Source organism: Haplochromis burtoni, unplaced genomic scaffold (genome assembly GCF_018398535.1).
Source record: "Haplochromis burtoni strain Fernald_Lab_line unplaced genomic scaffold, NCSU_Asbu1 Contig_75, whole genome shotgun sequence".
Lineage (NCBI taxonomy): Eukaryota > Metazoa > Chordata > Actinopteri > Cichliformes > Cichlidae > Haplochromis > Haplochromis burtoni.
Window position 1 is genome coordinate 538,635 of NW_024582436.1, and position 63,907 is coordinate 602,541.

At 41.3% G+C, this 63,907-nt stretch overlaps 1 long non-coding RNA gene across 1 annotated transcript; it reads right to left on the minus strand.

Annotated features, from left to right (window-relative positions):
- Positions 1 to 13,784: 13,784 nt before the first annotated feature.
- Positions 13,785 to 36,670, minus strand: LOC102290442. The gene is made up of 3 exons (XR_316654.3): positions 36,437 to 36,670; positions 35,080 to 35,259; positions 13,785 to 13,972 (listed from the first exon to the last, which is right to left on the minus strand). It is a non-coding gene; the product is annotated as an uncharacterized LOC102290442 (long non-coding RNA).
- Between the last annotated feature and the right edge of the window lie 27,237 nt (positions 36,671 to 63,907).

Genomic DNA, 63,907 nt, shown 5'->3' on the forward strand with positions numbered 1-63,907 from the left:
CCCGTGGGGCCTCTGAGCATACTTGCTTTTAAAGAGCTTCTACACAATCAGCACTGCTTATGAAGTGACTACAGTAATCAAATGCTAGACAACCTCAGAGTGCCTTAGAGTGAACCACCCACGTAATGAAAGCATCATTAGCCACAGACTTGCTTGATCGGTAGATGTCTAACAGCTCGGAAGGTGTTGGGGCTGTATTTTTCTTTTTTTAAGTCCTATTTTTGACTGATATGAAGTATTGCACAGAGCGACTTTACAACAGGAGTGTCATTCTGTTTCTTAGAGGCTGTAAGTAATTTTTTGACATTTCCAAAGGCGTGACATTCAGTGGAAAACGCCGAAAATGAGCAAGGCCTGATTTACGAGCAGAAAAGCAGATTTCGTAATAACATTGCACTGAAAGATGGGTTTCAAACACAACCTGTCATGAAAGCCAGAACTAAAACAGACCTGAGCACAACATTACGTCCTGAATGAAGCGGACTGTCTCAGTGTCCCAGTTCAATGGGACAATTCATCATTCGGGGGTATAATAAGGTTGCTATTGTTTCAGGGGTCTGCATAATTCTGCTCTCATAAGAATATGAATACTTCCCCATCTGTTTGGTATTAGCTTTCAAACCCGCACTTAGCTGCAAACCCACAGCCATGCGAGACATTTAGTGTTTAATTAAAAAAAAAGAAAGAAAGGGAAAAGTCAGAATAAAATTATACTGCTATAAAAGAGTCTTGCCAACAATAACATTATCGTTTGACACGCAGCATGTCAAAAAAAAAAAAACTGCTTCATATCACAGTTAAGAGAACCGACCTTTGAAGAAAGCGTGCGTGTGCACGTGTGTGCGTGAACCAACTGATTTTAAAGCTTCAAAGATCGCTTTTAGGATACCACAAAAGAATAACCTCTGACACCCAAACAAACAAACACAAGCCACATTTAAATAGCACAAGTTGGAAAAGTCTGAAAGCGCACTTCTCTGGTGTGTGCGCTGCACACTGTACGTGTGTGTCATAAAGAGCAGGGACATGTCTGTTATGTGCAGTTTGATTAAAGCATGATGGCTGGTGTCCAATCTGCTTTCCAGGGGAGTGCTGTGACAGCCAGCAGCTCGTCTACCTGCTGCCTCCTCTGCGTGTTAGGTGATTTACGGCTGACTCCCTCCGTTTATGTACTGCCTTATTTTCATTTCTACCCCGCTGAGTGCCAGGTTCAGAACTCCTGAAGAAATATTATGCTTTGCTGACAAAATACAGTGACAGCCATCACCCAGCCTTAAAAGAGTGCCAGAGTGTTTAACAGTACGAGAGCCTGGGAGACAAGGCGAGGTTGAAGGCATCTGTAAGCGCGCGGCCCATTGAAACAACCATTTGATCTAAACCAGCTCTGATTGGGTGGAATGATGTTTACAGCCGAGTTAGAATCCACTTTCAATTAAAAAAATGACACGGGGGGAAAGGGGAGGTCTGTAAAACAGACGGTAAAATTTATTGAACAACTTTTACAAGGGTCTTGTCTGAGAAACATGTGGCGCACAAATGAAATGTTTGTTTCGACAGACGGCTTCGCCTGCAGACGAGCAGGTAACTTGACGCCAGGGACTTTTTCATTAACCCCGAGTTCAAACCCTGCTGCCGTTCCAGGCTTTTGTGGGAAAGCAACAATTTGATGTAAACGGGATGAATATAAATACCACTGTTGTTCAAGCGCCGCCATGTTTCCTATTCATTCCAGCCTGTTTTCTCCTTTACAAGAACTACTCTGAGCTGTAATGAGGTGTTGTAGCGTCCCGAGGCGTTATCATTTGCCGCATTATTATTTCAAAAGCTCAGACAACAGCACAGTCTCTGATGTAATTCTCATGCATATGGAAGGTGTTCCAGTGACTTGATATCCTGGTTTTGGAGGAGTAGGGGACCCCCACACACACTAAATAAAACGAGTGATCACAAACCTAATGAGGCAAACGAGTGTTTGGAGCAGTTGAGACCAGGTGTCAGATGGACATACTGCTGTCTGTAATTAGCCCCTAGCTACATAGATCATTGCTTGTTTTTATTTAGATTCCAGCTATGAAACATAATCATGAATTAAAAGCTCAAAAAAAAGGGAAAATAAATCCACCCACCTCCTTGCATCTGAGACGACTATAAATAAAAATTGTCATTGTAACCTAATCAAATTATGAGACGTATTTTGGTTAGGCTGTCACTTGTTTGACGCTCTCAGTCTCTCTCTCCCTCTCCTTCTTTTTCTCAGCAGACGAGGCAAAGCAAAGTGAATCCCCTGAGGTCCTCTCATCTCTCTTCAGGAGCTGCCGACTCTCTTCTCTTTATGGCACACCCAGAAGGATTAAGCGCAAATGGCATTCACATGATTTCAATAAGCTCAGGGAGACAAGAACCAGCCTTTCAGCACATTAGCTTTTTGCTGCAGAGGACACAAAGCAGACGCAGAACAACTGCGGGAGGGAGACGCACGGTTTATAATGATCATAATAATAGACCGGTCTGGCACTGCTAAAATGAAATTCCACTGTCCCCCACCACCACCACCACCACAGAAAAAGAAAGAAAAAGGCTCAGTGAGTGATGATGTCATCAGTAATGGACCAGATTAGGTTAGACGTGAACCTGAGGTGACACTGTCGTAAAAGCTGACCCCTCCTCCGCAAGCAAAGCCAGAGACTGGGCCTTTTAAAAATAGCAGTCAAAAGAGGTCTTTTTGGAGGCAGTTGACATATGTCAAAGGTCACCCTAAGTATTTGTAAAAGCAGGATCCAGGACCCGGATGTAAACAAAGGGGTCTCCCTTGGCTGCCAAAAATTCGAACGCATGATTGGATGGTTTTTCATTATTAATGACGGTCGACGGAGCATTGGAACAAACTATGACTGAATGATGAATAGTTAAAGCTGCTGTTATCAGCTATTTTTACAATCAGAGTGAAGCAAATGACTGTATGTGCCGTTTTTCTTCGCTTCAGAGCTCTCTATCATTTATCAGCTCATTGCTTTGGTTTTTGATTCAACTTTACTTACCATCTCATCAGTGATGTTTTCAGAACAACACACAAGTTACGATAAACCCACTCCACGCCCTCATCCAGCTCACAGCCAAAACTGGCAGCTAGTTCTTGAAGCAAGCCAACTTCATGGAAAGTTGTGTTATTGTTCTCGCTAGTGCAAAATGCACCGAACAAAAAATCACCTACATCACTTGCTATTTGTTGACGGAGGGCAAGTGCATGTTATTCCCCTCTCACACTGTGGCTATATCTGTGGTCAATAGGGCAAAGATTTAAATTCAGAGGTGGTGAACAACTGTTTTTGTTTTTTGCCTGCGCCAACAGAAATAAAAGATTAATGTTGTATAAATTTATGTCGGAGAGGAGCTTGGTGAACCCAGAGTAGCATTTACCAGCTAAAGAGGCAAATACAATCCATCCAGATTTAGCAAACAGCTTTGCAGGCGCCAAAGATGATTATTTATAATATCAGCTTTAATCCTGGATACTTCATATACTTATTATTTAAAATGCATACTGCTTTATAAACAGCGCTTGGATTATTTTGGATATCAGTCAGACATTTGCTAAGATCCTACAAGTGGTTATCAGTAAACACTACTCCTTTAAAGTTAGCTATCTGTTCTTGTTAAGGTGACATGCTGCCAGTTTAACCAACTATCCAACTTAATCATTAATTTACTCTTTCATAGTTTTAATGTGCAGTAAGGGAAATAATTATTTGATCTCCTGCCAAATTTGTTTGTGGTTTGCTCGATTACAAAGAAACAAACAGTCTCTCATTTTAATGGAGAGAGACAAACACATTACATAGAAGTTATAAACTGCTTTGTATGTCATTGAGTGAAATAAGTATTTGATCCCCAAGCAAGACATGACTTAGTACTCGGTGGAGAAACCCTCGTTGGCAAGCACAAAAGTCAGACATTTCTGGCACCAGGTTGACCAACATCTCAGGAGGGATATTGGTCCACTCGTCTTTACAGAAACTCTCTGAATCCTTTAGGTTTCTTGGCTGCTGCTTGGGACTCCAAGCTTCAGCTCCACAGATTTTCTATAAGACTGTGGTCTGGAGGCTGGCTAGGCCACTCCATGACCTTAATGTGCTTCTTCTTTATCACTCCTTTCTTATCTTGGTGGTATGTTTTGAGTCATTGTCATGCTGGAAGACCCAACCATGGCCCATCTCCAGTGTTCTGGCTGAAGAAGGTTTTCATCTAAGATTTTACAGTGTGTGACCCTCAGTGCAGTGAAGTCATCCTGTCCCCTTAGTAGAAAAATAGCAAAGCATAGTGTTTCCACCACCGTGCTTGACTGTGGGGCTGGTGACTGTTGGGTAATACTCAGCATTTCTCCCGCTTCAAACACGGTAAATCAAGCTGATGCCAAAGAGTTCAGTTTCCTCCGAATCATTTAGATGTTACCTGGCAAACTTAAGATGGGCCTTCTTGTTTACTGCGCTGTGCTGGTGTTTTAGTGACTGTGGTTCCAGCTGACTTCAGATCATTAACAAGCTCCTCTCACGATCATCCTCACTCCAGATGGAGAGCGACTGATGATCATGTTATATTTCTTATATGTCTGAATAATCACACCAACAGTTGTCACCTTCTCACTAAGCATCCTGCTGATGGTCTTGTAGTGCTTTCGAGCCTTGTGCAGGTCTACAGTCTTGTTCCTGACGTCCTTTGACAGCTCTTTGCTCTTGCCCATGGTGGGGGAGAGGCTCGATGAAAGAAACTCTGTGGACACGTGTGCTATATACACACAGAAATATCTGTCATTGATTGATTGATTACAATATGCAGGAGCCAGGCTGTGTTGTACAGGATTGGATACTTTGTAACTTTCATATTAGGTTTTTTTTTTCTGGGTGTTTTCTTGATATTTTATCTCTCTACATTAAAATGAAACTACCATAATAACTAAAGACTGTTAATTACCTTGTAAGTGAGCAAACTTATGAACTCAGGCGGATAAAATAATTATTTTCTTCAGTGTACCTGATGGTGTTCGTAATTAGACACCTTGCCCTGGACTTTTCCCTAAAGATTGCATTCAGAGAGCTTTTGGTCTCTTCTGTAACATAAATATCAACAGATACACTAAGAGAGAACACACAGCGACCCATTAAAGCAATTTCAACCATTAGCTTGTCAGTATGGCTTCCAACTTCTCCACTTATTTCACTCCTTTTCTTATTCTAGTTTTCATTATCGCCTGATGTCCTTTCTGGCTGTCTTGTTCTCCTTGTCTGCCTCTTTTATCCTTTCTCCCCTGTGAATGTGACTAATCGTTGAGCTTGGTGAAGGTAGAATGGCACTCGGTCCCCTCCTTCCTCCCCTTGCTCCCCTCCCTCCACCACTCTACACGCTCCACTCCTGCACTGTCAGTGATTTTTCATCGCCCTTGTTGGGGCTGTTTTATGCATTGTTTCCCTGATGCAGTGATTGATGTCAGGGGCTGGTAATCTGGGGGAATGAGAGGCTGGATGGTGGCCACCGAGTCCCCCTCTGTCTCTGACACGTGTCGGCTGAGCCGCACAGCGCTGTGCTGCGCTGGGGCCCCCTGTTTGGCCGCGGCCACTGCTGAGGCTGCTCGCTTCGCTCACTCAGCCAGTCCTCATTTCCATTTCAATCTCGAGCTCATGAATGCAAAAACTCTGGCCGAAAATTAATAACACCACGCAGGGGAAAAGTGGGCGCAAGGGAGAGGGAAGGAAAGACAGAGAGAGATGGAAAGGAGAGTAAAAAAGGAGAATGGGGAGCTGGGGTCTTTTTCACCCCTTTTGTTCCTCCAAAAGTGCCCCTTATTTTATTTCCCTCTCTCTTTCACCAGGATCCTCCAATGAATGGCATTACAGACAAAGCCATATCCAGAGTGACACAAATTTATTTCGGTTGCAGCGCCATAGTGTATTTCTACAGAACCAGGGGCGATTTGTCTGGGGACAATTTGGTTTCCATAAAGGATTTAAATGGTTTCTGTGGAGATAGTGGGGTGAAATTTAATTTGTTTCTCATTTACTACAGCAGGTATGAAAAGGAGAAAAATTGGATGGCTGATGGGCTAAAAATTGGTGCTGTCCCTCTGCTGTATCCCCAAAGGACCGAGGCCCTGCATCATATAGATTGAGTTCGACCCCCCCAGCCCTCCCAACCACAAGCCACGCCAACGCGCGCGCGCACGCACGCACACACACGCACACACAGAGCCTTCCTCCTGCCCAGAGAGAGCTGTAACCTTAAACCAACTTAAACAGTAACCTTTGGGGAGGCTGCCAATCACTCCTAAAACAACGTTTCCATCGATCGGCCTGTCTGCGTGATTTATGGGCTCATTTTACACTAATTGAGAATTAGAGGGCGGATTAGTGGGCCTCAACACTTCGGCCTGATATGCACTCTGAGCAGTGTAATCTGTCACCCTGGGATGTCCGACACTCTCTTACTCACAAAGGAGGGGAGTAGAGTGAGGGGAGAGGAGGGGGGTGGTGGTCCTTTCTAATTGAATTTCCAGATAACACGGAAATTAATTTGACACCAGTGAAATTTGACTACGACTCTGCCGCTGCGCTCTCCTGCTCCCCCATCGTGAAACCTACGTGTTTCCCCTCTTCCTCTCCTTCTTTCTTCCTCTCCCTTTATCTCTAATTTGTCCGTTCTCGCTCTGTTTCTGCTGTGCCTAGCAAACACTATTGATCCAAATCACTTTGAGTTGAGGGCTTTCTGAAGCATGGAATTCCTAAATCATATTTGTGCTCATATTAGAGCAGTTCATCTGCTGCTATCTTCAGCCAGATAAAGAATATTACCTTTCATTTTGTTTGACTGTGTTCAAATTATATATATTTTCTCTTTCTTCTCTTTCTTTCCCCCCTGTTTTTATGGAGGGGAATCTCCTTTCCCGAGCCCTGCGAATGCATGCAGGCGAATGCCCAGAGTCAACAGTTGGAATTGAATTAGGGTCCCGGCTCGCCAGGTCCATTGTCTGGGTAATTTGTCCTATAAGTGGCAAAATGAAAGCACTCTCCACGGTTCTCTGAGCACCTGCTGTTGTGTCACTCATCACTGCAGATACAGAAAGTGAGAAGGAGGGAGAGAGAAGTGTCTCAAAGATCACATGTTCAATTGCTGCGCCATTATCAACTCAGATGTCGCTGCAGCTTCTTTTTTTTTGTCAAGCATGTGTAACGACATCAGAATAATCCTCAGCTGCAAAGCAGGGGAAAGATCAAGTCTGAAAAATCTGTGTTGTTTACAACGCTTAATGACAAAATGGTCTTCCTGTGGAGTTTTCAGTTGTGGTTCCAGCAGCTGAATTAAGGTGTATCTCGTATTCAAGCACGGTTGTGATGACTGGCTGCTCTCAGTCTTCTTCCATCTTCATTAGCTTGTACACATGTGTCGGGTTGCAGCTTGCTGAGGCGGAGCTAACGCTAAATATTTCGTTTATCGCTTGACTGTCGAATAAATAAAGACCCATACCTTACAGAGGCAACGATTTTCAGATAAAATATTAATCTGCAGCTGAGAAACAAAATTAGTAAAGCAATTCTCTTTGAAAGGTCGAGTTCTTTCAAATGCAAATATTCAGGTAAGTATCACGAGAGCTAAACCTTTTACCTTTACTGTAAATTACAGACCTCTTTTTTTCTTTTTTGTAGCTCGCATTGTGTGGGAGTTAAGTTTGCTCGGGAGCTCTTTAGCAGGCTAAGAGATGCATTTATCTGCGTAATGAACTTTGGACGCTAGCTAACTTAATCCCAGTAATGCCTGCGAGAGTCAATTAGCGCAACTAGATTCAGTGCAGTATTTATCTGATAGAGCAGACCTGGCAACTACACACACCAGAACACACGCACCATATTGACCATCTTCATCTTATCTTTCAGCTAATGGGACCACAGGGCCCATCATCAACTCCGCTCTAAAATACAGTGTAAGGTTTTTTTTTCTTCTCTTTTTGAAAAGCCTGTGGGGAGTTTTGAAATTGAGTAGCTGTTGATTTGCAGCACTAACAAGTCTTTTACGAGTTGATTTTACTCTCCCCTGATCATTTCAGTTTATAATGGTATAAGTGTGTTAACCTGGATTCCCCCTCAATCAGTGCTTGCAGGATATTATCAGCGTGGCACACAGGTGACAGCATATTACAAGACCTGTAACAGATACCTCTGGGATCTTCATCTCCCTTATGACAGGGTCTACTATGTGGAGCAGGAGCCTGCATAGAGAATAATAAATGACAGGATTTGAAAAGACGAGGCCGTTAGCAGGCACGGTCATGGTCTACATTGCCCTTTTTGTCTCTCCAGGGACAAGTGCAAGTGTGCGTGTGTGTGTGTCTTTGTGCTCGCTTGACTGCGTGTGTGCGCTCCAGCTGTGCTTTCACACAGACCTGCTTAACTTTTGCAACAGCGTCAGTGGTGGCTATTGTCTTGTAGCAGGCGGCACACTGTGGGTTACAGAGGTCTCTATCTGCCTGCTTCCTCATTTCTTATTCAGACCCACAGGGACAGAAGGGAGAGAGCGGAGTGGAGGGAGGGGGTGAGAAAGGAGAGAGAGAAGGGTTTGCAAGGGGGCGGAGGAGGAGGATAACTGAGAGGCTGATGGAGACTAGGTGACAGGTTGGAATGGGCCATCAATAGATCCATCAGGCGGGTAATTTGGAGCGCGCTTAACATACATCAGTAGAGTCGTAGGAGCTGGTATCTGTCTTGTCGTGGAATCACAGTAAATAAGAGTTAAAGATGGTGTCAGGCCTGACCTGACTGACCTCCCTGCACACACACACACACACACACACACATACACCACTGACACCACTGGAACAGAGCAGCATGGAGCACGACAAAGACATAACACTTAAATTAACATGTTCACATGCACTCTCACATACACACATTCAGACTTGCAAAAACATCCAATCTTAGCTTTAGAATAACACTCAGCATCTCATAAATAAAACTACTGACAACCGTGGTATAAAACAGCGGTGTTGTGCAAGAATATATTTGGTGGTCAGGGAGATCTGATAGCTGAGTGGTAAAGTGCATACCATCCCACATGAAGTCAGAGGTTCAAATGCTGGCTGGCTGCTCCGTCTGCCTCATGTTTACACTTCCTTTCGCTGTAAGTGTCTGATCAAGTCTTAAAATGCCTAAAATAAGCTTTTAGGCAATATTGCTTGAACTGAGTGAGTCCTTTTCATTTTGTGAAACTATATGACAGGCAAAATCTTAACTAGAAGAACAAACCCGCTCATTGACAAACAGGTTGGAGCGTCTCTCGATGACAGCTAGAAAACAAATGCTGCAGGTGCTTTGAAAACAGTGCATAGCACCAGAGGGCAGGCAGATGAGCCTCATCCCAGTGGAAGATGTGTCTCTCTTTTTGTGTAAACGTGCACTTGTGTGTGTGTCAGGGTGTTACAGCGGAGCATGTGACTACAAAAGTGAAACACCTTAGGCTAAGTGCTGTTCCTGCCACTCACACTCCCCACTAACCTTTCGAACACACACCATCCAGCCTTATAGGTGTCATCTCACATTTCGGGGTGACTCAGGGGTGAAGCTTGATGACATTAAGAGATGACTCATATACCAGTTTTTACTATATAGACACTCCTGATCACTTTTAGTGTCATTTTAGTACTTTTTGGCTAATTTGGGCTCTATTTACACTGCCGCTGTTCATACTTTTGCTATACATCGGTCACTTTTGAACAAAATTGTCTCTAGGGCTTGATTTTATAGCTGTAACTCTTGTTTTGCCAAGAAGTGAAAAGTTAAAACCACAAGCCTCAGTCCACAAGGGATGATAATTTTGACTAGTGTGAGCTTGTTGCGAGAAATATATTTCCAGATATAATTCACTGAAAGTTCACACAGGAGGATTGGAAGCGAACCACCTGACATCACAGCTTATTGAAGTTTCACAGCCAAACTCTGCCAGAAGATCCACTGAAGTCACTCAACCAGGTGATCACGTTTGGCAGCATCTCAGATGTAGAGAGCTGGGCATTTGGCGAGCAGAAACCCCTTTTGGCTTTGAGTTTCTCTTAAGCTTGCAGGAATTTGCAGGCGAGCAGTCCTCCATGCTCACCAAGTGTGACTTGATCAAAAGTGAAATGATTAAGTCACATAATCTTACACCTTCATCAAAAAGAACTAGGTTGAAATACTTTATATATCTAAAGATACGTTAAGATTTTCCCTGCTTTTTCCTCTTGGTTCAGTCTGCAGCCACTGCTAAATACACAAATGCAAAGCACCTCATATGCTGTCAATCGACAATAAATGATTCACAACACATGAAGATATAAATGTACAATTCCACCATATATAAATTTTTATGTTAGAGAAACATCATATGTCCTTGTCAGATTATGAATCTTTTAGCCAGCGCACAAAACACACAAAAATAACTTTTATAAGTCTAAATTTAAAGGAAAAAGTTGGAGAGCTAAGACTGACCGTGCTGAATAGTACCTCTGTCTCCATTTAAGTGTTATCTCACAGAATCAAAGTCCAGCACAGCAGTAATACTCTGCTCATTTCATCCCTTTTTATCCTGTCACATTACAAACTCGCCCCGTGAGTATTTGATGGGCAGCTCTGCCTTTTCACTCTCTGTGAAAACTAAACTCTGGATCCGAGCAGCAGATCTCAGTCTAAATACAGAAATGAAAAAAATCATAACAGGACACGCTGGAATCCAGGAACCATTTATATGAGGTAATTTGACCGCATACAACAAACCTACCAAACAATGCTCTCAGAGTTACAGTGAGGCAACTGTATTAAAAAGCCACCACAATCATGTTATTTGGCCTGTGGCTGAACACAAACATGTTTTCTTTTCTTTTTTCCCCGTCCCCAGTATAACTGTGGTCATACTTTCCCTACACAATAAACCAAATTAGTGGCAGGAAAATCTGATCATGAGCGCTCATGTTTTTGCGCAGTTGGAGTTGTGAATAGAGTTGTGTAGTTATTGGACACAATCTGGACAGTTTGTATCTGTCAGGTGCACCTTTTTATCTGAAGTGTAAATGTATATGTTTATACCCTCTGCATGCCTCGTCTTGTAACCATAAATCAAAAGAGACATGCTCAAATAGTCAAATAGCGGAGCTATATTAAGGACTTTTTACATTTTGTGTACTTAGAATAAACTCACATTTATTTAAATGACACAAAAAACCCCTCTAACTTAGCCATTAACTATTCTGACTGGTCAAGTTTGTTGCCAGACACGGAGAAAGAATAAAACAACCACCGAAAAGTCATTCCTGCACGAGGGAAAACCCGAGCTCACGGATAAAAATTAAAAAAGGAACAAACAGTGTTGCTAAGTTGATTTTCTGCAATCCAGGTTTTCACTGTAGTGTGCTGATGAACACAAAGAAACATACACACAGCAACACAAACCAGAATGGAGCCACGGCTCTCTGTTCACCTTTTATTATTGAACTCGTTACAGTCCTCTTGGCCCTGCTTTAATTAAACCCTATTAGCTAGTCAAGGTTCACTGTACACTAATAATGTTACTCTGATACAATTTGGCCTCTGCTTTTAGCTTTAGGAGTGTGTAGCTACCTTAATCAAAATTGTCAGTTAAAATGAAACTACAGCTCAAGTAATTAAATTTAATTGGATCTTGTCACTTTTTATGCTGGCGGTGTTTTGATCCTTGTTGAGTGTTTGCTGCCCGCGCTTCATACTGAGCTTTATTAGTCTGTGTCCTCGACCTTGCCAGGACCGAATGCGCATAGACCCGGTTGAAGCTGGAAGTGCTTTGAACCTTGAACGCTGCATGAGTGCAAAAGAAACTGCTGTAATTTGGCATTAGATCATTAGTATTTCTAGGTAATATCTGGAATTGCTCCTGCCTGGTCTTGCACCAGGTTTCACTGCAGAGGAGTGGAAAGCAGGTTAGAATAATTCTGTTATCAAGCACCTCAGAAGAAAAACACAGATCAGCTGTTTTATATAACAGAGGTGCTTTTCCTTGTTGAAAATTAGTGGTAAGGAGACGAATGCGTCTGCGCTGGATTTACTCATTATGAATCCAGCTTGTAAAGTTTGTACATAGATTTTCTTGATTGTGCTTGTAATGGAAGATCAATCGCTTTCATGTTTAATTTTTTGTTTTACAGTATATTTTCACAAAACACTTGCCGTTTTCCTCGCGGCAATCAGATGTCTCTTGGAGGAGAAAACAATTCCTGCTGTCATCTCCTTACATTGCACCTAAAGTAGAGATAGCCTACAGCCTACAGAAAGCCAAAGGTGGAATAGCTTTCCTGGAACGCCGGGTTCGTGGCCAGATTTTTGTGTTGCCAGAGGAATGAAACGTCTAAATGGGGTGGTCAGGATGGGCTTGGCAGTGCTGGAGTGACCTCTCAACCTCCAGACTTAGGAGAATATGGGAGGAATTGAACGCGCGGGCGTTCTACCTAAGGCAGGAGCGGCAAATCTTTATTCACTGAGAGCTGCTTGCTGCTAAAGCACATTCTCTTTCAATCCATTAGAGCGCACCGTCCCCTTCCCCTTCATCACACAGTGCAGCCCTTAATTTGACAATGACAAAGAGCCACTTGCAGATTTTAAATTTCATAATTTTAATCTGTCAAGTCTGACATTTAATTAGTGGCTTCCTAACCTGTGTCTGCCTCGCTCTCTGAAGGGCACCGTTTGTTCTGAGAGCGCTGCGCAATCTCTCAGCAAAGGAGAAGAGAGAGTGGATTAATATATATGTACATTACCAGCTGCTGCAAAGACAATACAGAGAGGGAGGCCATTAGGGCCTAATACAGACAGATGAGGTTAATAATATTTGGGAAGTGTTGCTCTATTAAGCAGAGCACTGATTAAGACCTGAGTGGGATCCCCCCCTTCACGAGGCACTGATTGGGAGCCAGGCTGTCTTTTGTTCTCCTGCTCCCAGAAAGAGGAGAGAGGGAAAGGGTTGCAGAGGAAGAAAGGACAGGAACAATGTTGGCTGACTTTGTGTTCCTCCTGACAATGAGGACGGGTGTAATGAGAATCTTTACAGTCCTGGATGAAGGTTTATAGAAGTCCAACGCCCACTGATAACTTCATTACAACTACTGAGCAAACAGATGGAGCCAGCTTTGGGAATCTTTCTGGTTTGAGGGAAGAGCTCCATGATTGCTTTCAGTCTGCACTTGATTTCTTTTCTTAGTCACCGCTACATAATGTTGCCAGACTGACCTCATTAATTTATTCCCCTCATTATGTAGCTTGAAGTGTGGAGATTTGGCCCCTGGTTGAAGTTTGAAATTCCTTCTCCAAAAAAGAGAGAGAAAGAAGCAGGTTCTGTGTAACACTATTTCACACAGACAGCTCTGCTGGAGCCACTATTGATTTTCAAATCAATAGAAAGTGAAGGGAGATGGGGTGGAAATGGCTTGGAATTGGGCTAGCAGGGAAAATGTCAGGAGCTCCAGGTGTGGGTATAGCATACTTTTTTTTTTTTTTCTTTTTTTGACGCATGTCAGTGTTTAACTTTTATTATCAGAAGCCTTTTTTTCATGAATTCAATTCTTCGCAGAATTTTTGAAAACTCAACTTATCTTTTGTTTTCTCAGCCATTCATTAAGACAGAAAAAAGAGTAACGTGGCGAAGCTGCCGTTCACCATTAAACTAATAAACGAAGAGGCGGATCAATAAATACTGACTGTGTTTTCAAACTCTTTCTAATTACTCACCACTGCCTATTGTGTTCTTATTGAATTGTCTCTCTGGCAACAGGCCCTTCTGCACCTTCCAACACGCAGCGAGTGCTGTTGAGACAGCAGGAGACAAAGGACGGGGAGGAGGGGGTCCGACTCGGTTGATGCAGTGGTGAGACGGCGAGAGGAGTGAGGACGTCTTCCTGGGGCCCACTAGTGGTTGCTCCTTGCCTCTGCTGCTTCATCTGAGGGGCAGAGCAGATGACAACCATGAGGAGACGAGAAAGATTAAAGATTCAGGGATAGAGAGAGAGAGATAACCTCAGCCTTTTCTCTCTGGACTTGGACGATGCTCACACCACAGGGAGGAGAGATAATAACGAAGACAGACCCACCTGTTTAAGCGCTGTAAATCATGTGTGTGTCTGCGTGAATGAATGCATGTCTGTACTGCTCAGTGTGTAAATCACCGCTTGGTCTAATTGGTGCCTAATAATACTCATTTCCTGTGTAGATGAAGAACAATGTATTGGGGGGCATATGGGGTCCGTCTGGAGCTTCACACACCAGTGGCGTGCAAGACTGGAAGTTTTTGTATGGCTCAGATACCGAGCAAGGACAGGCCCGGTGTTGCTGATACCAATACTTTTTTAACTTATAAAGCAGTCTGCAGTGTGTCTGAACACATTTTAATGACCACCGTGATTCACTGTGATTTTTACTTTCCACAATTAATACTACCAACTATACCAAAAAACACCTTTCAGCTTTTCATGTCTTTTGAAACTGGATTTTTTTGGAAAGTTGGAGTGTAAATGCGCCTGTCTCTCAAGTACTTTGGGTCAACTTTGTTAAATGTGCTTTAAATAAAGTAGACGTAGAAACAAAGTATCGATTATCTGTTGGGCTAATATCAATCTGATACCAGAACCAATGTTGATGCTATCAATATTTGGATCTTTGTACCTCGGTGTACCCTGCAGTTCATGTGCAACTTTGTGTGTGTGCGTGTGCAAAATGAAGTACGTGTGTCTGTTTGTGTTCGACTTGATCACCGCTTTCCCTTGACAGTGCTCATAGAGAGAATTAGAGAGCTGGTGAGATAATCAGATGAATAAAAAGCAGCCGGTAGCTCATTACAAACCCTATTATTCATTAATTAACATTATTAAAACGTCTAATAGACCGCGGCACTCCTCCCAAGCCCCCCTGCCTCTTTTCAACTAGGTCCCTGCTCCGTGGTCCCTCCCGTTTCTCAACATGAAAAGAATAGCACATCAAACGAGGCCTGGTTTCAATGTGTTGGGGATTTGCAGGTGTAGAATCGCACACACACTGCGCAGGGGATCCGCTCGTCGGTCGCGCCGCGCTCCATAGTCTTCCACTTCGGCCTCACTGTGACACACGCCGCTCACCCGTGCCATAACAAACTCCTCATTAGGAGTGGGGAGAGAACTGGGCCGCATGCTCCCTAATTAGGTCCCCCATCTAAAACTTTCAGTCTTCTCTTCATCCCTCATCCTCCCTCCCTCCATGTCCCTGCATCACAGGGAAAAAGACTGCTGACATTTATGGAAGGCTGTTTAATCAGCTGTATATGCAGGGTTATAAAGGAAAGTTTAGGCCTGCGATATGTGCATACAAAGGAAATATATTTCTTTAGCACTCTAAAGAGGTTGAGCTGTGGCAACTGTCAAAACATGTTGCGCCCTATGAAAAGTCTTTAGTTTTATCCAGAACTAAGCTACATTTCTCCCCCCCCTCACCCATTTTTCCTCGTCTCAGTTTGTATTTCATGCATTAAAATACACAAATTCATCCACGAGATGCACAAATGCGGCCGATTAATTTGGTTACATTGCAGAGACCAATATTCAACTCTGAGGATAATATCTATCAAAAGTTTTTAATTGTGTTCAGTGAGAACCAAATATATTAAACATGCATAATATATACATAGATATGTGTGTGTGCAGCAAGATGGGGAGAATTTCTGTCCCCAAAAATGTAATGATTATCATGCATATTCAAATGTCCAAACAATACACCTTAGTTAAACATTAATATCATAATTTAGATACAATCCGTTTAATGTGTCCAGGAAAAGAAGTATTATTCCTCATTTTGTTCTCATTATTTTCAAATAAACAGGACACTATGTGCGGAAAACAGGGAGCGAACAGACAAATGATGAATATGTAGAAACTCTTGGAGATATTAGCGGGCTTTAAACTACATCCTCTGATTACTTTTCTGCTTTTAAATACTTGATGTTCCAGTTGTACTATGACCTTAAACAAGATTTTATTGGAACACAATATCCATAACATTAGGGGAGTCTTTTATCATGCTGAGAGGGACACCGCCTCCTTGTATCCTTAGTGGAGACTTTCCACATTAAATTACATTAATATTTCTATTTGTGGCGCCATATTCACATGTAACGCAATACACCACATGTATATTGTATAACACTAAACACAAATATTTTCTCTTGGGAGATTTGATACTATAATACATTTTTTTTTTAACTGAATTAATTTCTGAAACACGGGCTCAGACGTGCGTATACATATATGGACGTATACACAGCAAGTCAGAGAGAGAGAGAGAAAAGAAATGTTGGTGTTTGTAGGAAAATGATTTCCTTTATCAAAGCAACTTTCAAATTATTGGCCTTATATTAGCATGGCGACCGCTTTCCCGCTCCTAATCTCTTGTGCTTTCTTCTCACTCTCTTCCCCTCGCGCACGCTGAGTGATGCTTCCTGACAAGTAAATCAGAAAAGAGGTGGCATTTCCCCACGCTGCTGAAGAGCCAGCATCCTTCTCTTTCCTCCCTTCCCTCTCCTTCTTCCTCCTCTCCTCTCCTGATTAAATCTGCTGCTCCCTGTAGGATTATTAGGATTCTAATTCAATCTGAATTTCAGGAACTTGTTTGCTTGGTTACCTGTCACAGCGTATCAGCTTGTCATATTAGTGGTGATCGTTGGCTCTACCTAATCTGCTTTAAACAATTTCATTGGGTGCTGGTCTATAAATCATTCCGTAATGGGATTGACATGCGCGGGCTTAGCTAGGTAAACAAATCAGCTTTGTTTTATGTTAGGCAGCAATGAACTTGGCTTTATCAACTTCCCATCGATTCACACACACCACAAGGTCAAAATCTCTCTGGCTGCTCATCGGGGAAGGGGGGGTGGGGGTGGTTAGTAGGGGTCAGCACTTCAGCAATTAGAATATGTATCAAATAGAAGCAGAGGAGCCCATCGCATCCTGCTACCGCTGTTGCCTTTCTCCAAAGTGTTAATTTATTTCTTATCAAAGTAAAGGCATTTCAAAGTAAAGCTTCACAGCATTGGAGGGGAAGTTCTCTTTATGGGGATTTAAAAGAGAAAATAAAATGAGTTTGTAGTTTATTGACGGGAAGTCCCAAAGGCTGCTTAAAAACTCATTAACTTTCAAAACTAATTCAGACGTGTTGATTAACATCTAAGGGTTTGATTTATTTATTTATTTATTCCTTGCAAAAGATGGAGGAATTTTTTTCTACGGCCAGTGTTTTTGCTGACATGCTGTAGTAAAAGTCCTCATTTTGACCCGCTTAGAAAAAGTTGATTCAAATAGAACTTTTCCTAATCATATCACAGTCTCAGCTAGGCTTATTTTGGCAGCACTTTGAAACTATATGCTGTTTCAAATTTCACATAAGTGGGATTTTTCTGTTCCAAAATATCTTAACCTTCGCAAACTACTGTGTCACAAAATCAAACAGCTGATTCTGGTTAAGTATTGAAATGCATAGAAACTGTTGTATTATTATTTTTTAGGCAGCTCAAGAAACATGACAGAGGTAACCAGCGCTGCACATTTAGTATGAGGGACTTTGGCAGGAGCATGCTGTGAAGTCTGCAGGAAATGGGTAGCATGAACCATGTCTTTTGGAGAGCGCCCCAAGTGCTCTGACCAGTACAAAGACAATTACAGATATGAGGCAGAGTTAAGGAATTCTCCAAATGTCCTTAAGAATAAAGGCATATAAATAGAGGGATTTGACTTCTTGTTGCTTCTCTGCTTGTTGCAGACAGAAAGCAAGAGAAAAGGAATGTAGGGGGGAGAACAAATTTCACTGAGCTGACCTGTTCAGCAGCATGTCATGGGATCTTTTCACACCAATACATCTCTCTAATGCAGGCAATTTCCTGCAGCTTTTCACCCTAAGAGGGGGATTTGACCTCTGTGGCTAACGCTTAAAACAAATTCGAATGTTTGCCAATAAGGAGGGATTAAGTCTGCCAGAAAAGGTGGGAGAGAATGGGAATGTCCTCTTTGCCATTAACAAACATGCATTTATGCATGTGTGTTAGACAGAAGCGCATCTATCTAAAAATATATTTTCAGTCAAATACAATACATGCATGTAAAAAAGACGCATTTACCATAAGTCTCCAGTGTCAACACGACTGCTCTTAGAATCAAGGGATCGGGGCAGCTAAGAGGTTGCAGGGCATGTTTTGAATGCACATAAATGGATGATATAGTCTGTCAGGTTAGTGGAAAAGTGGGGGAACTTGGATGAATACACATCTGCCAAAGTGGTTGACAAGTCATCTGGAGTAAACACAGACGTGTCAAAACCCGTGCATTGAAATTTTGGGGAAAAGCCTTTTGTGTTTTGATATTTGTGTGCAACATTTTAGAGAGGGTAAACTTTCACCACTTGAAAACCCTCCAAATCATAGCTGGCACGTTGAGGATAATCTTTCCAATTACCCACGTCTCTGTTTCTGAGTGTCTTAGGCTATTAGCCTTGTGATTCCTCTGCATCCAAAGCTATGTGCCGCTGTTGACAATGAGAGGTAAACAAGAAGGGGGGGCGACTCACCAAATCCTCCAGAGGCCTGGAGGGGAAGCCACACAGCCCAAACTCCTTTCACTGTGAAAAAGCAGCTTCCTTTAAGGTTGTGCTCAGGAGAGACTGACAGCAATTACAGCTTTCTCTTCCCCCCACCCTCCACCCCACCCCAACCTTCTCTAGCTAGGAGAGAACCACATGATGGGAAACCACGAGAAAGGAAAACCTCCCCTCCTCCGCTGTCTTACTTTCTCAGAAAGAGACATTTACCTCCACCTCTCGGTGAGGTGATGATTGTTTACTTTGAGTGATGTGCTATTATGACAGTTCAACAAATCACTGTTACATAGTTTTGTGGCAAATAGTGGAATTTTAGAGTAATCCCATGTAAATTATTAATCCTTTCAGGGGGAAGTTGCAACACAGAGGCATACAGCACATCTCATACACACTCCACCCTGACAGTTGCACTGCTGTGCCAAAACGTTTGACAGCCTGCACTACTTTAGATTTGTTAAGAAGACAGTGGGGCTGAGTGTGAGCCCGATTCAAAAGCTGATCTGAGATCATTGCTGCGTGCCGTGTGCACTATTGTTGGCTGGATTGCATGGCATTAAAACAGGGGAAAGTATTTTGTTTTTTTTCTTTGTACAACGAATGTTTCATTTACACAGTGTACATCACCGTGAGCCTCGTACAAACTCCAGCAAATAATCTCCCAGTGTATCATATATCATGTGTCTTTACAATCTCAGAGATGGTTACTTTGACACTTTTATTGGTCAGAGAACATTGAGAGTCCATGAAAGATGATATGAGAAACAAGGTAACGGAACAGTATAAGAATGACTCACTGACAGCTCACAACCATTTTAAAACTAGAAATAGATCCACAGTAACTGCTGAGATGTATTTGCCTCTATTTTTCTCCACTTGCCTCCTTCGTCCCTGTCTATGCCTCCTCCCCTCCTTTTGGTGGTCAGTGCAAGGATCACGAGGTGAAGAAGAATCAGAGTGGTACACATATTACTCTCTGTCTCTTTCCATTCTTTTCTGCCGGTGGTTGACAGGGCCTGTCTGGTCTAACCCGGGTGGAAAGTGACTCTAATTGTCATCTCAACAGACAAGATTCTGCAGCCATCCTGGAGGCATGGGCAAAATATACTTAGCTACTTTATCATTTAGACAGAACCCAACCATCGAGGCACCCTATTGACATAGACTTTTATGCAAAGATAGACTTTTTGAATTGGCAGGTCACGTCACCCACTCCTTAGCATGCATACATAATGAGAATAAAACCTTTTTACGTCCTGGCTGAGACACAAGCATCTGACAGGTAGGGTTTGGGAGTTCAAGGCAATGTATATATTCCCTGCCTCTTCTCGTGGACCTGGGCTGGTTATAGAAGATTGTGTTAGCTCAGAGTAGAGAATTTTACCAAATGTTCAGTGCTCGATAGCATTAGTCTGAGCCTGACGTTGCATTGTCTCAACAGTCCTCTCCCAATGGAAGCTATCAGGCTGGAATGTATATGCAACTATAGGAAACATTTTGAGCAAAATAAAATAAAATTAAAACATATAAATTAATAATTATATCCAAAGATGAAGCTGTTAGTGTTAGCTATGGCCAGTGTGTTGGCTTAGCATGTTAGCATGCCACTGGCATTCAAAAGCAACGTTATTAGCTATGGCCAGCATCTTGGCTTAGCATGTTAGCATGCAATTAGCAATCAAAAGGAACATCATTGGCAATGGTATGTTGGCTTAGCATGTTATCATGCCACTGGCATTCAAAAGCAACGTTATTAGCTATGGCCAGCATCTTGGCTTAGCATGTTAGCATGCAATTAGCAATCAAAAGGAACATCATTGGCAATGGCTAGTGTGTTGGCTTAGCATGTTAGCATACCATTAACAGTCAAAAGGAGCATCATTAGCTATGGTCATTATCTTGGCTTAACATATTAGCATGCCACTAGCACTCAAAAGCAACATCTCATGGACACCTTGAATGCTCATAACTAGCATTTCAAATATTTTACTCAAGAACCAAAAAACATAACCTTCCTTTGGTGCTACAGGAAAAAACAGACAGCCACCATAGCCATCCTATGCGAACCACGAATTTGTGTACACAACTGTCATGGACAATTGCTGCTAACATGCCTTGGACTCCTTATGTCATATATCAAACCCACAAAATGTTACAGATTATCCTTGTTTCAGTTCCCTTTTCAAACTAGCTTTGTTTCCTTTATTTTGCTCCCTTTCCTACAGGCTTCAGCTGTTGCCCCCCACCCCAAAAGGTGAAATTACCCAGTTTTTGTATGAGGCACAGTCAGCCTTTGAATGTTGCCTGTGAATGCCTGTGGGCCTATAAATGTGCTATGCGAGGGAAAGAGAAAGTTAAGCTGTCCTATTGAATTGATTGAACATTCATGAAACTAAAGTGTGCCCTCCCTCACACCCCCACCCCCTTCTCACATGTGGAAATGACTTCCAGACATCTCCAACGTCCCGTATGGAACACAGCCGTGAGGATCCCTACCTTACAGTCAGGTGCTGAGCTGTTGCCCTGAAGGCACGATTCAATTGTTAAATCTCTTATGAATAGAACAGGAGGGTTCATTTTACCGCTTACAACCTTCCACGTTCATGTTTTGACTTTGTTGGTTTAATTGCACAATTATTTTACACACTATCTTATTTTGTAATCATGTTCTGCCTTGCTGCTTTTAGTTACATAAAGAAGAAAAAAAAGTAAGTCTAAAGAAAAAAGAGCTTTGTAACATTTTAAGTTTTCAGTTCCTCAGTTTAAAAACTCAGTGTCCTCAATGTTTGACAATCATTTTGAAATGTTACAGGCATACATTATATTGACTGATTCCACTTTTATGGGGCTCTCTCCATTGCACTTTCATTATTTAATCAAAATGCCTTATTGCTTTTGCCCGACAATACACTTAAACCGAATGAATTCCAAGGAGTTCTCATTTTATGTCAGTGCCTGTATATCGTCAGCCTCAAAGATGGCAATATTGAAAGCAATTTTCTGTGTATTTAGGGGCGAGTCAAACAATTTCTGGAAAGAGAACTAATCAAAATGCATCAACCATAATCAATAAAAGTGAGATAAGTTGGATGATAAGACTATGATGATGAATTATACCCATTTTGCTTTCTCCAATACTGTGGGAGTTGTGTGTGTGAGAATCTGCACGCGTGCTGTCAGATGAGCGCGTGTCATCGCCGTGCATCATATCACCAAAGAGCCCCTATGTATCCCACCAACAGGCCGCATCATACCCCTCTATTAAACCATCCGACACCCAAAGGTTGCAGTCACAACCACAAAACAACAACAGCTCAGACAGCTGTGAGACCTAATCATTATTTGGCAGAAGTAGCGAAATCATGTCAGAGTAAGCCCCCAACATCTTGCTTCCCAGTCACATTTGAATCATCTGCAATTAGTTTTGTTTTAATAACACTCACAATTAAAGGTCCTCCAGTTTGCATAATTCATGACACGGCAGCACCGATGTCAGAAATCAAATGCAACAAATTAGAAATAACAAGTTTGAGACAGTGTGATTCAATTAAGATCCGGGGAAACATTGGGCCATGCATAATTGAGGGGCCGGCAAGGCAAGACTCATGTCAGGCCTGTCAGCCCCGCTGCAGCTATTGGATTTGGCCTGTCACACACACTCAAATCAAGCCTGTAAAAATTACAGGTTACATTGATTTCTTGATTTTATTTGCGAATGCTTGTGAGTGAGAGAGCTCGTGCATGCACGCGTGTGCGCACATACGCTTACATGTGTGTATAATTGTTTGTGCATGCACTGCATGTGGGTGTGCTCACATGTGCTTGTCTCTGAGAGTGAGATATAAATCAGGTGTGGGAGACCATCCAGGGGTTGAGAGCCGAAGCCACATCTGGAGCTGCAAGTTAGAGCCGGCTGAGCCCTTTAGATGTTGAGCGGAGCTCCGGCAAGCTGTGGGCACACGCGCGCGTCTTGCAAACCGCATGATCATCGCCAATTATTACAGTTATGTTTATAGTAAAATCATCAGAACTAGCACTTCCATTCAACTCTGCTGCAGCTTGCAAAATGTGTGCCTTTTGGACCCATTTGTGTTCACGCATGTGTGAGTACAGTCTTGTGCGTGCAGTCTCTGGATACAGCATGTTTGAGGCTTTGAAGGTACCTTGCATACTGTGCCAAGATGCAGATGCTGTGTTTATTCACCACATTACGCATCAGCTGCAATAACAAATAAATACACAGTGGCTCACAGAGGAGATGACAAAAGTTAGCGCAGCAGAGATATGGATGTGTATGAAAGTGCATTCTTTACTCTGTGTGTGAGTTCGTCATAACGCACATGGATATTAATATAATCTGGGAGTTATTATGTTTTGACTTAAAGTTAACTTTGGCCATTTCACTAACATCAGGACACATCTAAGGACAGCACAAGCCTAGGTATGCAGCAATCTTATTTTGGCTAGATTTCCCTCTCCGTAGGCACTTAAGCAGAGAAAGAGAGCAAGTGTTGGGCATTAAATGAGCTCTCAGTTATGAAACACTTACGGGGTTTTAATTATCAGGGATTGTTGAAAGCAAAGGAAATAGAAAACAAAAATTCTTCTTTGTGAGTTTAAAAACATGCTGCTTATGTAATTAAACGATAGCACCCACAGCTCATAAAGACCTCAGAGTTAATAAGATTTCCTAAGGACACCCACATTAACAAAGGCTGCTGCTATGTTTTTGATAATCAGCGTTCTCGATGTGGCGTTTGGCAAAGTTTGGGGAGGGGTGCAGTCGGTGCCACAAAGCAAGAGCTTTATGTGCACGCTTGTGGTAATTTTCAAAAGTGTCACTGATGTCACACTTCATTTTAAGATATCAATATTGCCATCTGAAAAGGGACCAAATCAAAACCACAATTAGCATGTCTTCCAAAGCACTTCCTGCAAGAAGTATTTTCAGATTTGGATCTCGCTGAAAGGCCGCTGCTGCAGGAAGGAAACATGTGTTAGTAAACTACCAGATGCAGCCACACGTTACTTTCAGAGTCAGTAATTTCTGACTGAATAATCACTAATGACTGAGCACCAATAGCTCCCTGAAGCATCATCTTAATCTGTCTTGTGACTGGCTAATTGTAGCCAGACACACTAACCTCCCTGTGGCCTGTGGCCTGGCTCTAACCCTGGCACTTCTTTTTCTCCATTTCGGCCTCTTGCTTTTCTTTTCTCGTTCTGTTTTATCAGCCTTTGCTAAGTTGACCCACTCCTGCTTTCTCTCTTTCTCTCCTTCTCTCCCTTTCGTTTTTGCTTCATCCCACTCCCGCCGACTTTCCTCAGCTCCGACGACATATGGGAAACTTTTCCAGGGTGATTGCTCCAATCTGATTAAGGCAAGCTGTATAACTGCCATTTATCGCCGCTGCTGCTGCGAACCAGCAAGCAGCTCTGAGCTGGCCGTTCTCAGTCCAGACTTATCCATTAGATCCTGTTCAGGCTCCTCCAATTGTTCTAACTGCCAAGACTACCATGAATCAAAACCCCTGGCAGACATACAGATCTCTCTCTGATCGCACAGTTCAAAATAATGCCATGCCCACTTAAAGCTAGAGTGGTTGGCGCTCAGTTAATTTAAAGTCCAAGGGAAACAGGGCTGGATATGGAGGAAAGGAGTGCTAAAAAAGGAGGGAAAAAAACTTACCATTACATTAATGCAGTTGGTTTGGGTTCAACAAAAGGGGGACTTGGCCTGAGGAGCTGAGCGGAGAGGGTTATTACAGCATTTAGCCATCTCCAGACACAGGAGAGAAATGAGCCTTGTGGCCTTTGTGTTATCTAATCTCGTTTGCATTTCCTTTCAGCATCATGAAAGAGAAATGCAATAGGGTCCTGATTGTGTTTGTTTGGTGAAATTCTCATTTAGGGCTGCTGTGGCTATGTGCCTCCACCAATAATTCTCTCCTGGCTGTATTTGTGTGTGTTTACTAGCCTTATGGCGGTGCGTATAAGTCTGTGGAGCGCTTTGAGACGATAAGAAAACAGTAGCTTTACAACAGTAGCTTTAAAACTACATGTAAGCTGAAAAATGAAGGTGAATTTATGCAGTATCACCACTTGGTTCTCTGACATCCGCGCAGCTCGGTTCATATTTCAGAGTGATTGACTAGAGGAAGAAAAGCACGTGCCCGATGACAAAAGAGACGGGAAACGGACATAGAGTGGATTTGACATGATGAGTGCCAATGCCCCCATTGATCAGTACCATTGACATCCCTTCTAGAACCCTGCAAGGTGGGTTTGGAGTAGGCAGGAAGCTGAAGGTTACAGCTCGCTGTCACAGCACTGTCCAATCACATTACACATCATAATGTCTGAGAATCTGCGTGCCTTCCATGCATGATGGACAGATGACAATCATCCCTCCCTCTATTGTTTCTTCCAGTCGCCTCATCTCTGGGATACGTGTCTGAGATGTTGTTCCCATTTATATCTTTAAAAAAGTGTCAAACTGTATTCAAGGTAAAAGTGTCGAGCTGTAATATCTTTGGTATCAAAACTTTCGCCAACTTAATGAAGATTAATAGCTGTATTTTGTTCACTTTTTGGCTCTGAATTTGCACAGAGCTGGTAATTTATAGCCAGAGGTCGGACCGGGAAGGTGCTCTCACCAGTGGCCAATGGGCTCTTTGTGTTTATGATGAGGGGAGAGGATGGAAAGGTGATTTAGGCAGACAGCAGGCCTGCTTCTTTTCAGAGCAAACCTCCAGCAGACAGGCCATTAACAGAGGTGACAGAGAAAAACAGTGGCAATCGCTTTGATTCTGATTTACACCACTGCTGAAAAACCCAAACAAATTAGAGGAACAAAATAATACACAGGGAGAAATAAATCACATTAATGATTAGGCTTTGAACGACAGTCGGACATGAAAGCGAGTGGCGGCGGGGGCATCTGGAGGAGAAGATGGCAGATTATGAGATGATATTAGGAGCTGTCTTCAGAGAAAGCCTGAGAACAATCAGGCGCCAGCAGTAACGAGGAGAAATTCTTTGTTCTTCTCTCCACTCAGTAACTAACATGTTGTTATTCAAGTCAACAGCCACTAGAACCTCGTTAGTAGGCCAAGCAGCTTACTGCTCATTAGCCGACAAAGGAATGATATTCATTGACAAAAAAATGCAGCTTGTGGAGCTTTTTGGCAATATGTAGAGTACAAGAAAATGGCACATGTAAAATGACACAGAACATAGAGCCTGGACTCAAACTACGAGGATTCTTTTATATATCGGACATGCAGTAAAATACTGCATTTGTCCTCTATCAGTGAATAATTGGAGATATACCAATAATTCTAATGAGCATTTCATTAAAACAAAGCCAAAATTACACACACACAGAGCTTGTGTTGTACATTAAATTTATTGTTATGTTAATATTTTTCTTAAATTGAACATTGTTGAAGGTTTGCAAGTAATTGCTCTGTAATCTATAAATGCAGACAGATTGCATGTTGCATAAAGTCTGAATGAGACTCGACTGGATGTAGTCTGGTTACATTTCTACAGAACAGGAAATGTAATAGTTAAATATACATTTCTGTCCGTGTAGACAGCAACAGATATGATATGATTTTCAACAGTTTATCATAGTTAATTGACCCCATTTAATTGTAGGCTGTCAGCCGGCAGACTCAGACAATCTCATTTTGCAGCAAAAATAATAACTGAAGTGAGATAAATTCATCTTACAGATATTACAGATATAAAACATATATCGACAAAGTTTCACTTTGAGGACATAATTTGCAGTTTGCACTTGTTATTATGATAATCAGCATATTACAAAATTACAAATTGCACTAATATTGTATCATGCATGAAGTATTGTGATAATATTCTATCATGCTGTGTCTTGACATTCCCACCACTAACATCCATCTATCTCGGTCTCCATAGTGTCCAAGATAAGATGTGCGTATGTTAAGCACCTTTGCTTAGGAGGCTTCCAGTGGGCACTGTAGTTAGATCCCTGAACCATGTTAACTGGCTCCCTCTGATGTGGGAGAGCAGCAACTCTACAATAAGCCAATCCTGAATAACCAAACTCCTGATACGATCCGCTATCATGTACCACAGGCTTGATTTGTTCCTGTGGGGCCATCACCTGCAGGAGGAGGCTTGGTGTTCTGATGCTTTGTGGGCTGGGTGGCAGTCAAAGGCAGACGCCATGGTGTCCAATCCCTTAGATGTGGCGCTCTCATTTCAATTTTATGATCAAATATACAAGATTTAAATCTATTGACGGATATGCCATGTATGATATACTGGCATAAAACTGTCATTGTAATAATTTTATTTTCGCTCTCACTGTGTTTATAGGAAGGTATTCAAATTTTAAACAGGGACAAAAATGACAGTGCCATGTCATCTTAAAGTGTTATTGAGAGCAAGTGAGCAAACACTTGTTTTTAAGGAGTAATTTGGAGTTGAAATATATTTGCTAAATATAAAATCTCCACTGTGTTCTCTCCTGCCTTCAGGTGTCTGTCTAAGTGGGTCGTCATTACAACGGACTCATTTTAAATGAAACAGATATGATCTCCTGGTAAATGGACTGACTTTTTCAAGTCTTATTGACCACTTAAAGTGCATTACAGCAGAGGACTGAATCACTGACCCTCCAATTAACGGAAGACCTCCTGAGCCACTGTTATTATAATTAATGTAATTATAACAAATTACAGAAATAGTGCTAAGCGATGATGACCACAAGGAACAACCAAAAGGGACAGAAAAAGCTGCAGTGGCATCAGTGCTGGGAGGAGAAGTAAAGTGCTTCAATCAGAAAAGTAACAGATGCCTCATCAGAAAGTTGGGGCTGTGCTGCTCAGAGCAACATTTGACCTGCTGATAGACTGCTGCTGCTGCTGTAAATGCTGTGTGCTGCTAAATGAACTGGTCCAGGCATAGCAGTTCACTGCACTGTGGTCCCACTGTGAATTCCAGATGACAGCACTAATGGATGATCCCGGGGTGCAATCATCTCTATCCCTGCTGCCCTGTTCAGCAGATGGGCTGTAATTCCAATTCAGACCTCTGAGGCTGAGAGCTCCTTAATTCAGACATGCAAAAGTCATTAAACTTCTTACGTATATACTCCTGCTGGAGACCTATGATTATATAATTTCAATTGATGTAAGGAAAAAGAGCCGTCCTCCAAATACTTTCCTACAATTACATTTGACAGTTGGTCTGGAGGATTAAACCTAAGATCATGTTTGCCTCCATCTGTGTATCTATACTACTGTATGAGTATGTTCGTTTACAGTCGCTGGAACAACCGTGTTAACACACCGCAACATCACAGAATAGCCCAGCAGCACATAACCACTAGCAAGATCCCAGCATGCCTGGCACATTTTTCTCTTTTTCTTTTTTTGCATGACTCAGATCCCAAAACATATTATTTTAGGTATATAGACCTCAAGTGTGTAACTTAACTCAGATACACAGAATACTGGCAGAGAAATGTCATGTTTCTGCTTAATGTCAAGCTGCTCTAACCATTCGGCCAACATTTTCTCTCCAGCTTCTCAAATATACCGTTAGGTAACAGTTACCAAAGTTAAAAGAGTTCAGGTTCACTGATGGAGCTAAGTTCAGGCCTCTGAAACAGCAGTGTTTCAAAAAGAGCAGGCGTAATCTTCAGACTCAGTCTCACCGCTGCTGTTTTTTATTTTTATATTTGCTTTGATATGAAGCATTTAACCTTGCTAGCTTAGCTTACATAACCTTAATGCATGATCACTAGCAATTTTGGGAAAGAGAATTTAATGGATTCAAGTTCTACCATTTTTTAGGAGGATTAATTACATTGTATGATACCTTAATTCAAATAATAATTAAAGCGAGTTGATTAACACGCGGCTGCAGCACACCCCATGACCCTGACCCACATCCCAAACCAGATGTTGAATGCCTACAAAATATAAGGATGTTTAAATGTAAGAGAAAGCAAAGAGGGAGATGATACTTCAATTTAAACCACAAACATGTTTTCACACTTCGTGCACAACATCTGATCCAGTCTTTGTTGAGAAGTTGACTTCGGCAATGAGCTAGTGCAAGATGAGCTGGCCTGAACGTGTTCAGGGATTTAAGCTCTAAATGCACAGATAACAAGTGGTGTACTTCCACCTGTGATTGACCTGCGCGAGTGTCTTACTGTTCAAGCATCCAGCCACAGGGGAGCTTGGCTGCAGCAGAGCCTGAACCCTCTGGGGAGCAGGGTAACAGAATCGCAGGCTTACACAGATATCTACACAAAGGACAAGCTGGCACTGGCAGGTGGCCCCAGCATAGATAAGTGTGTTTTCTGTTTTGGGGGAAAGGAGGCGGGGGTGTGAGTGAAGGAAAGACTGCTCACTTACTGGCCTGTTTCCTTCTGAGAGTGATGATGCCTCCCGTGGGCGTAACACGCAAGGAGGTGGGACTCTTGAGTGTACTGTAGACATGCTTATGTCTGCGTTAATGCATGAGAGCCTTCCCCCACCCCCAGCAGTCAGCGCACACAGTCAGAAGCCATAAACTCGCTCCTTTCTAATCCTTTTTGAAAAGTTCAAGTTTACAGCTGTTTCATTTAAAACTTAGAAGAAAATGCATTCGCTAAAGCAGCATTTTTGTCACCTACACAGAATCTAACAGCAGGCAGTTTTTCATTTAAAATACTTTTTAAATGATTTTTGAAATCCTCAGATCAAATTAGCTGGCATCTTATTTTTCAAACATTTCTTTAAGTAATCATAATAAAGGAATCAATTTGATGCACAAGCTAAGATAACCCCTTTTTATTCCTTCTACTGAAACTGCTTAGGTTTCTGTGAGGCACACTGTATCATGCATGGAACGGCACTTATAGTGCTTTTCTACTCTGAGTACTCAAAGTGCTTTCTTACTACAATTTTTAACTTTCTCACTTCCTGTCATTTGTCCACAGGACAGCATAACAAGTTCTTCAATAAAGAAAGAAACAAGCTTGGTATATCGAAACAGATAAAAGTTAACGATACAGCCGCTAACATGCACTTACCTAAGATACATCAAATATTTAGAGGGCTAATATAGAGGCGTATGTGCATGTAACACACATGCTGTTACCTTCAGAATGAACAAAGTCCCGTACTTATAAAATGGGGCTTTGACTCAAAACCATCATCTTATCCTAAAACTAACAAAACGGAAAGCAACATTTATGCCCATTTCTCTCCATGGAGTTAAAAAATTGAAATGATTAAAACTAGTTGTGATAAAATAAATGCGATGGACTTCATTTTATTTCATTGAGTCTCATCTTACTGTATTACTCAAAGAAGAAAAATAACAGACCCACAGGACCAGTGCTTTGCTTTTTCCTGCTTAGCAACTCTACCAGCAGATCAACTGTTTGATTGTACCCCTTCAGTCTATTTCTCAATCATTCCACCCGTCCCACTATTTAAACACACTCATCTCTCACTGGAGCAGGCTCTGACAGCAGAATTTGCTTTTTTTGCAGTGAGGTGACTTGCAAGATACACAAATAACACAGAGGTGCATTTATGGTATTTGTATAATCCATGAAGTGAAAATTAGGGACTATTTAGATGAAAGGCAATTAGACAATTACAGCTAATGAGGCCAATCCTTTTCTTTCACCCCAAAGAGTCCACAGACTAATTATCAAATTAAAGAATGCTTCTTTTCTCCCTCTGACCCTGCGCTGTCGTAAAGGGAGGGTGCTTTGGGAAAGGCAAACATTGGTCTACTCTGTGGAGGCCGAGGCCGGAGAACAGGCAGGCAGCATTTAGAAAGTGATGGGCGTATTAATCACTGCTTAAGCTGAGACAGCTTTATGGTCTGCCGGGCAGGCGGGCACACACAAGTGTAGAAGCATGAACAGACACTCTGCTACTCGGTCCGTTATACATCATGCAGGACTGTGCAAAGAGGGCCAACAGCCAAACAGAAAACATGGTTGTAGCCACAGGAAGTAGAGCAGCTCATATGACTAGCAGACCCCGCTGGTGAAACTTCCTACTCTAAGGAGCTCAAAGAACTCCACCTGACGTGCACCAAGACCTTCCAACATCTTTGTTCATCCACAGCGTGAAGCTAAACAATCACTATGATACAACAGTAGATGGAACAAAATGTGATAAGAAACAATTGCGGGAGTTTCCTCCAGTCAAGATTCATTTGCTCTCCTCTGCAACCGAGCATCTGTTGGATTCTTATTCTGACTAATCAAACAGCGTCTGTTTTCTCTCTCAGTACTTGGAAAGCTGATCAGCTTCGATGGGATACCAGGGAAAATGTTTCCCAGTGTCCCCCTTAACATGTCTGTTGCCAAGTGGTTCAGTTCCTTTATGGTACAAAGGGTTTAGCTCCAAAACGGCTCTCCAAAAAATTTCACGGTCTGTTAATATCATCCCTCAATTAGCTCTAATTTAAGTCAGACCATACATTATCCCCTCTTCCTCCCCTTCACCACCAGCCCCCGGACTGGCGTCTCTTTTTTTGCTGGCTTGAACTACAGCTGCACCTACCGGCAACCGAGAGTCACAATCAGAGTTCGGCTCAGCTCCTTGTCATTCAGCTCAATCTAAGATGATGATGATGTTAAGCTGGATGTTAGCAGCATAAATATATACCATTTCGTTTTGCAAGTAATTCTCCCTTTAGTGCAATGATACAAGAATAAATCCACGCAACCCTTTCACACAAAAAAGACCAAGAGTTACACAGGTATCAAATTTCTCCCAACACAACTCACGAGAATCAGTTTAACTGCTACTTTTCCTTCGTTTTCCCGCTTCCCACTTCAAATTCTTCATCAGACGTGAAGTCATTTTCTGCTACCCCTGTTTTACTTTCTCGTGCAATGTTAGGGTCAGGGGTCAAAGGTTCTTTTCACATCGCCGTGCCTGCCCAGAGCAACCCTGCAGGTGCAGGCTGTAACAGCCACCTGTCTCCAAGGAGAGACTTCTGCTAGAAAAGCCAAAAATGCTCCCAGTTGCCCCGTGCTCAGCGCCAGTGACTGTCCCAAAAGCGCTTCTCGTCATCGCGTCTTTGCGCAGTGGTAACAGCAGCCAGAGGGGTTGATGAGAGTTCACAGCCCCTCCTCAGTGACAGTAACTCCTCCTGTCACCTGCTTTCATATGGCAGGGGTGTCAGTGTATGGTGAGAGACTCCAGCTGACACTTTTGACACGGCTGGACTTGATGAGGACTGATGGGAGGCTGTCAGCAGAGTGACACATTAAGCAGCTTTGTCACAGATCAGCCGGTGAGTTTTATGCAAAGCCAGGCCTTGTGCTTACTTGGAGATGACCTTCCGAAGTTCACTAGAAGTCTTGCAGATGCGGTGCTGGGTCGAGTTTAATTTTTCAACGATGCCACGCAGAGATCGTCAAACACGCACGCACACACGCACCTTTGGACACACACACACACGCTCTTCCTTTAAATTCACCCGAGAAAGTTCAAGTGCAGAAGAAAGCATATGATTTTTAAGTACCAGGTAGTCATTAAAGTTTAGACTCAGAAAGCCAACTCTGCCTTACACGTCCCTCTTGTGAATATTAAAGACGTAAAAACACTGAATGTGAAGTTAAGTTTGTTAAGGTAAACAGAAAAAAATTATGCGGTTTGCATGAGAAGAAGCTTTGGGTATAAGCTCTGTGGCCTTGCTAAGTGTGTGGGAGCTGGGATGATGGGAAATCTTTAAGGAACCAGCACGAGGAAAAAAAAGAACAAGAAGGCTGGAGTTTACCTCTGTGGGTTTTATTTATATTTTCTGTATTTTGTCTGAAAAAAATAAACTCAGTGACTATATTTTATATTCAACTAAAGTCAGTAAAAAAAAGATGCGCTTCAGAAACAATTTGACACAGCAACTTTTTAAAAATTAGACCTCAAATTAAAGCAGAATTTCTCAATTTATACGTGTATTTCCTGTGGCAATATAACCAGGAAACTCATCTAATAAATCTAAAAATAAATTTGCAAATCAAATCTTAATTTGTCAAATACTAAAGTAACTGTTTACTTCCAGCCGCGACATATTTATAACAGTTTCGTACCTTCATTCATCAAACGCAGATGTTAACTTTTTAAACACAGGCCTCCTCAGTTCCACGCTAGACCTTTTAACATCATAATTCTTGAGAGTCACTCCATTTAAACTAGAAATGTGGGGGCTCCGTGTTGTAGCTCCTTAAAACAGTCATATATTCCCATCAAGGCTAACATAGACTTATTTGCTCATTTGTCTGAATTGTAAGAATAATTTGTGTGAATGTGCTTTTATACCTCCCCAGTGATCCATAAATCACAAAGGGCTCTTTGTGGCCCACCAACATATATATATTTTCCCTTTTGTTTAGACACTATAATCTTGATTCATAGTGTGACAAATCTACTTGCAGAATTTGTCACGGAGTCACTTTAGATATATGTTTTGACATAAATTTCCTTTTAGCCAGAGCCACCACCATTCCACTTTGATGACTTTGGTGATGACCTGAGCCGCACAGACAGGTCTGACGCTCATCTGTCCGGCGTGCTCTCCAGAAACACAAAGAAATCATGAAAAAAAGGAAACTTCTTGTTCAGCTTTATTTGCAGTTGGTGTCAGAGAGCAGTAAGGAAGTTGCGCACCTTCCTCCAGGTGAAGGAACAAGTAAAATATTGTGTTACCTACATGCTAGCTAAACCAGCTTCAACAAAACACACCTTATAGTGTATGTATAATATACGGCTCTATTATCACTGGGGTTTTTTTTTTGCTTCTAAGCGCAACTGTATTCAGAAGAAGTTACCAAATTCAGACATCTTCAGTCATTTAGTTTCCTTTTATTGTACGCGTGGTGGATATTCTCGTGTTATGCTGAAACAACTGCAATTCTTTTGTTGAGAATGCATCGATCGGAGCAGCTTTAACGACTGTTTAATCACCCAACTCTAACAAGATGCAGCATTTGCAGATGTGCGCGTTAATTCCTTTTAGCCAGTCCTCTTTGTGGTTTGTTTGAAGCCCCTGCTTCGTGCCATAAATCAGCCTAAACATTTTGCAGAAAATTAACATCTTTGCAGAGCTGTTACTGTCTACTGTAATATTACCTACATTTACTCATGAATTAAATTTTGAGTTCAGACGACCACACATCAGGACTTTACTTATGCATATAACTGAAAAAAGCATCTTTTTTCTTTGCATATTATGCTTAACTTGACTTTAGCAACATCTAACAAAGCTGATAATACCCTATCCTCGCTGATGAGTCACTGACTCGTGCCTGTATTAGGCACTTGGGGAAGACACTGGATTTACTTCTTCTCCAGTGCAGGCGAGTTGGAAACTATCATCTTCTGTGTGGAGTCGTCTGTGTGTGCATGAGACTTAAAGACAGAAAAGTATTTCGCTTTAGCAGCAGGAGTGGGAAAACAATTGTCCCTGACTGATTTTCCCCTAACCCCATAATGAAGCCCATGTGTACGACTGGCCTTTCAACAAGCTGCAAATCTGTGCGCGGCCCACTCTCCACTTGATTAAAGCAACAGCCACTCACCTGCTCCTCATTAGCCTGGACCAGGAACAGACCCGGCTAAATAAGTTAGCACCTGTATGTTCCAGTTCGGCATGCCTTCTACATATATGTAATATGTGTGTGTTTTAAGCTGACAGCCTTATAAATGATGGGATGGATTTAGCCGCCGTGATGCTGCTGCTGCTGCTGTGTGTGAGAGGGCGAGGAAGAGAGATGGATGTGTGGAGGCAAAAGGGGGCTATGTGCGGAGAAGTAGCAGGGACATGTTCTGTGTTTTGGGTCTGTTGAGATAGATGAGGGACTGGGCTTGGAAACACTCATTAGCCATAATCATTGTCCCTGAAGGGGAGCAGATGGTGGCAGGCACAAAAGAAAATAAAAATTTGTTTTCTATAGAATTATACGTATATGAATGAATGAATGCAAGAAAAACACACACAAAATGACCCAAAGATAAAGAACACAGCCATCAACAATAGTAGGTCATTCCAAAAGTGTGTATGTGTGGGTAAACAAAACACAGTTCATATCCCGGTGTAGATGTATGTTGCGGTAAATGTGCTCAGACATGCTGGTCATTACAGAACAACCCTAAAGGGCATTGTGTGGGATGGGATCATCAGAGTGCTGTTGTGTTTCTGTCTGGTTCCTGGTAACCAGTGACTCCGATGACCTCTGCCTGCTCTGAATGGAAGCATATTAACACTCCAGGCTCTCAGCAACATTTAACCAATTTGGTAAATTATCTGTGAGGCCACTTTTATAGGACTTTCTTATTATTCAGAAGGCGGGGGAGTAGAGAGAGAGAAAGACAGAGGGACTTCATGAAGGGATATGGGCACGCAAAGTCTGCTCTCATTTACATACATTACCAGTCGTCTTCTTTCCCAGAGTCCCATAGAGGAAGCACCTGTTAGCCTCTCGCGGTCTTCCCCCTCAACCCCTCTCTCGTGGTTCTTTCATCCCTCCATCGCTGTAGCTCCTCAGCCTCGACCTCCTAGAATCACCCCACAAGCAGGTGTTCTCAGTCAAAATTTTCCTCACAGCCTGCGTAGAGAAAAATGCAATGAGAGGAAAGTGACCAGGAGGCCAACATGGCCCTTGCATAGGAAGGGGAAGACTTAGAAGCCTCGGCCCCTCCAGTGGGGTAACACTGAATCCAGGTGTTTGATACTATCACTTCTTATTTACCTCATGCGGACATACAGTTGTTCCCTGGGCTTCGACTCAAAACAAATTGCTGGAGTGGAGAGTTTGTAAAAGAGCTGTCTGTTCTGTCGGCAGAGGGGTTAAAGTTAATTTGATCGGGCATGTGTACTCTGGGCGAGGAGCAGAGAACATCTGCATTCAGTGGCATGGCCCCATTTGTTGCAATTTTGGGTCTCATTTCCATTTGCAAGAGAGATAACTGCTCGCATATGGAAGCAATAGATAGAAGAGGTCAATGCAATTTCTTTCACTTGGGGGGCTGATGCAGGGGGAAATACCCTCATGCAGTAATCTCAGTTGGCATAAGAAGAAACAAAAATCTGGGGATTGGGGAAAAGAATTCCTTTCAGTGCAGTGACTCCTTGATTCCTTTACCAGGCAGTAAGTATCCCACACCACTTCCAAACACTCCAATCACTCCTATTATTGCTGATGGGATCTGGGGACATGATGTTGTAGGTCCCATCCATGTTCACGCGCTTCCTAGTAATGGCATCTCAAATCATATGTAGTGATAATGAATTAAAAATACCCTCATATTAGAGATGAACTGATTTGCAATATTCATTTCTGATTCCAGTTTCTGGCATTTTTCCTGTGTGACCTGCTGATGGTGATTTTAATTCTAAAAACTATAGCTAACAGCATATGTAAGTAAAAATCTACTTTTATTCATTGCAAAATATATTTTTGTCATGAAAAAGAAACGATCATAGACTTTACAATTTCTCCTAAGCTCCAAGAACTCTTTTTTATTGGGAAGAAACAATTAACTCAAAATGACTTCCTGCACGCGCACCTTTAGCTACTATATTTTACCATATCAAACAAGTGCAGATTCAGTAGATTTATGTAACATAACAAATACAATCAGTTACTTACATAATTTTCTAGTATGTTTATAACTTTAACTGTCAACAAACCTTTTTTGTTTTTTCACTCATCACTGTAATTTTCCTCATAACTGCTTTCATTCTTTGCTGCTAACTGCTAGCTTTAGCTTTAGCTACTTTACCTTTGTTAGCTTCTTTAAAATATCCATGGTCAGCTGGGAGATGTCTTTTTCGGTTTGCTGTTATGAACATTTTCATGGTGGTCCACTTGAGGTTTACTCTGGTGAACTTTGGGTCTTCACTCACAGTATAGATCTTCTACGCTGATGGCATGTTAGCATGTGGCTATGAGTCAGCATCACTTTGCATAAATGTTGCATGTTCACGAAATTAATGGGGCCGGCCGGTCACTGATCAGCCAATTCCAGTTCCAGGCCAATTGATCAGCGCATCATTTTTGCAAAAAACAATATTTTGTAACCCCAAAAGTTCCCCTTTACTGGCTCAAACAAAATAAAAATAAAAACATAACAAAAGGTTATGTAACCATCATTCTCATACATGCGCAAACAAAAACCCATCCATCCACGCTGACGTCTGCCCTGATTAGTCTCTAAAATAATAGCTTCTGAAAAGCTTTAGCCGCTTGAACGTAAACATATGTTGTTTTAATGGCACTTGCTGAAATGACTGATGCTGCCATTATTCTTTTGAGGACAGTTTCTGACTTGTGATATGCAATGTCATAACTGGTTTGCTGTGGTTGTAGCAAAGTACAATTTCCAGCAACAGGACTGTCATTTGTAATCGATGTTTTCAGTTCTCTTTCCTTTTTGGCGATGTTAAGTGAAAGCATAGCGGACGCACTAAGAGGCGATTTTTATTTCTTTTCTCAAAAGCAAACCACTGTATTGGTCAGTCGTATTGATTAAAGATGCAAGTTGAAAAACATATCAAATGCCGCTACAACATCATAAAAACCTCTCAGTAGGCATCTTAAGACTGTCTGTTACTCACTGGAGCTTTTTCCCTGAAAAACTGCCTAACTAATGGAAAACTCTGGGCACAAATTCCAGACATCATTATGTTACAGACGATAACTTCACAACATGTCGCACAATAATCAAAACAAGGGCCAATTTAATCTCCATATACTGGATGATTCCAATCTTCCCTTTCATAGTAGACAGTCTAAACTCAATATACTCAATCCATGCAGCTCTGCAAACCCCTAATAAGGCAAATTTAAACCCCGAGCTTGCAACTGGCATGAAGTCACCAGAGAGCAATTACGCTTTAGCTTGAAAGTTAGCGAAGGACCAGAGGAATGTCTTTTTCCCCCTGTAATGCCAGGACTTTGGAGACTAATCTAATTGAGAGTCTTTTTTGTGTGTGATTATTTATGATTAGAAAGTGTTAGTGGAAAATCTGGAGGAGATATCTGGAAATGGGGAGTGTTTGATGCAGATCAGTGTCGTGCTGCTCTTCCTGATTAATTATGTCCGGAACATCTAATGGCTGCCTCCGCTACGGACGGGTTTCTTTTCACAAGACAAAAGCCCCCAAACTTTTTAAGGATTCTTTGAACTCAAAATGGTTTTTTTTTTCTTTTTCTTTTCTTTTCTGTTTTTTTATTTTTTTTATTATTATTATTTTTTTAGCCAGAGCTGAGTGAAAGTAATTCCTGGATGGAAATTTGGAGCTCTTCATGTCTGGTTCAGACAAACTGATTTATGTCAACAAAAAAAAGAAAGAAAGAAAGAAAGAAAGTATTTCTTTGGCAGCTGCCCTGTTTTCTATTAGCGATCCACTGAATATTATCAGTGCATTCTTTTGTTTCACAAATGCTCTTGGTGTGCAGTGTATCTGTGGCCCTCCATGTGACTCAGTGTCCTGTCTCCTTACCAGTGCCCCCTGAAGCCCTCATTTCCTGTTGGAAGTTGGCTGAATTGGATAAAGGACATGGCTAGGGGCCTCTTGGGGCCTGGATTAGGGCCTGCAAGAGCACACAGAGCCAGTCTGGACATATCTCCATCCATCAAAAATCAAACCGACTCAAGGACCTATTCAATCCCAGCAGTAGAGAGGAATAATTCCCCAGCAGCTGAAGCAGATGCTTTTCATTTTCCTTCAAGGAACATGAGAGGTGCCGTTGAACCAAAGGTACGGTTAAGGTAATGTTTTCAGCTATAAGAACATTTTCACCTAAAGCAGCGGAACAATGGCTCTCCTCCATCGTGTTTTAGGAAGTGCGGGTTAGAATCTTGGGGTAGGACTATGCCCAAGAGCTGACACAGAGACGATTGTGTGTGTTGGGAGAGGGCTCATTAAGAAGACCCATGTGTGTTTAACAGATACCGAGGGCTCTCTTTCTTCCAATAACAACTCATTAATGAAGGTTTGTGTGTGTAAGGGAATTAGGGTGGCTGTAGTCATGAATCAAGAGACACATCAGTCTTTTATTATTGATCAGATCTCAAACACAGGCAAACATAGCAGCAGTATGAGAAGCAGCTGTCCATACATATAGTCCATATACATATATATATGGTACAGAAAGTAGCTTGGGGGAATATTTTAAGCAAGTTAGGTACAGTGTAAGTGAGTGTTTATACCAACAGATCAGTAAAATAAAGCACACCGTGGTCATAATAGAGATTTAATATCACCATCATTATAGTTCAATAGCAGCATAATGAATCCAAGGAACACTGTTATTAATATTATCCTGTCCTGAGTGATGGTCAGCTTACTTACTATATTAACAACAGGATAAAGCAACACATAACAGTAAGAGGAAAAAATGTTTCATAATATACAAACCCAAGCAAGCACAATTTCCCAAAATTATAGTGGCGGCTAATTATTACTTCATAAATAAACACCACAAGTAAAAAGTGCACATGTTCTGATTTCATTTTAAATAAAAGAGAACATTTTTAAATACCACCCATATGAACTAAAACGAAAAAACATTTCAATGCAACTGCTTGTTTACAAACCAAACACTGAAGTCTCATGCCACGCACGATCCCGCATTTCAGCCCTACCGCAGCATTCTGGGCGTGGGACGGGGGAGTGTCAGATAAACTGAGCGGTGGAGAACAAAAATAAGAGAGGAGCGAGAGGAAGAGGAGCTGAGAGTAATCAGTTATCACTGCTGTGATTTATGGCCCGTTTTCCCATTAAGCGTGTTAGCTGTACAATGACAACAGCCCAGTTTATTGCAAAATACCTGCCTGCTTACAATAAAGAAGTGTTCCATTTTTTCCACTTCAAAGAATTTGGTCTGCTGCAGGGAAGGAAATGCAATTATAGAACAATAATAGCATCGAAATGTAAAAAAGGGGGACGAATGTGGGTTGTTGTGAGGGGGGGAAGGGGTGGTTAATGGGCACGCAGCTTGGTATTCCTGTCTGTGGGATTCGGTGCCCAGTCGATTACAGAGCTGTCCAACTCATCTCGGAGCTTTCTGTGCGTTATTGCCTATCAAAAAGTGCTCACAGTCTCTTTTTTTTATGAAGTTCTTTAGAAAGACTTGGACTGAAAAAAAAAGTGGTTTAACGGCTTGCTAAGTCGAGGCATGGACCCGCAAGATTCCACTACTTCTCTGAGAATGCAAATGGGAAACACATGTGCTTTGATGGCATCAATTCTTTTTTTTATTATTAGTTTGTTTTGAATTAGTCTTGTGATTGCTGGATCCTGGGAGGCTTTCACTATCCATTAAAATGTTGATTTGACAGAATAGACCACATTTTGGAGAGGTGCCTTCGAAAACTTTTAAAGGGTAGCATTGTTAATGATCATACTGAACTAATGCGAACATTGAAGGAGGCATAATTATGTAAATTTAGTGTAACTTAAATAATGTTGCAAGCTTAGTACCCATTTCTTATGTTAATATATGCCAGGCTTTCTGATCAAAACTGAGTTAAATGCTATAATTTAGTAAAACTGACTAAATTATTTAATTTTTCTTTGTGACTCAAATGCTTAGAGATCTTACAGGTGGAATTTATATAAATCAACCGGAGTTGGACACCTTTTGGTCAGCCGGGCAGATTGTGGGAATGTTTGAGCTAATGTGCACTAAAGCAGGTAGCCATTCAAAGTGGCAGCATGGTCACAACCAATAAGCCAATGGTGATTGGGCCTCTTCAGGCTGGATTTATTTTAATTCACTAATCCTGTAATGGCGAAGCTGTGTATCCCTGACTGTGGGGCTCCTTAAAGGATTGACAGAGCCGAGTAATAGCCAGCCTTTCTCACTGCTTCAACAGAAAACTCACAGAGCCACTAAATGGTATTTGACTCCTTAAGCTCCTAAAGGACTAAGGTTAGGGCTGACAGGGGTGCAGGGATTGAGGAAGGATGCGGGGCTATTTCTCGGTGTGTTGATGGTAGTGGTGGTGTCGAGGCCAGGAGGAGGGAGTGGTGTGGCAGGGACAGAACAGACGAAACATTCACCCAAAAAGTGCATCGCCTGGACTAATGGGGAAATTATTTATGAACTATTTGCAGTGCACCTGAAAATACCTCCAGTGAAATTATGTTTGGCAACCTGAACTGCTTTGAAGTCAATGGAGTGGCAATAAAAATTAGGCCTTCATTAGAGAGCTGGGCCTTTCAAACTGAATTGGCCCAGTCTCGGCGGGTCAGGGGCATTTAGACAGTGCCTTGCTTCCTTTAGCTCTGGCAGCCACAGACACATGGAAGCAATTTGGCCGATTCTCTGCTGTTTTTATGATTTTCCCCTTTAATTTTTTTTCTCACCGCACTGCGCTCCTTTTATGTTGCATTTAGGAAATTAACACTAACCGATAAATTACTTTGTAAATAAAAAAAAAAAAAGGTAGAGCTTAAGAATGTTGAAATCACGGGTAGCCCAAGGGCCGCTATTCTCCCAGCAACAAAGAAATCCTTGATAACTGTTTAGATATATCATTTAACAGCCAGCCTTTATTTTATCAAGTGTATATAATTTTTCAGTTGAAATAAATGCAAGCCATTCATCTCCCTTGTGTGCAGTGCTTGTGCTGCGTGGCCACTCGGAAAATAGCGCACTTAAGAAAAAAACAAATGACTCGAAGGAATTCGAGGGTCATTTTCAAATTGCTTTATGCTTTGGTCAAGTACAGATCTCATTCACAAAAATGAAGGCAGTCGGTTGAAGTGAAATTGTGTAATCTTCAGAAAACCAGACGCGCTAAAGTCCAGAGGACTGTAATCTTCAGAGATGTGAGCTAATTACTTAATCGCTTACATTTGTAAATCTTATTATTGTAAAAGAAATTGCTGTAGTGATTAAATTACTGATATTTATCTCCTAATAGCGCTGATTAGGAGGTGATGCTAATCTGTCATTCTGAGAGGCCGATATTAACGGCATCAATCTAACAAAACAATAAATACTTAATATGAAAGAGAGGTTTTGTGCACTAGGGGGACCAGATGGCCCGGCTGCTTTAGTCTGGAATGTGCAATTCACTGGCTTGCTTAGCTACACCGCTAATGATGGGAACCACAAACTGTTGACTTATTTAATTGAGTTGTTTTGCCCCATTAACCTGTTGTCTGACACAGCGGACACATGATTTGGGAATAAGAAGGCTTTTTCTTTAATGCTAAGCAACAAATCTCTTAGACTTCTTTTCCTATGTGCAAGTTTTTGAGTTTATTTTTTTCATTTTGCCTCAAAGATCTAATTTGTTATGTTGAAAAAACCTTGGCGGTTTATCATAACATAATTGATGTGCAATAGAAACACATATTTCATAACTTAAATGCTATTGCAATGACCCGAACAGATGAACGGCATTAATGCTTTTCCTAAACACACCACTTTCTCTTTTTTTTGTTGTCTCTGCCCTGATTTTGCCTTATTTTGCGCACCACTTCTAAACGCTTTGAAAAATCCCACACTGTGGTAGTGTGTGAAGTAATTCTCCAGTGCTTGCTCTAATGCTACAGAAGTAGCCATAAATTATGCATCAGGAATATGTATATGTATTGACTTTAATAAGTGCTATTTCCTGCATCCCAGCTTTTGTACCTGCTGAAGAATCACTGGGGTGCTTCCTAACACTAGACACGCATGCTTGTTCTCTCACTCACGCGCTCCTCTACCGGCTTTCGGCAGGGGAAAAATGAAACGAAAAAGCGCATAATTAAAACAATACCAGAGACTCCTCTTGTTTGTGGGTTCTGCTTCAAGTTTCACAGTTGCACTTGACAACGTTGGAAGAATTTGCTGGAACTGTCGGGGAGCGTTAGAGTAAATAAGTAAACTCTGTTTTGTTATATTGCGACTCCTAATAAAGTCAGCACTGACAGGAGTTCTCTTGCTCTGTCTTTACCCGAGTTCTCCTCAGGTTTTATTTTATTCCTGCGCATCCCTGACTTGACTTTCCATCGAGTGTTAGTGCTGAATACCTGATGACACAGAAAAACAACAACGCAACTCATTTAACAAAGCACTGGCCACGCCGCGCACACTCAGACGCATTCAGAAACAAATGTTGCTCTGCTCTACTCGTCCACATTCCCAGTTTTCCGGCCCCTTCGTCCCTCTGTCCTGACCCTGAATGAGGTTTAATGCGCTGCGCATGTCATTTGTCGACTTCTCCTTCCATTCTTCAGCTAGTTGGCCTCTAGTGCTTAGAGCCTGTGAATGCTAACATGTCTTACCTTGCCCTGGGCGAGAAAGAAAGCGAGCATACCTGGTGTTTGGCCATTCCGCTCCGCTAGTCTCTCCGGAAACCTCAGACAATAACATTCATGGACTCTCCCGAACACACATACAAACACACGCGCGGCCTGACAGTGAAGCTAAGGTCTTCCTGGCACTTGTCAAAAATCGAAATAAATGCTTGTCCTTTCCGCGTGTGAGCCGGCCATGCGGTGCCCTTCACACTGAGAAGGAGGCTAAAATGGCTGTTGACACAAGTAGACAGCAAACTCTCTGCTCCGACGCGGACGCTCATTCCCTCGTGCTGTTATAACACAATTCGCCGCACAATCAACATTCCAAATACAAGTGGTAAAAAGAAAAGGAGGGGTGGCGGGTCAATCAGCAGCCTTAACTGTGAAAACCACAAAGAAGATGTCATCAAACAAAAATGCTTAGGTACACATGCTGAAAGATGGGTGCTAAACAGAGGAGGCAGGGCCCTGTTAAAATGACATCGGGGACAACCACTCAACAGCTGCATGAGAGTGCCATCTGTTATAAAAGATGGAAAATGGAGGGCAATATAAGGGAACACTGATAGAATAACAGCAACAAGGGGAAGGGAGTCATCACCAGTATAAGCATGTGCTGATTGAGCCTGGCTCTTTTTAACCAGCAGGCCTTTGGAGACCTGCTAGTTGGCAGCGGGGTCACAAGAGTACCCGTTAAGACACAGCGCTTCAAAAAGCTCCTCGTGCTTTATCGAGCAACTGCGTCTTATGTGGAATGCGTCACGCTGAGACTCACTTAGTCGTGGTGGGACCTGTTCTGATTGAGGTAACAGCTGGGATATGACATCAGCGGGCCAGAGTGTTGGCCATGTTTTCACTCACTGCAGCAATTCTGGTCTTAAAAGGTTCCATCAGTACCACTCTAGTGAGTTGCGGAGAGTTGCTTTTCATCTCTTTGGCTGTGCAATTCACCAGCTGGTCAAAGTGCCCCTCGGTGAGAGGGATGGAGACGCCAGAGTGCTGTACTCATAAGTGGCTCATTGTCTTTACGCCGCAAAGAAGGGAACAAGTGAGATATATTAAAACACATGCACGCAAGGACATATATTAATAATATATATATTCATATAAGGTTACTGTAACCATCAGGAGATACATTTTTTCCATTTATGTGTGCTTTTATAACTCAAACCAAATGGCACCTATCTCTCTCACCCATGACAAAAAATGGCTTTCATGTGTGGGAGATGTTTTGGCAACACTCCCCAAACTTCAGTTTGACCTCTGCACAGGTACTTGTGAATGAATTTTCATGAGTGGTGCTGAGCTGCAGTGAGTTTTGGATTCAGCCTCCAGTCACAGTTTCCAACGGGGGCCTCTTAAAAATACTAAACTCAGCCTCCTCAAAGCACACACTGTGATTTAGCACTTGAATATTTGTAACATAAAAATCCCTTTTCGCCCTGCGTTCTGTCCAAGTATCTTTCCACTGTGTCACACCGAGGGACCAATTGAGACAGAAATCTATTTGCACGGCTCTGTGGTGTGTACAAATCTACGTCGAACAAAAAGCACACATCGCCTGGAGTGAGTAAATCACCAGGGTGGAAGAAAAGAATGGTGAAAAAAAAAAACTGGCAAAATGCAGCTACAAAGCAGCTTATCACATTTAGCATGTGCTTATTAGGCCTCGTGCCTCTGCGCCGGCTGCTGAGAGACTGAGTTTAGCTATTTGAACTGGTTCAGACTGATGGTGAGTCTGGGGTATTCTGATGAAATGCAGTGACATAGTCAAACTCACCAGGAGGCCTGCTGTTTGGCTTTTCTCTCGGGTAAAAGGGAGACAAAAAATACACACCTCAGATAAACGCTCTATGTTATATTTGTATAGCAAACTTAGCGTGTGACTTTAAGTTTACGTGAACTGTTTAGCAGACAGGACTTACATTTGTGTGATAATGCCCCCTGTTAGCCTTTACTGTACATTAGTCACGATATGGACTAGCTTGTTCTGCACATGTACAAAAAAGACCTACATTTGTAAAAACCTGAAAAAAAACAGGCCTGCAGCTCTTATTTGCTTCATATGTATAAAAAAAATCACACACATGTTAATTCTGTGAATCTTTTCATGTTCATTATACCACTGCGTATAGTGAACGTCAAAAACGGCAGCTCGTAAACACCAAATGAGGAAATGGAATTATTGTTCCAAATTTCTCACACAGTGTGTAACGTACACGTGATTTTGCAGATCTTTTTGAGCTTCTAAACATAAAAAATATAAGGATTTTAGTTTCATTAAAAATAATTCCCTAAAATCTATACAGATTTTGATAACTCTGGCACCCTAGGCAGTTTATATATGAAGTTTTATGCAGATTGATTAACATGTTGAGTTAAAAGTATAGACTTACATCTACTACGATCATTATAGGAAAGAAGTTAGTATAAAACATTCAGGTTAAATTAATTAATTCATTACAATTGGAAAAGGGGTGTGAAGAAATTACAAGTTTGACATTAAGTCAGGGAAACAGGCTTTTATGTTCATGTTATGTTTTATGATATATAAGAAAATTCTAATGTTAACGTTAGCCCTTACTTGCTTTGTCAACACCTTATATTTTGCCTGAGGAAACAGACCTGAAAAGAACAATTATGCAATGACAACACATGTTGTTCCTAGTAAGAAAAAAGCCCTGCAAACATTGACTATTCATCATTAAGTATGATTATCAGAAAATGGATCCAATGTAAAGAAATTTCGAGTTTTTACACTGTTAAAAAAAATAGTTACAAAAACTTAAAGACAATGTATTTCAATACATTTCCAAGATTCATCCAGCTGTGACTGTTATTGTTGACTAACTAACCTTAAATGTAACTATTTAACCAGGGTTTGGACTAGCAGCGGGAGAACACTAGCTTGTTACTTTTCTGCCTGAGGTTTTTGTGTTAGCATATCAGGCTACGTCCACACGTACCCGGGTATTTTTGAAAACGCAGATTTTTCTATGCGTTTGCACCTTTCGTCCACACGTAAACGGCGTTTTTGGTCACTGAAAACGAAGATTTTTAAAAACTCCGGCCTGGGTGGATATTTTTGAAAACTCCGTTTTTGCATTTACGTGTGGACTAGAAAAACGGAGAAAACGCAGCGTCGAAGGTGTGCGCATTTTTTGACGTCACACTGTGCTCCATGTTATTGTTTCGGTGAAATGAATTTCTACAACACTGTTACTGTTAATTCTACTCTCTGCAGTGTTTAAATGCTTACATATACACACAGTTACTGTCCGTCCACACATACGACTCGGTTCTGCTTCTATGCCCCAGCTTTGTTTACTTTTTCCCGCTGAGGCTTCTAGACTTCTGATTGGCCAACATTTCTGCACGGTTAGAAATATATCGCCACCTGTTCCTTTGGCATGTTCATAGCGGCGTTTTCCTTCATTTCTGCCTTTACGTGTGGACGGGATTATTTTTTAAAACGAAAACGGAAAATCTCCGTTTTCAAAAATACCCGTGTACGTGTGGACGTAGCCTCATATCTACATTTTCAAACTATTGTTTGAGTATAATTTTATCTAAGGAATGCTGAATACTTAAAATTAAGAGGACACAACTGCAAGTTAGCTTAAATGTGTATTCCCATAATATAGCAGTTAGCTCTCACCTCACAAGCAGAAGATCCCTGGTATGCTAATGTGAGGAAATACAAAGACACCAGAAGCTTTTTGTTTACTTAGCCATAATTTATGTGATTTTTTTTTAAAAACATAGTTCAATTCATTTGAATTTTTACCACACAGAATCATGATAACTGTCACCTCCAGTTGCCATTAAAGCTAGAATATAGGAATTGGGTGAACGAGAATATTTGAATTCTTGTAAAGTGAACAACGACAGTCAGGTTGAGAAACCTAAGAAAAACTGAGGGGGAGGCTAGCATTACTGGCACTATTGTAATTTGATGCATTTTGTTTATATTTAAAAAAAGATATATAATTTTCAATTTCCAGTAATATTTTTAATTCTTGATAGCAAAGCACATTGACAGTGAAAATGCACAGGACCCACCATTTTCCCTAACAAATCTCGTCCTTAGTATTATTATTTTAAGCATTTATATTCACAACCTATAGATTCTTTTGACTCCCAATGTTACTGTTGAATGTGCTGCTCACCAGTTCTGGCCCATCAGTTTTAAAAAGATGTGTCAGATTCTCAAAACATGCTACCTGTCCTCTTAAGTGTAAAGGGGAATCAGCAGTATTGTGACTGTCTGGCTATCCTAAGCTTCTCTTTGTTTCCTTTCCAAAGTAGGGCTCATAGAGCGGTTGCATGCTACAAGCCCATTCTCACGTCATTGCCTTGTCATACAGAATAAAGTCCTTCAATCAGAGTTACAGTGCTGTAGAAAGGTACGAGAGAGAGAGAGTGACAGAGAGAGCAAACCTGTCTGGGGGTAAGAAATAATTTCTGCTTTGTTTCTTGGCTTTTATATAGTTGCAACTATATTTGTTTGTGTTAACTAATGGTTTTATGTTAGTCCGAATGTTTTTACAAGACACACACAAGCAGGCATATTAATTTCCACCATATTTAAACCTAGAAGCTGCATTTTGGACTGCTGAAAAAATCTCAAAATGCCCAGTTTCTTCTCCACTTTGATCTGTGGAAAGTTTTGCAAATTCTGTGTGCTGAGAGCACCCCCTCAGCCTGCCCCCCATCCTCACTCCAACCAGCCTTCATCAGCCCCCTGGTTCATTAGTCAACCTTTAGCCACCGAACAACAATTAGGCCTGTCGTTTGCTTACTGGCTTGACTCTGCCGAATACGCAGTGAGGAATAGTCCCTGACTAATGATTGGCTAAAGAGACCTGACAGCATGTTAGAGCCACAGCTGTAATTGAATACAAGCTCTAACAAGCCTTTGAACAGGAGGGAGAAATATTTCATAAGCTTGATGCAATTTGGTGGGTGCTGTAATGAAAATAATGAATGTGATTCCCTCATATCTTAAACCTAAAATTTGTGTTTTTCAGGATTTTTTTTGAGGGTGGCATCATAAAAATGATTGAGGCAGACAGTGTGGTTTTTTTGTTTTTGTTTTTTTAAAGATTTTGATGCCGTTTCGCTTTCAATGGGGGAAAAAATATTTCCTTGGCATTTTGTAGCTGTTTACATACCAATTTGTTCTGTTTTCAGAATTTATAACAAGGCTGATGTTTTGCTCTTAAAAATAGCCACTGATACGTCAAACATGTGCTGGTTGAAAAGCAGCTTATTATTTCATGTACCGTTCACATCGCAGGCTCAGTCCTCCACATGTCATTAGCTGTCGCGAGGCATGTTTTTGGGCAACGCTGCCATTTTTGATGCCACTGAGAAATTGGGCTGCTTACAGCATTTCCTGCCCAGCCAAAAGCTCAAGAGTTTTACAAGCATAGTATCTCAGCAGTTCCCAAAACACGCACTAATCAGAACACACTAAAAACAAATATTTTGATTATCTAGCTATGCCCACATGATAATTATCTAAATGATTTCTGAATAATTTATCCGTGTGGTTTGCAGGGCAGAGCAAATATGCTCTCTGCACAATTTGCGAAAGTTGGATTGCAGCGAGGGGAAAGTTTTCCACTCTGGCTGTGGCCAAAATTGGGACAAGAAAACGAAATTGGACATAAAAGGCTAACTTGATATCAGAGTCCGGTAATCAGGACATCCACATTAGACGAATGTCACCAAGTGAGCAATTGAAAGGCCCAAATGATGAATTGGACCAAATTGGGCAGAAAAAAAAATCGATCAAATATTAAAAGAGGGCATACCACTTTTCTCCTCTGACATCAAGGGTACACAGCAAGTAATCACACGACTGAAATGTTCATCATTGCCTCCATTTAGTGTAAGAGTAATAAAAGACATGTCAGAGCTGGGAGAAGAATCCCAGCCTGGCCTCTCATTACCCACGGGGGACAGAGAGACTTTTGGGCCTAATAAGGACACGATTTAAGTAAATCAGGTCGTTATGATAATGGCTCTGCTGATAATAAGGCAGTTTTGCTCTTGTTTGTTTTCTTATTTTGCCAGCATATTTACGTACCCTACATCGCCACTGAGGGAAAAGGGTGTATCTGATTGGTTCTTTTCTTTGATTTTAATTCTCTAAGCAGTGCGCACTTGATGTGTGCTTTGAATTCACCAGGGATAAATCAAGACTGGGTCTGCATTTTTAAACAAGGTCCTCTTTTCAGTGTATTTTATAGGATTCTCACAGTCTTTGTGTGGGGGGAAATCTATGGAAGTAATAACCTGTGAGAATATAAGTTTTCTAAACTAGGTTAATGGGCGAAAGTTGAAGACGCTCTCTAAAAGTAAAATTGGTTTGGCATAGCAGGTGATGCGTTTGACATCTTTGTGTATTTAGTCCAATAAAGGAAAGCTGACACTACGCTGCTGCAGTGCTGGTACTATGGAAGCTATCGACTACAAATCCCTCTTTGATTCCCTTTGTCTTCCGCAAAATGTTCGGTAATGGGATTATTGTGGATATGTTTAAACTTAGGTTCAGTCGGCTGACTCATGTGGAGCAGATTTAATTATGCAAGTCAAGAATGTGGCAGGTTGCTATGTGGCATCTAGGTAGGCTAAGACCTTGTCAATCCCTTGAAGCACACACCAGGCTCAGCACAGTGTACTCTGGAGAGACTACAAGTGAATGCTGGGGTAGAGTTGGAGTTTATTAAAAGCTACAGTATATGAATAGCAATATCAGCAAAGCATCAGATGCAGAAAGTGTTTGTTGCAGAATCTGCAAATCAGCCAAAAACTAGAAGCAGAAGAAAGACAAAGAGTGGGCAGAATACTGACAACTTCAGTAGCACAACTCGCTGCAGTGGATTTGCAAAGTACATGTTGCAGCAAGTAGAGTATTGTATATGAAGCAGCAATTACAATATGCACAATTTTAATTCTTTTAAGACCCTAAAGATGATGGTTCCATTCAAAGAAAAAGACTTTGAGTGAGGATGCTGTTCTTCCAGATGTTTGCAAAGAGTTTCTGGCCTGGGTGCAGTTTGCACTTTATCATTACGGTCTTTTCTTTTCGTTCAGTGAACCTGAAATTAATGCTCGTGGATAGTTCAACTATTTTTCTTTTCTCCCCACATGAACTAAAAGAAAAAAAAATTATTGCGCAGATAACTGCAGAACTGTAATGTAAGTCATGAAATAACAGTTTCATTGTTAATTGTAATGTAAAGTAGTTAAGCAACTGGACCATAAAAGGATTTGGGCTGTAGTACAGATAATAAAGGTCAGCCAACTGATATATTACCACTTACTGGTTTATCTTAAGATGACGTCTTAAAATAATAAAGGCAGTTTATTTGTCACATTAGGTAAAATCATCATCTCTGTTCAGCACACTGATCTATGAGTATATACAGGTGCCATTGAATCCTCCAGCAAGAATCTATGGACGAAGGGTGTTTCTACACATTATACTAATTCATATCAGAGCTAGCTTTTCTTCTGCCAGAAAAGCTGTTATGCTGTTTGACCAAAGACATTCAGTTTCTTGGTTAACGTAACTCAGTCAGCCCATTATTAAACATCAGAGCTACTTCTGATTTTTCACTTCTTGTCGTAATGTAGGCTGTACCAGCTGGGGATCAATGAATTACAGTTCATCTTTGTTCACATACAGTACAATGACTGGTAATGGTAAACAGCTCAGGGTAAAACTAGTTTTATAAGTGGCATTAAATCACAACATTTTCCTAAGTAACTCCCGATGCATCTTTCAGTATATATAGAATACTATTATGAAATTTTGAAGGTAAAAAATATTACACACTACTCAACCCTAATTCAATCAAAATATCCCTTAATCACATCCCAGGAAGATTAACATTTACTATAATAGCCCGATGGCTTTTAATCTAGCATTAACTTTAGGTCACAGTCCGGATTTTTCATTTTTATGTTCTTTGCTTAAAACAGCAAACAGTCTAAAATAACAAAACACTACTTTGTTCTTTCATTAATAGAAAGTTATTATTATTATTATTATGAACATATTTTGTGGTCTAGAGGGGGCTTTAGACTTCTAGTCTTTGCACAAAACATTCAGAGACATGGAAGAAGAAACAGAGAGAGACAAAGACAAAATAACATGGAGCCACTGCAGCCAATTTGCCATATACAAAGGCAGATGGGAGAGAAAACAGAATTAATTTGACAGTGAATAAGTGACAGTCATTCTCATCCTTTAGTGCTGCACTTTCTTCTCTTCTCCTATAGCATCCCAAGTCACTCTGCTCACTAATTGCACAGTGGACATCTCTGAACACATTGGGGAATTTCACCCACGATCTGGCACAGATTAACAGTCCCACTATGCTTTGTTGCTGCTTTATTTGCATGATAATTAGTTGGTGGCAGTGAGTGCTCTAATTTATTTATTATTTCACAAATATAGGTACACAGGGAGCCGGCAAGAGTGAGCTAGAGAAAGCGCGAGAGAGGAAAATAGAACAATGTGCATTAATTAAAGCGATTAAAGGATTGACTGAACTTTGCCTTGATGTGTTTATTCAATTAATAAGCAAAGTGGCAGATGACTGTTTGACTTTTATAACAATTAACTGTATCGTTTTTGTTAATTTAGGCTCATTCATCTTACACTCGTCCTCTTTAGCCATCAGAGATCAATCTTAACCCATTTCCCAGAAGAAAATTTCCTGTCTTCACTTCCAAAACAGTGTTGCTAAAAATCTATGCATGAGTCTAACATTTTAGTCTTAAAAAAGCTAATTAGTTTGAAAGATTTTCTTTGATTGACGCAGATCTTGTCTTCTAAAACGTGTTAAAAATGCAATGCTAACACTTTATATTAAAGTTCTCATTAGAAGCATTAGTTCCTGGGTAATAAAGATGTAGAAGATTATACATAAAGGGGTTTTTCTAATGGTTTTTACTTATTTTATAGTAAATGCATAAAGCATGTGCTAATCTTAATAAAGAAACAATAAAGATCAGTGAAGGTTTAACAATGACTTAACAGGCATCTCATGAAACTATAGAGGGGCTTTATTACCTAATAATTAATGTTAATATAATGAAGTATTTCTATTTGTAATTTCCTCGTATCAACTGCCTTCATGAAGTCATCAAAGTAAAGAAAAGCAAAAGAAAAAAAAGACATTTCTGACATTATTTATAAAAGTCCAACGGCATGTTTCAACTTACAAGTTAATAAATAAATGCAACATCATCCATATTAGAAGGGCAGTGGGGGCCTCTGTAAGACATCACTAAATGTGCTAAAAGGTTTATGGGCACTCATTAAAGTCTGTCCTGGTTTCATTTGTTTTCTTCAACTTCTTGTTGTCTTGTCAAGGGGACACTGGCCAGTGCCATATCCCTCCTCTTCTTCAACACCTTCTAAAGGCCTCTCTTAGGATTGGTCGGACATTGGGGAGATGGAGCAGTTTGAGTTGAGTGCTTGCTAAATCAAAAGCCCCTCTTTATTCTGTGCCTCTGTATCCACCTTATTCCCACTGCATTATCCAGAGGTACAAAGGGAACCATCTATTTCTCTGATAGAAGCCAATAGTCGGTAAGAGGTTTGATTTGAGTGTTGAGGATGCTATTTGCCTAGAGAAAGCCCGAGGATGAGGGCTGATCGCACTGGCAATAGAATCGGGCTGTCAGCTGGCATCTAGCGATAATTGCTTCCCATGGCAGGACCCCGTCGGCCGGGAGAAGAAGAGCACAGTGTGGGGAGTCAACGCGGGAATCCATTTCAGCACAGCCCTGTCCTAATTGTTTTGCAAGCGTGAGCATACTTGTTGCCAGTCTGCGTGAGGGCCAAGCTCTGATTGACACCCACTGACCAGAGAGACCGGGGGATGTAGGGAGAGAGGAAGAGAGTTTGGAAGGCCTTGAGTATCGCCACGATTGTCACTCAAAGATACAAAGAAGAGAGTAGGTGACAGAGAGGTGAAGGCGAAAGTAGAGGGTTGAAGAGTGGGGCAGGGGCGAGAGAGGGCATTCATTACTGTATCATCGTTTTCTGATTGTTTCCTTTTTCATTATTTATCCTTTCATAATCCAGCCTTCTCCCAGGTGCACGATCATTTACACAAGTCAATAAAGCAGTAACCCTGAAAACAGGCCTCAGTGCCGAATGTAACGATTTTTTTCAGCGCTATAATCTACAGGGGCAAATGTATATTTCATCTGCTTTAAGCTGCGAGAGGATTATTGATTAGTAATTGATAAAATCATCTCTTAGCGTACACACAACTGCTTGTCTGCTTCATCAAAGACTTCCTTAGCACTGGCTGTAATTACCATACCCTCTATAGCTCAATTTGATGTGGGAAAACGGTTCCTGTGCGAGACAGCTTATATCTATGTGGCGAATGCACCCACAGAACTTATCACTCACTGTCCAAAGCTAATACCGCCCCGTGTCAAGCACAAAATTGGATTTAAGGACAGGAAAGTTACGTAGGTCCGCCTGCTGTCAGCAGGTCCCAGAGCCCCTCTTGCGTGTCACTTCAGCGCTCGGTGAACATGCTAAATCCTAAAGAGGCTAAAGCACCATCACAGGCTATATGTAGCCACGGGCAAATCTCTAATGACACTTTCTATTCCCCATATACCCCACAACTTTGGGCAAAGAGGCCTGAATATATCTAAGCAGAAGCAGCATGTTGTATCAGGAACAGGAAGTCAGTGGAAATCCCGACCCTGTCACACTGATGTCCTATTATCTGTCAGGCAGAAAGGGCAGTCTGAATAGGACATATACGCCCTCAATGATAAACAACAACAACAAAGAGCTGACATTAATGCTTTTTTATTTGTTAAATACAGACCCTTCAAATAAGAAGGTCATAGTGATAAACACAGTTTTATAGTGATATTTTATCACTATGGTGTGTTTAGTGGAAATCGGGGTTCTGTTCATCGGACATGTAATTGGTGCTGTAACGGTGCTGTTTAGAGACTGTTCAGGGTCAAGGGTGAGAGATTACTCTGAAATATTTTTCCCGAGTAGAAATGGCTGCCTCAGTTGTCAGCCATAGCCGGCTCACTGCTTAGCCTTGAGGCATTCAAATTGACAGGTCTCATTATGTCTGAACTCCCAATATTCCCCTTCGTATTCCACGGCCTGTCAGTCTCCACCTGCCTGTCCATCTCGCCGCTGCATCACCTAAGCACCCACTCACTGACAACCACGATCTCCTCCCAAGGTTTTAGACTGGGAACAAGCAGGGGAGCGGTAGTGTGTGTGTGTCCGGTGGGGGGGGGTGTAAGAGTGTGTGTGTGTAGGCAGTGGCAGGATTTCTAGAAAGGGCCCAGCTTTCTGCTGACAATCTGACAGGGGTCCTGTTGTAAACAAACTGCAGCAACCAGCGCGATCTAACCTATAGCATTGTGCTGCAAATTAGAAGAGGACTCACACCACGCATGCAAGCACACATACAAGCCCCTACACTTGCATACACATATAAGCATGCATACACACACACACACACGTGCACCTAAGCATGATGGCACCTTAGTAGAATCTTAAGTACCTTATGCAAGCTGTATGTTTGTTGGGGAGGCACAGGCAGAGTACTGATGAGTGGCTCATTATGGCAACACCCAGCTACACACTGGGTATCGCATAATCAAAGCCTGGGGGTACGTATTAATTATCCTTTTGAATAGTGATGAAATTTTAAAAAGCTTCTCCTTAAGGCTCACATCACGGATAGATGAAACAAAGCGCAGCACAGCTTGCGCGCTGAGGCTCACATGTGTTTTTACATCTGTTCAGGATATTTCAATTTGATGCTCAACAAGCTGAGACTGAGATTAAAGGATAATAATGTGTCATCCTCCACACAAGCAACTCTTCCAAAGCGAGTAATAGCACATCAGCAGCCAGCCAGGCAAGCAGGCAGCTCAGCTCAGCTTCTGGAGGAAAGCTAGCTAACAGCCATCACAGGCGAAGTCGATCCAGACACGCATGTGTCTCCTGCTTGTCTCCAGTCAAGGTTACTGAGGCGCTGTCTCCCTCTTTCCCCTCACACATACCAGTTGACTGGGAAAATAGAATACCCTATTAAAGCAGAAAGGGGCGGGGTGGGAGAGATGTATTGAGATTTGCTTGAAAGAAATATTTATGAGCTGATTTTTTTTTTAAGCACGGTGTTGTCTTTAGTGAACATGTTTAAAGATTTTTTTCCATCATCTATAATGTATATCGATGGGATTTATCAAGGAAAAGGGGCTAGTTACAGTTTGTACGTGTGAATCCCGGATAATGACGGTAAAGCGCATTCTGAACATGTGCTCTGCCGGAGAGGTGTGACTGCTCGACACGGCTGTGGACTCGTGATGTGGAGGTGCTGTGAGCATGGGCGATATTTTTCAGTTATGTTGGGTTTTGTTTAACATTTTTTTTGCAGATTCTCTTTGTGACTGTCAGATAGATACAACCACAGCAGAAAAGACATTTAAGTTATGGGGAAACAATATATAAAACAGGAAATTGCTTCACCGCTGCATCACCAACAATCCAAATTTGCTGCTAAGTTGTGTGAGAAGCAGCTGATTGATACACGCTGGACAAAGGAAACAGGGATTGGAAGAATTGTGGTTATTAAGTCCTTAAACTGTAACAGAGAAGAAGAAGGGCTGATAGGAAGGACCGTGATTCAGTTGAACCCTTGCTGTAATAATCTATCTTTATGTCTGGTAAATGAATTTGATATCATTTTGAGGGGATAGATTTTTAACACTGACAGTTAATATCACAGCATTTATATAACCAACATATTTGAGCGATTTAGTACTGCGCTCTCTGATGACATCATCATTTTTTTGGTTTTTTTCCCTTCTCCACACATTACAAAGCTCCTTCACAGCTGCAGGAGATATTATTCAGCTGTCTTCATCATCTAAGGACCTCTCTGAGTGTCCAGTTGATTACAGTCTAATTCAATTCCCAACCAGGGGCCTAGCCCTACAGTACATGTACCCCAGGGGTATTACTGCAGTTTCCAGGGGCTCTATGTGAAGACTGCAGAGTAGCTCAAATATTTCCCTTTTTTCAAATTGAAATTAGGGATTAAAAAATTTATACATCAACATATGCACAGTATTACGGAAAAATAAGATGAGTAAACACTTTAGAAAGTTAGCCAAAAGCTAACTTAAATAGATACATTCATGAAAGTGTAAACAGTAATGGGCAAGCAGCTGAAATAATCTGTGAAAGGAGTAACAGACTAAATAGATGGATGGATAACTTGCTTAATTAAACAAACAAACAAAAAAATTGACAAATTCTTAAAAGATTTGGCAAATGTAAACTTAATACATGGTTGAAATATGTGTGAATATTAATGGATAAACTCCTGAAACTGAAAGCTTCAGGGACTTTGCATGCAGCTTACATTAGAGCAACACAAACAGTGATTCAGTTATATGACAAACACATGTATGACTAATCCTGTTAAATCAATTCAGTTAACGCATTTGGAACATGGCAGGTTAATTGCATTTGTCCGTCTATACTGTGACAACATTACCCACCTGTTTTGTGCTAAAAGTCTGCCTGCTTTTGTGAGCTTTTTAGAGAAACTTGGGGGTTTTTTCCCCCTAGAAAATGAAATATGGAACTGCTTTTGCAGATGAGGAGCATCTAAAGTCGAAGAGCCAGCTTTCATGACAACACGCATCAGACTTTCTTTGGTTCAGCAGTGCAGCGTTTGTCTGGATGTCTCCTTCTATGACCAGAGTGGATGATCTAATAGCCTGCTGCTGCAGATACACCCTCGGTGACGACAGCATGGGTGAGCAGGTGAGGTCAAAGCCAATTGTCACTAATAGGAGCGAGATCAGCCGAGGCACTAGCAACTGTGCAGAAACTCTAACCTTATTATTTACAAAGCTGTATCTCGAACCTTATCAGTCTCAAACGGAGGTTTGCCTTCAGCGCGCACGGCTCAGCAGATTATCACAGTCAAAAAAAAAAAAAAAACAGAAGAAGAGAAGAGAAAACAAGCTATACTGTAGCTGTCAAAATTTTCATCCTGTCTGAGTTTCTCCTTTACAAGTGCCTCACTATATGTAAACACAAGCACACACCCACACAAAGACACACATCCAAATAAACAACCGCAAAAAAGTGCACACCTACTTGCGCACACGCACTGCATTTTTTTTTCCAGTCAAGGATGTTGGAAAACCTGTCAGACTCTCACAAAGAAAAGCAAATTTATTTATTTATTTGAGTTCAGAGTAATTACCGGCATTACCGCCGTGCTTGGCTGTGACATCTCTTTATAAAATCAGGTGTCAGAGTGCGCCAAGTAGAGACGTGCCAGGGAGGAAATGTGACTCTTTTCCTCTTCTAATCTCTAATCAAATTAAATAGGTGAACACTTTTTCCTCCTCCCTCTCTCTATCTCCCACTCTCTCTCTCTCTCCCTCCTCCTCCCATCACATGAGATGGGAGCAGATAAGCTTTGCCTGTAACTGCCAAGTGTACATCTAGATACTATGAAAAATTCTACTTGTCAGCACTTCCATAATTTTTTGGTCCTGAGGAATTTTTCAATATGACTGCATGAGTACACATAGCAGCAGCTCAAGGAAAACACCAGAGCCAAGAATCCAATTGAAGGTATTTGTTTCCATTTCCGGCTATTTGGCAAAGATGAGACTAGATAAATATGTTATTCATTCCCGCCGAACACAGTGGCTTCTGAGGAAATATGTTACTCCTGCCTCTTTTCTTTGACTCTAAATAATTGAACAGAGAGAAAGGAAGGCCTCTGCAGGGTTCATATTGAGTTTTTTTTTTTTACTGACTTTCTCCACATCTGTTCCTACTAGCTCTCTTCCTTTAACGCATGCACACAGACAACCAAAGCTTCGCACACATACAGATCAGATGCCTTACACGGCTGTCTGAAACTCACTGCTTTGAGCTTTTGACAAAAATAAGCAGGATAAAGCCGAGTGCAGGTACAATATGGTCAGACTCCGCTGGGTTTGCAGATGCTTACGCTCCTCCTTTAGCATGAGCACACCACCAGGCGCCCCAGGGCCCTGACAGAAAAGATATGACACATTTGAAAAAAAACTAGAAGAGGGGAATGAAAACAACTTCCCCCATGAAGAAGAAGAAGAAGGCAAAAACAAAAAAAGCTTGTGTTTTACATCTCTCTCACAACGACAGCTTCAGGGACAGTTTATGTGCAAGAGACAAAGACACTTTGACACTGTCAGCTTCTGTCACTGAAGCTACCAACGGTTGCTGGCGAGGAGCTGCTGCAGCAAAGCAGCAGCTCCTCGCCTTGTGTTGATCAGCGGGCGTGTGTGAGAGGCTGGGAGATGGCTGGGTCTTTTGTGTGTGACTTGATGTCTAGAGGCCTTTATGATAATGAATGTTAGGTCTTCCCCCACTAAAACATATCAATAAATAAAACATAGGAACTCCTCCATTGTGGCTGATTCACACACGGAAGGAGGCACAGGCCTCTTTTTAGCTTACTGCCACTTTAAGGGAGTGTAGCTTAGCTGTGATACAAATACACCATCATAAACACTTAAGATGAACAATCCACCTGAGACTAAGAAAGCAGCCCTTTAAACCACGGTGAAGGAGAACTATACATAATTAAGAGAGGAAAGTGTAAAGATGTAATTGGTACATTGTTGATAATCTTGATTACCATTATTAAGTAGTTTTTAAAGATACATGACTCTGAGCCATATTTAGAGGACCTAACTTATTAATCAGGCAGCTGTTTGCAGTAGCTCTTCAGAGAAATGCAGAAGAGATACAGTAATTACTGCAAGTGCCTATGAAGAGAAAATGTATTGTCGTTTTATGCTAAGTTAAAAACCTATAAAGGAAACTGAGCCGATATGGTCGGCATTTAAACAAAACATTTAAGAGAATCTAAAAAGATGCAGACAGCAAGAATTAGCGCAGTCAAACCACTTTTTAAATCACTCGCTACATGAAACAAAAGTAAGAAATGACAGTAACACAATGGTGCAAACAAAGTTCCCCTTTGTGTCTTTGGTTTTTGTGTTTTTCTGCTCTGACTGCAGAGGTCATGTTGCAGGTCTTACCCTCAGGTTTGAGGTTCCCTCACAGGTGCTGTCTGCCATCTAGGCCGAGCTCACCCCCAGCCATTCCCAGGCTCTTGTGGGTTCTTCAAACACTTCTAGGGGGGGGAAAAAAACTCCACTCGAATGAAAAAAAATTAAACATTGATTAGCTAGCAAACATCAGTAGAAATTTATTTTCAGAGGCTGAACAGGTGTGAAAGGTTAAAAAAAAGGGGGGTGCGGAAAACAAGAGAGAAAGTGCTTGAAATTGATTGATTGAAATGGGATGCTTTTATTTTTTAAAAACAAACAACATATTAGAGAACAAATGACTGTCATAATTTGTATTTGAGTCTTACTGGTCAATCAACATTATAAATAGAAAATTAGATTGGTAGTGAAAATTTGTAACTCTGGTGTGTGACAGATCAGAGAACAGATGGCTCTTTATAAAACTGAAGGGAAACAGCGTTTGAAGTAATAGACTTAACTAATGCCAGGAGTATCATAGAAAAGGAAGGCATGTTTTCTTTTGAGCGAGAATATACAAAATGTTTACAGTGTAAACGTGTTAGAGTGCCACATGTGAATGGATGAAGACACACAGTGCAGTTCATGTATCACGCACTATATACCCCCACAAACCAGGGCCTCACTGTGTGGAACAGAACCTATGTGGTATCCAGCTTTTGTGATTATGCTTGTTATCATAGTCATACTGCCCTCCATTGGTTAAAGCTCATATTACAAAAACCATGCAGAGGGTAAAGTCGGTGGGGAAATTTCAACTTCAGAACAGTTCAGGATTGTTATTTTATCATTTAAAATTGATCACAATCTTGAAAGAGTTCATCAGCAGTTTCTCAAGATCAGCTATGATTTTAGAGTCAATGTACATGATGGAGGTACTACTGGAGGCGCGCTCCATCCGAGATATCGTCATCTTATTTATCATTTTATACAATCACGGTTCAGTAATGCTGCAGTATAAGTTAGTTAGGATGAGACACTGAAGATTTGGCTTCATAGATGATGTATAGCTGAATGCAGTTTTCACTAAAAGCGTTACTTCTGAATGTGTTCAAGCACTTTTGCTGTTCTTTTCTATGTATTTTGCATAGTGAGGGGAAAAGGAGACCAGAGAAAAAGTGGTTGCGCATACATTGGATATTTTTAAATTTGTTACTTAAAAAAACCTTAAAAGACAAAGCAAATGTACTTACCAAAGCAAATTTTGAAATAATTTTAAATGCCCTACGCCCACAGAGTATTTGGAGAGATGTATTTTCCCCATTGCTCCCCATTAGTATCACAAATTCTTAGACTTATGTTGCACTCGCAGCCGAGGAGCTACTGCAGTGTCATGCGAGTGCTTCCCATAACACTGCACAGCAAGATGAGTGAATTCACAAAGTGATTCAGCGATTCTGCTGAATGGACGATTCTTGTTGGCTTTTAGGGGGATATATTTGGGTTCGATTTAGCGTGCTACAGATGTGACTGAGCAGTTTCATAAACTAGAGAACAAGAAGCTCAGTGTCTTAAAAGGTCCTACACACCCATGGTGCTCTAACACACTATCTGACTGGACCCGCCGTTGCTTTGTTGCCCCTGTTTAGCATCTTTATGATTCCACTTGGTGCATGTGGTCATAGACCGATGACTTACCAGCTTTCCCAGCCCAGCACTGTACACCTTCAGCCTGAGCAGAAGTGTAAACAGCGTTTAAAGTCTGTGTGACAAGTAACAGAAGGCGTAAAACCAAATTTACTTTACAAAGCTGCAAAGAAAAATGATTTCATTCGTGCTTAACTAATTCTGTTCAAGTTTAAAAATGGCTCAAGTTTTCTTAAAGCTCCTCACATGTGAAAACAGGCTCATAGCATTTAGTAGTGGCGTTTACAGGAAATGTGGTGCTGATTTAATAGCACATCTGGCACGAGGCAGAGGAAGGCAGCATTATATACCATACAGTAGTTTAATTTGTTAATAGCTCATATGGCAAACACTTAACTTTTAAATGATAACCTCACGTTTAAAAGGTGCTGGAGCTGTTTAACGTCTTTAACTCGCCACATGCACGTGAAGTACATTACAAGTGAACAATAGATTAAAATTTGGTTCGACACACACTGATGATGCCTCACTTTCTTGCTCTGGCATATTTATAGGTGACCTTATAATGCGACTACTGACTCACATAATGTGTGATCATGATATGCTGTTTATGACCCACGTGTTTAGTACCCAGCTGTTGCTTAAAAGGCACTCTTAATACTTTGCTATTGTAACTATTTGTCCGTGTAGATCACTGAATTTTCTTTTGAATTACAAGGAGAAATATGAAGAATGACTCTCATGGTGGTTGTAATAAAAAGTCAGATCATCACGAGGTTTATTACCAGATTATTCTGCATCATATTCACATCGCACACAGTATACACATGATTTAAGGCGATCAGCAAAAACTGCTAAATCGTAATAAACAGTAGACTGCTACAAACCACATTATAACCCTGAACACAGCTCTCATGAAGCGACGATGAAATGAACGAGTGAATTGTTAACTTCAGCATGAGGTTTACTGGTGAAAAAGTTTGACTTTGTGTAGCTGTCAGAGGCCTGACTAGAATAATGAGTACCTAACGTCTGGGAGGCAGGCCGAAGGTAGCTGATTTAAGAAACTGGTCATGTTTAGGATATTGCCATGATTGAAACCAGATGGTACTGAGAAAACACACACTTTTCATTTTTCATTACGCACTCGTTTGGGTGAAAGTCCTGAAGATATTATGTCGTCTCTTTTGAAGATGAGTCATAAAACCATGTCACACTGGCTGCGATGAGTTCCTCAGTGGATTCTGTAAGAACAGTTTCAGGACTGAGGTTTCTGCAAGTTATCTAAAGCTCTGTCAACAAACTAATAGACCCTGATGAAAAAGAATGCTCATTGAATCCGGCTAAAGCTCACTATCCTCATTCACTGACTTGCCAAAGAACTTACAGTTGAAAATATATCAGGGGGGAAAAAGGGGGTTAAAACCATCTACACCCATGCAATGTTTTATGCCTGTGCACATACAGCCACAGTCCCCGAGGGCCCGGGAGATGGTTTGGCAGGGGATCACGAAGAACAGGTCAACATAAAGAGCGAGGGAAGGCGAGGCAAGGCAGACGGAAGAGTCAAAAGAAAGCCGGCGAAGTCTTTGAATCCAGTGGAATTCCTCTCCTCCTCCGTGGCTCCTCTGGGAGGCGTCAGGAGCCTGTGGAGAGAGCGAGGTAAGACGGGGCCTGTCAGGAACAAAGCTCCAAATTCACATGATATGTTTAGCTAAAAGGGTGAAAGAGAAATGAATCAAAGCTTGGCGGGATCAAAGAAACGCAACAATAAAGTCAAGGCGGTTGCCATGGGACCAGCAGGAGATGCATATCATTTATAAGTTGTTCTTCGGCTCTGTCAGATGTGGAGGGAATTGATTGTTATTGTTTGGAGGATGAACTGCTGCTGGAGGGGGTTAAGAGCAAGGGTCATCATCACACAGCGAGAGGAATATATCTTCTCACTTTTAAACAGCAGCCGCCTGTGATCAGTGTCAGAGGCCAGCGCAGAAGCACCTTCAACTTGTGATGAGACAGACACAAAGACAACTTTGTCAACCCCATAAATATCTTATCGCCACAAACCATTGATAGGCTAAACATTTGTTTTGCATCTTACTCTGTCAGAGGTTATAATCACTGTTAGTGTTTGAATTGGAAATCAAATAGACTTAAGCTGTTAACTGGAGACTTTCATTTTTATGCATGCATTACTGTCCTTTTCAAACAAAGAATGCTAATCCTTTAAAACTTTGTAAAGGAATATGGAGCCCCCCCCCCAGATTTGCGAGTTTTTAGGGGATAATTTACCTTAATTACAAAAACAAGATTCTCTAGCAACACCAACACATTGATGAGTGATTCAGTTTTGTATCCTAGACTTAAATGATTTAAACTTCACAGTCGATGCAGTGCTTCCTATATGAGTTTTGACACTAACTATAAACCAAAGGGCTCTGGTTTCAGTCTAGAGACCTTCATTGAATCCTGACAATCTGTAATAAAGACATAAGGAAAAAAAAAATCCAGAAACTACAATATGATCCGGTGGTACAAAAAATGTATAATTTATTGAACTGAAATTATTTACGGCCTATTTAGTTGATCATCAAAATCAAAATATGTCAAAACCATGGCAGATTTTTTTAAAAGAGAAACTAAACGGGCTGTATACCTCTAGAGATAAGAGAGGGAAATTCTGTTTGTTCTTGTTATTTGGTTGGGTCTAAAGCCTCGAAGACAAAGGCAACGTAAAATAACTCGGGTCTACCTGAGAACCCGAGAGCACAAAACAAAACTTATAAAAGAAAAACAAATCAAAGAGTTTCACTATTGCAAGGGATAAACAATGAAGGGTGAAAATGGATAGAGAAAGGTTAGACATAGTAATGTTAAGAAAAATCACCTAATAAATCAAAATGTTGCTGTATTGTTGGAGTCAAGTTGTTTTTAAGTATAAATAATATGAATTTCACAACAAGTAGCTTATTCATGTACTTATTTTAATTCCTATATTATCCAAAATGAGCTTTTCCACACAAACCAGTTAGTGACATAAATATTCCGCTTATGTCTTAATTACACACAATTAATGGATTTTCCCAAAAGAAAATCCGATAATATGACTGAGATGACAGTGAGACATGATTTTGTATATGCAGGTGCCTGTTAGTGTGCATTTGTGTGTGTGTGTGTGTGTGTGTGTGTGTGTGTGTGTGTGTGTG